We start from the raw sequence: 72,006 nt of genomic DNA, 5'->3' as shown, positions 1-72,006 counted from the left end.
TTTATTTAGTCTCCAAATTTTTCGAATGTAACTCATGTTAGTTTTTGAGATAATTTTTGATACATTCATACATAGAAATCAACAGAATGTTGATATACACATCCGAATTCTATGTTGGACTTTATAAATTATGTCATTTTGGTTTTGACACTCAAATAATAAAAAAATATCATAAGTGGTGTTTCTAAAAAAATTTTCTCTTAAAATAAGTGATATGACGATATATTTAGACTATTTTAATGATAAAACTAAAAAAATATTATTTTACAAATTCAACATAATATTTGATTATCTATATCAATATTTTATTAATATTTGTGTGTCAGAAATTATTTTAAGAATAAATGTGAGTCAAATTTATATAATTTTTAAATTAAATAAAAATAATTAAAATTTTAGATATTAAAGTAAAATTTACCTGTAATTTAGGACTAAATTAAGTATTAAGTCGAAATCTTTCGACTCCAATTCTGTTTAATTACTTTACCACCAATTATTATTGCATCGTATAAAACAATATTACAATTTTAATTTTCTGTATAAGTTATGATGTAGTTATTATTTAACTCTTTTATTTATTAATATAGAATTAGTTAAGATAATAAATATTGTATAGTTTAATTAAAAGATCTCAAATTTAAATATTAAAAATAATAATTTTTCATAGATATATATAATAAATTGGTGTTTTAGAAAAAAAAATCTCATACATTCTTTTTCTCTCTGTGTGTGCACGCACACGCATCTATCAAACATTTTAGTGCTTTTATGGGTTTTTTTTTTTAATTTGAAAAAAACACCACCTATTTATAAAATAAGGTGAAAATTCAGGTACAGTCGACTTTACGTGAAGTTAATACCTGAAAGCTGTTAGATGATTTCAGTGGTTTGACTAAATTTTTAAAAAAATATTTTAACCTTAAATAATAGAATACGGTTTTTTTTTTTTAATTTTAGGCAAGTCATTCCCAACAAACTTTATATTCACTTCGAATTCTCGTAAATAATTTCAGGATAATAACAACTATTATCATCATCTCCAGAGTACATAGGAATACACAGTAATAAATTATATTTTTTTAGGAAATAATGAATTTTTTAAATTTATAATAGAAAAAATTCTTGTTAAATATGGATTATTCCTGTGTACATGTGTATTTCTGGAGACGATAATAATGATTACCGTTCCGGCAGTGATATTAAAAAAAAGTCATACTAGTTGTCTGTGTATTTTTGTATACTCTTATGTATCTTTGGAAACAACAATAATAGTTTAAAAATTTAAATTTCGTTCTTATAATTTAGAATTTAGGTGAAAAAAAAATGCATTCTAAAAATTAAAATTAAAATAATTTGTTTTTAAAAATAATATTTTTTTTATTTATTAAAAAAAATCTCAAAATAAACGAATATCATTATAGGGATAATAAGTAATCTATTCAAGAATAGAAAAGTCAAGTCTATAATTTGACTAAAATTGTAGAGGCAATTTAAATCAAATACATGAGTTTAATTTTTATAATTTTTTTAAAATTTTAAGATAATAATTTAACTACATATATTTTTTAACTTAATTTTTATGAATGGTTAAAGTAAAAGAATTTATATGATAATCAAAAGTATGTCATACAACAAACAATACTTCAAATAGAAATAAAACAAACAATAAAACAAAGATCCGCTTACCTGATGAAAGAAGAGAATTAACTTTAGTCTACTTTCACTTTCTCCTCTTTTCTATTTCTACAAGAGAGTCAACAAAAGAAAATTTAAAATATAATTAATTGGTTTGTAAAAATAATTTTTATAAAAAAGGTAATTGATGTGTAAGAAGATAATTTATTTTTAATTATGGTCGAATTCACTCTATTTTTAATACTTTTTTCTTTTTATAATTTGTAAAAAGTTTGAATAAAAAAAAGAAAACACTAAAAAATAAACAAACATATAAAATATACTAGTTAAAAAATTATGTTATTTCCATCAAATTAAAAAATATACCCATACAAAAATCTGAGAAAAATATAAAAAAATTAAAACACATTAAAGACATAGAAAACACAAAGAAACTTTAAATTTAAAAAAATATGAATATAACAAAAAAATTAGAAATCTTTTCTGTGATCATGTATAAGAACTTAAAATCAAAGAAAAAAAATGCCCTAATATAAAAAAACATAGTAACAAAAAAATTATTATATTTCCATCAAATTAAAAGATACATTAGTACAAAATCTCAGAACACAACAAAAATAAAACACATGAACCAGAGAATGTAAAAGAACTTTAAATTTATTTGAGCTGAAGAAAGCTAACCGCGAATGCACAATTAATAGAGAACGAATTGATAACTTTATCAGAGACTGAAGGATTGGAAGCGGTGGTACCATATCAAAATATAATTTAAAATAACTATACCAAAAATTTTTAACCAAATTAACAAAAAAAATTTTAAGAGAGATCTTTTATTTTTGAATAGAAAAAAAAAAGTTTGTAGAAGATGATAGAAAAGAACTATTATTAATTGATTAGAGTTAGAAGATTCAGTGGAAGAGAGTAAAAAAAAAAAGGTTGGACGCTGGTGTTGTGTATTTCAAGATACGAAGTAAGGTTTCGGTTTGGTGGGAAATATATAAAGGGAGAAGGATAGAACACGGTAAACGCGCTTTGGATTAATTTTTTTTATTTTTAATTGAAAAATTAAAAATTAAAAAATATTTTTTTAATTTTGTACTCTTTTTTAAAACATTTTAACTGAAAATAATATTAAAATATTTAACTAAACTTATTTTTATATTTTATTTTTGTTAAAAATAAAAATAAAAATAACCAAATCAATCAACTTTAATGTCTATCCAAAACCAAAACATTCGACAAAACTTTTGGAAAATAGATACTTTACATTTTTAAAGTTGTCTTCCTTGCCGACAACAAGAAGAACTAGTATCTACCACAGATAGTGACGTAGACGAGTGATATGACTTAACGAATTTTAAATTTTTATGAGATACGCGACATAAAATATGTATAAATATAAAATTTTTTAAATTAATTATAATATATTTTGATATTTTATTAATATTTAAATATAAATTAATTTTTAATTATGTTAATATATTTTTTAATTATATAAGGTATTTAATTTTTTTAATTTACTAAATAATAATAATATATACAGATTTTAAATTCACTTAATTGTTCGTGTTTTAGGCGACGTTTGGTCTTAAAAATGCAGAAACAAAATAGAAATATGGATATGTCAATATATGTTTATTATTTATTTATTGAAACACAAATTTTAAGTGGACACATTAATTATAACACTCTACCACATAAAGCCTTACGCTTAAGTCGTAAAGCAGAGGTGACAAGGTATTACGACCTCTAAAAGAAAAAGATATGTACATAAATATAGTTGGATGAAATCATATCTAGGAGCCTTGAAGGATAACCTAAACAAAAACGATAAACAGAAAATCGTGTCACACTCGCATGGATATTAGATAGCAAGCTCCAGTCTCAACCTGTAAAGCTAAGGCCGACCAGAGTATATAATTATATATATATATACAACCCAAAGCAAAACTCAAACTACAAAATAAACACTTGTATCTCCATGTCGACCCCTAGGAGGGACAAAACACAAAATGTACATGCGGAGATTCTATAAACATGCATACATAGCCTAAAATCAAAATATGACAGTCCAAAAGATAGTTCTTCGCTTGTAAGGAGGGTCTCCAGACGCTCAATGAGGTGCTTCTCGACCTGCATCTGAAAAACAACAAAATATATATGGAATGAGAACCGGAGGTTCTCAGTATGGTAAAGGTGCCCGCATAGTTAATATAAAAGGTCCCGGGAGAGCTAGAGGCATTCCTAGAACTCCGACACTCAGAATCATTCTTAAGGAAAATAAACTAAACCAAAAGTTAGGTAAGTTATCTAAGGTATTCTAGTTCTGAATCTAACTTTAACTTAACACTTCACTTTCTGACTCCTCCAATCCTCCGAGACATTGGTGGAACAACCCTCTCCCCTCACACCTTCGTCAAGAGGGATTTCTCAGAAAACATACACATACAATTCAAGCAAGAAAAACACAGATAGAGAAGCATTTACGACAAGTAGAACAAGTAGCGGATAAGCAGAATTAAACAGTTAAGCAAACTAAAACAATGCACACTCAAGCAAACAAACAAATGCATATGATGTATGCATGTCCTATGGCTGATGAGTCTCATCTGTCGGTTATACAGCCAACCTGACATGTCCTGGTAGTTAACCATTGGACAGTCCCTTTGTGCGCGCATCCCCAAACTCAATAATATTCCATGGAGTCAAACTCCAAACTCAAATATAATATTGCATGGAGTCACACTCCAAGCTCAATAGTATAGTATTCCATGGAGTTAAACTCCAAACTCAATAATATAGTATTTCATGGAGTTAAACTCCAAGCTCAATAATATTCATTATTCATATTTATATGCATGCCCATGGGGGAATCCGGGGAGTTAAAGTGCCCAGTCACATCTTGCGACAGAGGGTCAACAAATAGTCTCAAATACACAAGTCACATAATAATCTCTTTCCTTTTTAAAATAACCCTTCAAATCAAAACTCTAATTTTCATAGAAATTTTGGCAGTATCTCCTCTAAAACTCGAATTTCTGCCACCCTTCAAGGGTCCCAACTATCAAACTAAACACCTCTCAGTCATTCAAATAATTTCCAATAACAAATTATTTCAAAATCAAATAAATACCAATATTAAATCTTTCTCCAAAACCAACCAACTTCAATAGCAAATTATTAACAACAGCTAAACCACACATTTTATTCCATATACACAATCGATCAATTATACATTCAGTTCATTCCTATCTTAAGGTCTTCTAGCCTAAGTTTTCACGTGACATTAAACATTAACTACGAAAAACCAAAACCATACCTTCGTATGGAATCAAAATACTCGAAGCTCCGGAGAAGCTTTCTGACCGAGCTATCGAAGAAGAAAATGTCCAGAATCGTTTATGCCTCCTAAAACTTCAGTTGGCCGAACTTAAGGGGTAGAGAAGCTACGTCACCGTCAACTTTCACCGATCAAAAATGGTGCCAACATGTAGAGGAGGAGGATACGAATACTTTTACCGAATTATATTTTTTATTGTAGTTACGAATTGCAAGAAATCGAAACTGAAAGTTTGGTGGGGGTTTACGTTCTCTCTCTTTCTCTCTCGGTTACGCTCTTCTTCTTTTTCTCACCGTTCTCATTCTTGCTGCTATATATAATCCTTTGTTAGCGTACAAATATCATTACTAGAAGGATATATATATATATATATATATGAAAAAGTTTAGGGGCCAGTAACTTTGTTAAATTCTGGCCAGCATGTAACCAGCAAAGAAAAGTGAACCATTGGATGAAATCTCACACCATTAAAACCATTATTGATGGCTATTTGATAGTTACAAATCACAAAAGTTGCTGGCCCCCTAACATTCCTATATATATATATATAAACGAAAGCATGGACTAGGTAATCGAAAATAGGTAAATCAAATAGTTATAATAATAATAATAATAATAATAATAATAATAATAATAATAATAATAATAATAATAATAATAATAATAATAATAATAATTTATATATAAAGTTAATAATATATGAGTTACTAATCTAAATGACATTAGTAACTTAAGAGTGAAAGATATTTGGTGAAGCATTAGTAAAGCTAAGCTCAGCAAAAAGTATCGATATTTACTCATATCGGCAGATATCGAACTCGATAATAATATTATTAATTAAACTCTATTTTTAAATTAAAATATCAATTACTCAAATTAAAATATACATATAAGTTTCATTACTTATAAATTACTAGAATTATAGTTTTAATTATGTAAAATATATAATATATATATAAGAATATGAATTTGATTGAATTCAAATAGTTATAAAATTAGTTCAAATACTGATAATAAAATACTTTCTAAAAATAGAAAACTCCAATTTATCAAATAAATTATAACTTATTTATATTTATATTTTAAACTGAGGGTCGCTACATTCTACCCACCTTACGAAAATTTTCGCCCTCAAAAATTGATATAAAATGGAAAAGATTCATACTAACGTAACTTCCCTTCTTAAACATGTCAAAGAAAAACAGAAAGATTTGACATGTTTAGTTTGCAAATCCATGATATTCTTATGGCTTAAAAGTCTACGCAAAGCGGAAGATACAAGATAGGCTCGATGCAGAAGAGTTATAAGGCAGGCTAGTATTAGAACAATGGGTTTATCGTCCCTAATACTCGCTTCATCTAGCTCCTAAGTTTTGCCGATTCTAATGGTGTCATCTTACGTAATACAATCGAAACTGGTTCAGCCTCTGACACTAAATTTATCACAACTTACTCTTTCTCTTGACACCTAACCGATTATCAATTACGGGTTCAATCTATGTCATGTCTCTTCCTCGTAACTTACCATCTCTGGGTTTCAGGTAACTATCCTGCACAGCTTTCAACAATTCCGGTTCCTTATGTATAACTTAAGTTGTATGCTCAAAATAGTTCAACCCACTACCGCTGCGCCACTCTTATTATTATTCTCCAAGAATTTAGTCACTTTCTAGGCTGACCAACTATCGTTCTGTCTCACCATTCGGAGGTCATTAGTCGATTGCTCAGTTAAAAATCACAATGCTCACAACTCGGTAATGTACTACAATGAATGCTACGTGTTATTTACTATGCAAGGCAGTCGGAAATTTCGATTACCAGTTCGTGATTACCTCTAATCGGAGTATCTGTGCTTCCAGCACCATCCGCTGTCATAGTGAACACGCGTCCCTGATGTTGTGCCTTTCCAGCTTCTTGATTCTTCTTCTTTTCCGGATAATTCCAAGACAAATGCCCAGCTTCACCACAACAATAGCATACACCTAAACTAGCCCTGCATGGAGTATTCGGGTGGTACTTTCCACACCTCCTACAAGTTAAATCATTCGGTGGGGTCTGAGCTTGCTTTCCTTTGCCTCTTCCATGGATGTTGTTATTACTGAATCTCTAGAAGTTATTCTGACCCAAATGTGGTTGTGGGGTATAACCGCCTTGCTTGAAATCTTGTCCTCTAGGGGCGAAGTTCCTTCCCTGATCTCTCCTAATAAAAACTCGCTGATCACTCTTATCTGATGTCGCCTTTCTCAGACAATCCTCAGCCACCCTACTCTTATTCACCAATTCAAAAAACACTCTAATCTCCATTGGGGCAACGAAGCTCAGAATATCACTCTGAAGACCTCCCTCATATTTAATACACTTCCATTCAACAAAATCTTCAGGCGCACCTTGACAGATACGAGAAAAGCGACATAACTCCTTAAACCTGCTAGTATATTCAGTAACAGTCATCTGTCCCTACTTTAACTGCATCAATTCAAGTTCCTTGGCATTTCTGGCTGAATTAAGAAAGTATTTCTTATAGAACTCTGATGCGGGCGGAGATTAGCGAATTAAAAATTATTAAAATATATACGTTGCAAGTATAGTTCTTAATTCGCCGGAAATCCGCCTATCAATTTAGAAAGATGTCACAGAAAATTGATATTTAAAATACTGGGAGTATGAATCCCAGGTCGTCTCCCAACGAGTTGCAGGAAAGGGTGCTATTTTATTAATCAGATGTTTTTGAAAAGGGTTGAGTTGAGTAAACAGGAAATTAAATTGATGAAATTAAATAATGTAAATAAAAGCCTTGACTGGGAGTTAATTACATAGAAGCCCTATTCTTGATGAAACACTCTTAAGATTAGTTGACAATTGAGAGTTATTTCGTTTAGTTATCCTTTACTAAGTAAAGGAAGGTAAAACAAGTTGGAATGCTGTTCTATTCACAAGTCCCAATCCACTCTGGGGAGGGTTGGTGTCAGGAATTAGAGAGCAATCCAACAATAACCAAATTACAATCTTTCTCTTGAACCTTCCAACTCAAGGGTTCCTTTCAATCAACTCCCCATCAAGTTAGGGAACTACTCACTCATTGTAAAGGTAAAATTCGTAGCATATGAAAAGGGATTAAAGAAAGACATTGTAAATAAAAATTAAAAATAATCAATTAAAAATAAAAGTGATCCTTATATTAAATAATCCTAAAAATATTCCAATGGTAAAATTAAACAAAGCAAGGAACATGAAAGAGTAAGCCAAGTAAAGAAAACGAACTAGAATGACGAAGTCTTGATGAGGTAATAACTCTTCTCAATATCCCAATGCAAAAAGCTAGAGAAACTAAAATCCTAAGAACTATGAATGTGTAGAGAGAAAACCTAGAGGAGGAGTAAAACTAGATCTAAAACTAAAACTGTGTAGAATGAATGTTGTCCTTGGTTTCTGCATGTTCTCCGGCTCTAGTCTGCTGTTCCGGGCCAAAAACTGGGTCAAAATAGGGCCCGAAATCGTCCCCAGCGAATCTGCAAATTATGCAGATTGCGCACGTCACGCGATCGCGTCGCTCATGCGGACGCGTCATTCGCGTTTCTGCTTTGCCACGCGGACGCGTTGTCCATGCGGCCGCGTCGCTTCAAATTGCTCTCTTCCGCACGGTCGCGTCATCCATACGGCCGCGTCGCTTCTCGCTGGTCATCTCCTCAATTTCTTGTGTTCCTTCCATTTTTGCAGGCTTCCCTTCCAATCTCCAACTCTTTCATGCCCTATAAAGCCTGAAACACTTAACACACAGATCACGGCATCGAATGGAATAAGGGGGAAATAAAATACATAATTAAAAGTCTCTAGGAAGCAAGTTTTCAACCATAAAACATCTTTAGGAAGGAAATATAAATGCATGCTTATTTAATGAATAAGTGGGCAAAGATCATGATAAAACCACACAATTAAACACAATATAAACCATAAAATAGTGGTTTATCAACCTCCCCACACTTAAACATTAGCATGTCCTCATGCTTAATTGAAGGAGATAAAGTAAATAAGTATGAACATGCAGAAATTCATGCAATGCAATGCAATCCTATATATGAATGCAACTATATGATTCTTGCCCACTTGATCAAAAGTAAATAAGCTCTTCAAAACAATTACAAATCAAATTCCACTAATTCTATCATTATACAGTAAGACAGATAAAAGTGCAAGAAGATAGCTCATGAAAGCAGGGAACATAGAAATTCAAGCATGGAACCCTCACTGATAGTGTATGTACACTCTAGTCTCTCTAGTGTATAGGGTAATCACTCTATCCTTCTCTAATCATGCTCTCTAACTTTTGTTCTTCTCCTAACCAATCAACAATAGTTAATATACCAATGCAAACATCATGAGGTCTTTTCAAGGTTGTAATGGTTGTCCCCTTATTTATTTATAAATTTTTTTTATATAGAAGCAAAAATAAACATAGCTTATCAATGCACATAGATTTTTAATTCTTATAGTTTTTTCATGAGTAGGTATCCAAATTCCCATTAAATTATCATGACACATTCCCTTAATAACTTTTGTTCCCACAATTTCCCATACTTAACTGGCACACACAATTCTATCTTAAGCTAACCAAAGATTCAATTTGGGATATACAATTGTTTTTCCGCTTAAGGCTAGTAATGTGGTGAAATATAGAACAAATGGGATTTAAAGGCTCAAAGTGGTTAACAAAGGTAATTGAAAATGGTAGGCTTAATTTGGATAAGTGAGTTTAAACAAATAATGGCCTCAATCATATGCAAGCATACAAATATAATAAATATTGGACATATAAGATAAAATAAAATATAGATTACAATCATAGAGAAGTAAACACACAAGAATAAAATAATTATGGTTAAATAATGTAACCATGCATAAAGGCTCAAATCTTCACAGGTTGTGTGTTCTTTAGCTCAAACATCATGTTCCAAATACAACTTCAAGCAAATTTATCATAAAAATTTTAAAAATTAGTGAAATTTTGTTCCAAAGATAGAGTCTTAGAAGAAACTTATTGTCTTTTCAATCAAGTAGAGCATGCATGCAACTAACCTATTACTATGTAATTTATCCTATTCTATAAAAGAAAGAAAATCTAACTAAATATCCTAATTTATTGGTGCTAGGAAAGAGAAATTACCTCCGGAAGTCAGGTACTGACCGACCTCCCCACACTTAAGGCTTTGCACCGTCCTCGGTGCCATCTGTCAGGAACAGGGGTGGGCTGGTAGCAGTATCTCCACAGTCGGGACCATCATGGCTCCCTGTGCTGGTAAAAAAAGTGGGGTCCGGGGTGTCTGAGTCCTTGAATTTTCCCTTGAGTAGCTCCTTGAGGTGTTTGAATCGGCGCTCGTTACGGCGCTCTCTTAACTTCGCTTTCTGTTCTTGCCGATTCAATCTTTTGATTATCTGCTGGAGCAGTTCATCAGTTGTAGGTGCTTGTGGTGTTGAAGAAGGAATATCTTCAACTGGAGCAGTAGGAAGGCTTGTAGTGGCTGCTGGAAGTCTGAGGTACTTCCCATTGGGGACATACTGATCATCCCGTGGAAGCATGGCTTTGGTGTCTCCAGCTCTGTAGGAAACTCTGGCTGCTGAGACAAGATCTGAGACCAAGGTGGGAAAAGGTAAGTTGCCCGCAATTTGGACGTGTCCCATGGCATTCCGGATATGTCTTGGTAGATTCAGAGACTGGTCTGTAAGGATGCACCATAGTAGAACGGCCATGTCCGCAGTGAAGGAGGACTCGTGAGTGCTCGAAAAGACGTAATGGGACATGATTTGTGCCCATACGCGAGCCTCCAAGGTAAGTGCTGAAGCCGATATTCCCTTAGGGCGGGTACGATGGTATCCGTAGATCCAACGGCTGCCAGGTAATGCGTTAACTCTGAGAACATCTTCCCAGTCAAATTGGTACTGCTGGCGCTTGAGTGCGGCTTCTTGAAAGGCGTCCATTCCTTCTAGAATAGGGGGAAGACTTAGAGCTTGTCGAATGGCCTCTTCTGCAATGGGGACTTGCTTCTGACGTACATAGACAGACTGCAGAGTAGGCAGGTAGAAGTTAGAGTAGAACTCGACTACCCAAGAGAGATTGACCTGCCTTGGCTGTCTCCGTAGGAAACCCCATTGTCTTTGTTCAATTTGCGACTCAACAAAGGTAGCAATATTGGGCGGGAGGATAAGAAGGTATTCGTTGTTATAGCTCCTTTCTGCCAGGATGGGGAACATCTGCTCACAGTAGCGATTGGGAAATCGCGCAGTATCCTTCGCTGGAAAGGCTTTCTCCTTTTCATCAACCTTGATGATCCTCTTAACTCGTTTTGTTGAGGGCTTAACTGCAGTTGAAGAAGGCTCTGCCACTAGTGCTCTTTTAGTTCCTCTTCTTACTGGTGGTTTGGGAATGGCTTTCTCTTTTCCTTTCTTGGTGGCCATCCTGAAAAAGGGAAGAGAAAGTAAATTAAATTTAAAGAGATATATAGCAATGAAGAGAACGGAAAAGGATGGTTATAAATGCACATTAAAAGGTAAATGATGTTAACACATGCTCATGAGTACATGTGAAAGATCATTAATGAAAAATAGTTAGTGCATATGATGACAAGTAAATGCAAGGTGTTTATTGGCATGCCGGCAAAGGGCATGAGTAGCATATACCAATCATTACTTTGTAACAAACCATCACGTTTGTATTGACAATTAAATTCAATTAATATAATAGTAAAGAGAATTTGTGAAAAGCAAGCACTGAATAGTAGAATAACATAGAGAAGTGCATAATGCCATATGGGCTTTTTCACAAACACATAGCATGCATGGTGAAGAAGGTATAGAAAGCATTAAAGTGAACATGTAAGCAACCCTTTAAAGAGAATAATATATAATTGTCAAACACTTTGCAACAATCCACAAGCATATAATGAGGAATAATGACTCAAATAAAATTCCAACACCATGTAAAAAAGGAAAGAAGAAGAAAGAAAATATGAATAATGAAAAGAAAAAGAGAAGAAAAGAAAATAACATATAAAATAAGAAGAGTGATAGAAAAGAGAAGGGTGAAGAAGAAAATAAAACCTTGTTAATGGAGGTGAGGGAGAGTGAGAGTGAAAGGTGAGAGAGAAGGAAGAAGGGAGAAGGAAGAAGTAAGGAGGGAAAAAAAATTAGGATTAGAGAGGAAAAAGATAAGATATTTTGGCAATTCAGGTTGAGCTGTGCGACGCAAGCGACGCGGCCGCGTGGGGCACACGTTCGCGTGATTGCGCTTCAGGTAAGATGACGCGATCGCGTCGGTCACGCGGTCGCGTGACCCATGTTAGGCTTCTGGCGCGAGTGCAGCCTTGCGCCTGCACAATTCTTTGTTCAAATTGATGTCTTTGCCAAAATTGGGGTGACGCGATCGCATGGGGCATGCGATCGCGTGAGTGGGCTTCAGAAGGGAACGACGCGGACGCGTGAGCCATGCGTCCGCGTGGGTAGAATTGTGCCATTGGCACCAATCCAGCACCACTCGCGCACAATAATTCGTTGTGCACCCTGTTTACGTCGAAAATCAGGGCACGCGGCCGCGTGGGTCACGCGGTCGCGTGGGTAGAATTGTGCCATTGGCACGCCTCCAGCCACGCTCCAGCGTGACTCTCTATTCATTTTTATTTTTCTCCCCTCTCCTTGCGACGCGGACGCGTCGCGTGGCATTTTTTTTATATGCAGATGCAGATGCACGAAAGTACTGATAAAGAGAAGAGTTATTGAATATGAAAAACTAAAAATAAAGAAAAGAACGATCATACCATGGTGGGTTGTCTCCCACTTAGCACTTTGCTTTAACGTCCGTAAGTTGGACGCTCCACTAGCTCAGTCTGTGGCTATGTGGGGATCTTCCAAGAGGAAGATCTTGAGTTTCTTGTCTTTCTTCCACTTTTCACCATGGTACAGCTTTAAACGATGTCCATTAACTTTGATAAGCTCCGAGCTCGAAGGATGGATAAGGTGATAAACTCCGTACGGTTCAGCCTTCTCTACCTTGTAAGGACCTTCCCATCTTGATCTCAACTTGCCTGGCATGAGCCTCAGTCGAGATTTGTAAAGGAGGACTGAGTCCCCAGGTTGGAACTCTTTCCTCTTGATGTTCTGGTCATGTACAGCCTTCATCTTCTCCTTGTGTAGTCTTGAGTTCTCATAAGCTTCTAGGTGAAGGCTCTCCAGTTCTTGCAGTTGCAACTTCCTTTCAGCTTCGGCTTTCTCAATTCCCATATTTCACTCCTTGACTGCCCAAAAGGCTTTGTGCTCTATTTCTACCGGGAGATGACAAGCTTTTCCATAAACTAAGCGAAAAGGACTCATCCCAATGGGTGTTTTGTATGCTGTTCTGTATGCCCAGAGTGCATCTTGTAGCCTGGTGCTCCAGTCTCTTCTATGAGGCTTTACTATCTTCTGCAAGATACGCTTTATCTCTCTGTTTGATATCTTGGCTTGCCCATTGGTCTGAGGATGGTATGCTATTGCAACCTTATGAATTATCCCATGCTTCTTCATTAGTCCTGTTAGTCTCCTATTACAAAAATGGGTGCCTTGATCGCTCACGATTGCTCGTGGGAATCCAAAGCGACAGATAATATAGTTTCTCACAAAGGAAACAACAGTGTTAGCATCATCAGTACGGGTAGAAATTGCTTCCACCCATTTGGAAACGTAATCCATAGCAAACAATATATAAAAATAACCATTAGAATTTGGAAATGGACCCATGAAGTCAATGCCCCAAACATCAAAGATTTCACAGAAAAGCATATATTATTGAGGCATCTCATCCCTCTTGGATATATTACCAAATTTTTGGTATGGGGGGCAAGATTTACAAAATTCAGTAGCTTCTCTGAAAAAAGTAGGCCACCAGAATCCACAGTCTAAGACCTTTCTAGCTGTTCTTTGAGGGCCAAAATGTCCTCCACTCTCAGATGAGTGACAGGCCTCTAAAATGGACTGGAATTCTGATTGAGACACACAACGTCTAATTACCTGATCAGCGCCACATCTCCATAAATATGGGTCATCCCATATATAATATTTAGACTCGCTTTTCAGCTTGTCTCTTTGGTGCTTAGAAAAGTTTGGAGGAAATGTGTGGCTAACTAGATAATTAGTTACAGGTGCATACCAAGGAGATACCTCAGATACTGCTTGCAGGTTATCAAATGGAAAATTATCATCTATAGGAGTAGAATCATCCTTAATGTGTTCAAGGCGACTCAAGTGGTCTACCACTAAATTCTGGTTACCACTCCTATCCTTTATTTCTAAATCAAATTCTTGTAATAGCAGTATCCAACGTATAAGTCTTGGTTTGGACTCCTTTTTAGATAATAGATACTTTAAAGCTGCATGGTCCGAATACACTACTACTCTAGTACCAAGTAAATAAGCTCGGAATTTATCCAGAGCAAAAACAATAGCAAGAAGCTCTTTCTCAGTAGTAGTATAATTGGACTGGGCAGCGTCTAAAGTCTTAGACGCATAAGCAATAACAAAAGGGTCCTTACCTTCGCGCTGAGCCAGCGCTGCTCCTACTGCATGGTTGGAAGCGTCGCACATGATTTCAAACGGCTGGCTTCAGTCTAGTCCTCTCACAATTGGGGCTCGAGTTAGGGCGGCTTTCAGCTTATCAAACACTTGTTTGCAATCTTCACCGAACTCGAACTCAATATCCTTCTGTAGTAATCTGGATAAGGGAAGTGCTACCTTACTAAAGTCCTTAATAAATCTCCTGTAAAAACCTGCATGGCCAAGGAACGAACGGACTTCCCTCACAGAAGAGGGGTAAGGTAAACTAGAAATAACATTCACCTTTGCTGGGTCTACAGAAATGCCATTATTAGATACCACATGTCCTAATACAATCCCTTGTTTTACCATAAAATGACATTTTTCAAAATTCAATACAAGGTTTGTATTAACACATCTATCTAATACTCTAGATAATCCATCTAAGCAAAGGCTAAAAGAATCACCATAAACGCTAAAATCATCCATAAAAACCTCCATACAGTCCTCAATAAGATCAGAGAAAAGACTCATCATATACTTTTAAAAAGTAGCTGGTGCATTGCATAAGCCAAAGGGCATTCTCCTGTAAGCATAAGTCCCAAAAGAACATGTAAAAGTGGTCTTTTCCTGATCCTCAAGAGCTATATGAATCTGGAAATAACCTGTGTAACTATCTAAAAAGCAATAATGTGATTTACCTGACAGGCGATCCATCATTTGATCAATAAATGGAAGTGGGTAGTGATCCTTACGAGTGGCTTGGTTAAGATGCCTGTAATCAATGCAGACTCTCCAAGCATTCTAAACTCTAGTTGCTATGAGCTCTCCATGCTCATTCTTCACTGTAGTGACTCTAGACTTCTTGGGCACCACTTGTACTGGGCTAACCCATTCACTGTATGAAATGGGATAGATGATATCTGCCTCCAATAGTCTAGTCACTTCCTTTTTGACAACTTCCAAGATAGTGGGATTCAATCTTCTTTGGGGTTGACGGACAGGTCCTGCTCTCTCTTCTAAAAATATTCTGTGCTCACATACTTGAGGGTTGATGCCTACTATATCTGCCAAACTCCACCCAATTGCCTTCTTGTGCCTCCTCAGTACATCAAGTAACTGCTCTTCTTGTTGAGAAGTAAGTTCCCTTGCAATGATAACCGGAAACTTCTGCTCATCTTCAAGATAAGCATATTTGAGATGTGAAGGGAGGGGTTTCAACTCTAACTTCTGATCATGGGCAGGCTCTGGATTATTTGGAGCTTGTGAAAATGGCGAAGTGCCCTCATTGTCAGTTAAGAGGGTCCCCACACTTGAACCTTGTCCAATGTGCTTCTCTTCTAACTCTTCCTTGTGAACTTCAGCTACAGTTTCATCTATGACATCACACTGAAAGATAGAATGATCTTCTGGAGGGTTGTTTATGACTCCATTCAGATTGAAGATTACTATGCGGCCATCTATTTCAAAAGAGTATGTTCCTAAAAAAGCATCCAATTTCAATTTTGATGTCTTCAGGAATGGTCTTCCAAGTAGGATTGATGATGGCTTATCCGAGTCATTATGGGGCATCTCCAAGATATAAAAATCAGTGGGAAATGTAAGCCCTTTAATGTTCACTAAAACATCCTCAGCAACTCCAGCCACTGTAATAATGCTTTTATCTGCTAACACAAAACGAGCTGCCGACCTTTTTAAGGGAGGGAGTCTCAAAATATCATATATAGACAAAGGCATTATACTAACACAGGCTCCTAAATCACACATGCAATCATAAATTACTACTCCACCAATAGTACAACTAACTATACAAGGACCTGGGTCACTACACTTCTCAGGTAATCCTCCCATTAAAGCAGATATGGAACTACCTAAAGGAATAGTTTCTAATTCATGAATTTTGTCCTTATGTATACATAAATCTTTTAGAAACTTTGCATATTTAGGTACTTGTTGAATAACATAAAAAAGAGGAACGATTACCTCAACCTTTTTGAATATTTCTACCATTTTGGGATCGGGTTCCAGCTGCTTCCTGGGCTTCCTTGCAAGTTGTGAAAATGGAATGGGAGTGGTGTTTTCTGCAGTGTCTGCGTCTCTTGGTGCTTCCTCCTGTGGTTGGGCTTCTTCTTTTTCAGCTATGTCCTGTATGTCCTCTTCCTCTTCAACATCTTCTATTTCTACTACCTCTTCAGCTGAGGCGTGTTCTGGTGAGTTTGGCTCCTCCTGCAGTGTGGTTCCGGAACTTAGGGTGATGGCATTAATGCCTCCCTTTGGATTGGGTAATAGTTGAGAGGGGATTCCAGTGGAGCTTGAAGGTTGGTTACTGGAATTTTTGCATTGATCCAATCTGTGGAACAAGAGCTTGCAAAGTAGCGGTCAGACCATTCAGACTGGCATTAATGTTATTTTCCATGGTCTGTTGACTTTGCTCAAAAAATTTTAGTAACTCTTCATTAGGAGATGAAGAAGGGTGAGTAAATTGAGAGGTCTGCTGTTGGGTATTCTGTGGTCCTTGGGACTGCCTCAGGTGAGGTGCTCTGTAAGGTTGGTTCTGCTGCCTATTGTTGTTATTATTCCACCTCTGATTTCCCTTATTATCTCTGCCTCCTCTATTATTGTTGTCCCTCCAATTCTGGTTAGAATTGTCCTGCCATCCATGGTTATTATTTCCACCTTGATTGTACCCTCGGTTGGGGCGATCATAGAAGTTATGAGTGGATGCCACCATGTTGTCTTCCTGTTGGAGTTGCGGGTATTCATCAGTATAATGGCTATAATCAGCACAAATTCTGCAAACTCTCTGTGGGACTAACTGTTGGTTTTACTATAGTGAAGGAGGTTGAGCTTGCTGAACTTGTTGTTGATTCAATTGCATCTGCTTCAGCAAGTTGGTCATTTCACAGATACTCTGAGTTAGAGCATCAGTCTCTCTGCTAGAGGATACCTCTGCAATGGCTTTTGAACGGCCTTGCTTCTGTCTATGGTTCCTAGTAGATTCAGCTAAGTCGCTGATCAGTTGCCATGCCTCATCAGTGGTCTTGTACTTCTTCATGGACCTATTGCTAGCACTTTCCAATGTGGTCTTATCTTGGGGCCTCATACCCTGTGTGATGTAGCTGAGCAACACTATCTTGTCGATCATGTGGTGGGGGCATGCTTCCAGAAGATTATTGAAGCGCTCCCAGTATTCAAAGAGAGTCTCGTTGTCATCTTGAACAATAGTAGAAATGTCTTTCCTCAGTTTATCAGTAACTTCAGATGGAAAGAATTTCTCCAAAAACTCTTTTCTGAGCGTATCCCAGTTGGATACATTAGCTAGGGGTTGAGTGTAGTACCACTCTCTTGCCTTTCCATCAAGAGAAAATGGGAAAGCTTTCAGCAGAATTGAAGTTTCATCTGTACCATCACGCCTGACAGTAGAACAGGCTGCCTGGAAATCTCTCAGGTGCTTGATAGGCTCTTGAGCAGGTAAGCCATGAAACTTGGACATCAAATTGAGCAGTGCGGTCTTTATTTCAAAATCTGTAGCCACTGCTGGGTGACGCGCTTGAAACGGTTGTATTGTAAAATCAGGGGCTCCTTCTTCCTGGATGGTAACTCTCCTAGGTTCTGCCATGTCGTCTGCACGTGAATCAACCGAATCAGTAGAACGGGAGCTGGTTTCTTTCTCAAGTTCACTTTCAGATCCGCCCTCAGAGCGGACTAACCGACGCCAAGCTCGCCTTATTCGTGAAATAGTCCTTTCAATTTCAGGATCGAATATTAGCAAGCGCAGATCAGGAAGTGAACGCGTCATTTGACGAAAGAAACATGCAGCTCATAGTAGCGAAATAAAATAAAATGCAAATAAATAAATTCTAATTAATAACTTTAGCACTCTATTGCAACTCCCCGGCAACGGCGCCAAAAATTGATGCGGGCGGAGATTAGCGAATTAAAAATTATTAAAATATATACTTTGCAAGTATAGTTCTTAATTCGCCGGAAATCCGCCTATCAATTTAGAAAGATATCACAGAAAATTGAAATTTAAAATACTGGGAGTATGAATCCCAGGTCGTCTCCCAACGAGTTGCAGGAAAGGGTGCTATTTTATTAATCAGATGTTTTTGAAAAGGGTTGAGTTGAGTAAACAGGAAATTAAATTGATGAAATTGAATAATGTAAATAAAAGCCTTGACTGGGAGTTGATTACATGGAAGCCCTATTCTTGATGGAACACTCTTAAGATTAGTTGACAATTGAGAGTTATTTCGTTTAGTTATCCTTTACTAAGTAAAGGAAGGTAAAACAAGTTGGAATGCTGTTCTATTCACAAGTCCCAATCCACTCTGGGGAGGGTTGGTGTCAGGAATTAGAGAGCAATCCAACAATAACCAAATTACAATCTTTCTCTTGAACCTTCCAACTCAAGGGTTCCTTTCAATCAACTCCCCCATCAAGTTAGGGAACTACTCACTCATTGTAAAGGTAAAATTCGTAGCATATGAAAAGGGATTAAAGAAAGACATTGTAAATAAAAATTAAAAATAATCAATTAAAAATAAAAGTGATCCTTGTATTAAATAATCCTAAAAATATTCCAATGGTAAAATTAAACAAAGCAAGGAACATGGAAGAGTAAGCCAAGTAAAGAAAACGAACTAGAATGACGAAGTCTTGATGAGGTAATAACTCTTCTCAATATCCCAATGCAAAAAGCTAGAGAAACTAAAATCCTAAGAACTATGAATGTGTAGAGAGAAAACCTAGAGGAGGAGTAACACTAGATCTAAAACTAAAACTGTGTAGAATGAATATTGTCCTTGGTTTCTACATGTTCTCCGGCTCTAGTCTGCTGTTCCGGGTCAAAAACTGGGTCAAAATAGGGCCCAAAATCGTCCCCAGTGAATCTGCAAATTATGCAGATTGCGCACGTCACGCGATCGCGTCGTTCATGCGGACGCGTCATTCGCGTTTCTGCTTTGCCACGCAGACGCGTCATCTATGCAGCCGCGTCACTCGTGCTATTCCATGCCGCGCGGTCACGTCATTCATGCGGCCGCATCGCTTCAAATTGCTCTCTTCCGCGCGGTCGCGTCATCCATGCGGCCGCGTCGCTTCTCGCTGGTCATCTCCTCAATTTCTTGTGTTTCTTCCATTTTTGCCGGCTTCCCTTCCAATCTCCAACTCTTTCATGCCCTATAAAGCCTGAAATACTTAACACACAGATCACGGCATCGAATGGAATAAGGGGAAATAAAATACATAATTAAAAGTCTCTAGGAAGCAAGTTTTCAACCATAAAACATCTTTAAGAAGGAAATGTAAATGCATGCTTATTTAATAAATAAGTGGGCAAAGATCATGATAAAACCATACAATTAAACACAATATAAACCATAAAATAGTGGTTTATCAAACTCTGTTTGGAAAACCTCCCAAGGAATCACAGCGCCATCTGGCTGTAGGATACGTCGTGCTACCAATACTGAGCCTCACCCTGCAGCTGATAAGTTCCAAACTCAACCCATTACTCCTCAAGAACCTGTTGAGCTTGCAGTGCCCGCTCCATAGCCTAAATCCAATTGTCTGCAGCAGTGGGATTTTGTAAACCCCGATTAATTAGTAGATAATTAGTCAGTAAATTGGTTTTTAATAAGGAAGACTAGAAATGCGAATATTATATCAAATTAGAATAGAGCTCATTGAAATGAGAATTTTGACACTAATTTCGAAGAAAACGGTCCAAAAATAGACCGAACGGGCCGAACCGATTAAACCAGACCCAAACCGGGCTATCAGTCCAACCGGACCAACACATTAAAAGAGCCCGAAAGCCCCTTTCTTCTTCATTTCACCTGTAGTACGTGAAATGCTTCCAGGGAGAAGAGAAACGAGAAATATCCTGTAACCCTTACGTTAATTTCCAACTCCCGTAACTTTTCCGTCTGAGCTCCGATCGCACCGTTTGCGGCCACACGTTCACTGCGTCAAGCTCTACGTTTCTATTGGAATAATTTCATAGGTAACTCGTTATTTTACACTCAGCCTTCATTTCCCCCAATGTTCAAATTTTGAGAAGGAAGGTTGAATTTCTTTGATTTTTGATGTTTTAGGATCCAATTAGCTTGAGAAAAATGTTCACTCTTGTTTATGTGAAGCTTGGGTAAGGTGAGGATACGATAATTCCATTTTAATTTCATTGAATTTGAGCTTTGAGTATTAAGTTGGATATATATGTGTTATGAATGTGTATTAGGTTGAAAATAAATAATTGGAGCTCGAAATTGTGAATACTGGAACTTGGAGGAAGTGGATTAGTTGAGGTTTTGAGGGCTGTCTTCTTTTAGGAAAATTGTCTTGGAATAATACTTGGGAATCGGCTAAGGTATGGTTTAGGTTTCTTGCATTTAATATATAATGTTCTGTGAAAACTTAGGCTAGATGACTATAGGATAAGTTGGATTGCATGTGTATATTTAATACTTAGTATCCTGTTGATAAACATGGTTGGTTTGGTGCTTATTGATTAACTGGTGATTTGGTGAATTATTGATTTGAGGTATAGCTATTGTGGAAGTTGTTGTGATAATGAGGTATCTTGTGTTAAAAGCCTAGGATTTGTGAACTATGATTCTTGGTTGAATTTTGGTTGTTAGAATTGAATATTGTATGAGTATAATTGTTGATCTGAGGTAGACTTATTGTGAAGATTGCTGAGGAGATGCGGCTAAAATTTTATAAAAATTAGAGATTTTGTTTATATGATTATTTAAAAAGATTTAGATTCAAAGGTTATATGGTTTGATGTTGAGTTATTAGGAAAATGAGCATGTTTTAAGTTTGATTCATTTTGAAAAGAATGAATTATGTTTTGAATTGGAACTATTGATGGACGGAATGAGAGGTGTGATAATGAAGGATAAGGATTGAATATGATTGATGTATGGTGATGAATGAGATGCGATTGAGAATGATGTGGATGTTGATGAATTATAATTGAATTATTTATATGGCTTATGAATTTGAATAATCTAAGATACGATATTCCTTGGATAAAGTGTCGTGACTTGCCACCACGTGTACCAGGTTGAAAACTCGATACTCTGTTGTCCCTACGACGTAAGTGTGACCGGGCACTATATAAATTCCCAGGAATGTTATCCCCATTGAGCAATATTGATTATTTGAGAAAAAGCTATGCATAGACTCTTGGGGATGCACGTCGAGGGACAGTCTAAGTTCAATTCAGACTTGTCGGGTTGGTTGGATAACCGACAGATGAGCCTCATCAGCCATAGGACAGGCATGCATCATATACACATTACTTGAATTACTTGCTTGTGCTTTAATTGGGTGTGCCTAGATGTACTTGCCATGTTAAATGTGTATTTGTTACCTGCAGTAATTGTAACCTTCTTGTGCTTGCCTTTATCTGTTTATTTGTCTGTGAAAATACATGACAGAGTTGGAGGTATGGAGGAATGGCAGTATGGGACTTAGATTTAAGGTTAAGTTAAGTTAGGTCTAAATATTCTTAGAAAACCACCTTGTATGGGTCTTGTTTAATACTTTAAGCTCTATAATCTGAGTGTCAGCGTTCTAGGGTTGCCTCTAGCATTCCCAGGACCTTATATATTATGTGTGTGGCACCTTTACCATACTGAGAACCTCTGGTTCTCATTCCATACTATGTTGTTATTTTTCAGATGCAGGTCGAGAGGTATCTCGTCAGGCGTCTAGACTCTTGAAGCGGAGTGATTACTGGGTTATTTTGCTATGCTATGATGTATATATATATATATATATATATATACTTAGCTTTCTCTCCACATAACTTATTCTTTTTTATCCTCTTAGAGGTTTATGGAGAGGCAGGATTGTGTGTGTGTACTTTTGGGTTTTGGATATGTATGTATATATGTGTAAATATTCTTCGACCAAACTTGACTTCGCAGGCTGAGTTAGGAGCTTGTTATTTTGTATCATTGGCACTCTATTCTTACTTCTGTTATCTTATCTTTAATAGTTATGTTTTTTTCTTAGCACACAAGTTAACTCGTTCCTTGAGCGCTGCGCTTTTATTTCGTAATTTTTATTTCGCCTATTCTTCAAGGCTCCTAGCATATTATAATTCTTCTGCTATTATGTGTACTCATTTTATTTTAGAGGTCGTAATACCACACCACCTTTGTTTTACGACTTAAGCGTAAAGCTTAGTGTGGTAGGGTGTTACATTATGGTATCAGAGCAGTTCGTTCCTATAGAGCTTGAAAAATGGACTGATAAGAGTTTAGAGCAGATTCCGGTTGTATGTGAATTTCCAAATGTGTTTCCAGATGATATTAATGAATTTTCACCTAATCGAGAGGTTGAATTTGCAATTGAGTTGGTGCCTGGAGCCGGTTCGATTTCGATTACTCCTTACAGGATGTCACCTTTAGAAATGGTTGAACTGAAAGCTCAGCTGGAAGATCTGTTGGGTAAGCATTTTATCCGACCAAGTGTTTCTCCGTGGGAGCGCCAGTGTTACTGGTAAAGAAGAAGGATGGGAGTATGCAGTTTTGTGTCGACTATCGGTAGTTGAATAAGATTAATGTGAAGAATAAATATCCGTTGCCTAAAATCGATGATCTAATGGATCAGTTACAGAGTGCCGGTGTGTTTTCTAAGATTGATCTGTGGTCTGGGTATCATCAAATAAGGGTTAGAGACGAGAATATTTCGAAGACTGCTTTCAGGACATGTTATGGTCATTATGAGTATACGGTGATGTCTTTTGGATTGACTAATGCCCCAGCAGTATTTATGGATTATATGAACAGGATTTTCTGACCGTATCTGGACAAGTTTGTTATCGTCTTCATTGATGGCATTCTTGTTTACTCTAAGACTGAAGAGGAACATGCTGATCATTTGCAAACTATGCTGCAAATTCTAAGAGATAGGAAGTTATATGCTAAGTTGTCTAAATGTGAGTTCTGGAAGAGTGAAGAGAAGTTCCTCGGTCACGTGGTGAGTAAGCAGGGAATAGCTGTGGATCCTGCTAACGTGGAAGCAGTAATGAATTGGGAGCGAGCAACTTCAGTGATAGAGATAAGGAGTTTTCTAGGTTTGGCGGGATATTATCGTAGATTCATTAAAGAATTTTTACAGCTCGCCTTACCTTTAACTAAGTTGACTAGGAAGGATACGCCTTTTATCTGGACTCCGGAGTGTGAGGAGAGTTTTCAAGCATTGAAGCATAGGTTAACTACTCCACCCGTGTTGGTATTGCTTGAACCAAGCGAACCATTTGAAGTGTACTGTGATGCATCACTGAAGGGTTTAGGATGCGTTCTGATGCAGCACCAGAATGTTGTAGCATACGCCTCATGGCAATTAAGGCCACATGAAATGAACTACCCGACACATGATTTGGAACTTGCTGCTGTTGTGTTTGCTTTAAAGATCTGGAGGCACTACCTCTATGGCGTTAAGTTTCATGTTTTCTCAGACCATAAGAGTTTGAAGTATCTTTTTGAGCAGAAAGAGTTGAATATGCGTCAGAGGAGGTGGATGGAGCTTCTGAAAGATTATGATTTCGAATTGAATTATCATCCAGGAAAAGCAAACGTTGTAGCAGACTCCTTGAGTCAGAAATCTTTATATGCAGCTTGGATGATGCTACGAGAAGAAGAATTACTAAGGGCATTTCAAGGTTTGAATTTGGGAATTAGAGAAGAATCTGAAATTTTGTGTTTGAGTCAATTGCAGATTTCAAGTGAATTTAAATCAGAACTTCTGAAGGTTCATCGAGACAATAAAGTGTTACGTAAGGTATTACCAGCAGTTGAATAGGGGAAACAGTGGAGAGCGTCAGAAGGACAGGATGGTTTGTGGAGGTTCAAGAATCGGATTGTTGTGCCAGATATTGGAGACCTGCGACAGAGAATCTTGAAGGAAGCTCATAAGAGCGGGTTTTCAATCCATCCATGGAGCAGTAAAATGTACCAAGATCTGAAAGCGATGTTTTGGTGGCCAGGTATGAAGAATGATGTGGCATTACATATATCTAAATGTTTAACATGTCAGAAAGTTAAGATTGAGCATCAGAGACCATCAGGGACCCTTCAGCCTTTGGAGATTCCACAATGGAAATGGGAGAGTATTGCAATGGATTTTGTGATAGGTTTGCCTAGAACCCGATCTGGCTGTGATGCTATTTGGGTGGTTGTGGACTGACTAACAAAATCAGCTCACTTTCTTCCTATTCGAATAAGTTGCACAATGGAAGAATTGGCTCGAATATATATCAAAGAGATTTTCAGATTACATGGCGTGGCTTCTACCATTATATCTAACAGAGATCCCCGTTTTACATCAAAGTTCTAGGGAGCTTTTCAGCGTGCATTTGGGACTCAGTTACATTTGAGTACTACGTATCGCCCTCAAACATATGGTCAGTCAGAGAGAACTATTCAGACCTTGGAGGATATGCTAAGGGCTTGTGTTTTGGACCAGCCTGCGAGCTGGGATCGGTATATGCCATTAATAGAATTTGCTTATAATAATAGCTGTCATGCGAGCATTGGAATGGCTCCATATGAGGCTCTGTATGGCAGGAAATGTCAATCTCCGGTATGTTGGTATGAAACTGGAGAAAGAAGTTTGTTAGGACCTGAGATGATAGCTGAAACCACTGAACAGATAAAGAAGATCCGTAGCTGAATGCTTATAGCCCAAAGCCACCAAAAGAGCTATGCTGATCAGAGGCAAAAGCCTTTGGAGTTCAAAGAAGGAGAACATGTCTTTCTGAAAGTTACACCAACCACTGGAGTGGGAAGAGCTATTAAGACTAAAAAACTGAATCCCCGTTATATTGAACCATTTGAGAACCTGAAGAGAATTGGGCCAGTGGCTTATAGAATTGCCTTACCTCCGTATCTTTCGAATTTGCACGACGTGTTTCATGTGTCACAGCTTCGGAAGTATACTCCTGATGCAAGTCATGTTCTAGAACCGGAACCAATTCAAGTAAGAGAAGACCTAACGCTTCCAGTAATTCCGGTGAGAATTGATGACACTAGTATTAAACGATTACGCAGAAGGGAAGTAACATTGGTAAAAGTAGCTTGGAGTCGAGCTGGTATCGAGGAACATACTTGGGAACTTGAATCAAATATGCAAAAGGACTACCCACATCTCTTTTCAGGTAACTAGATTTGAATTTTGAGGGCAAAATTCTTTGTTAGGTGGGTATAATGTAAACCCCGATTAATTAGTAGATAATTAGTCAGTAAATTGGTTTTTAATAAGGAAGACTAGAAATGCGAATATTATATCAAATTAGGATAGAGTTCATTGAAATGAGAATTTTGACACTAATTTCGAAGAAAACGGTCCAAAAATGGACTGAACGGGCCGAACCAGTTGAACCGGACCCGAACCGGGCTGTTGATGAGCGGATAATTTATACGTTTTTTGGCATTGTTTTTACATAGTTTTTAGTATTTTTAGTTACTTTTTATTATATTTTTATTAGTTTTTATGCAAAAATCACATTTCTGGACTTTATTATGAGTTTGTGTTTTTTTCTATAATTTCAAGTATTTTCTGGCTGAAATTGAGGGATCTGAGCAAAAGTCTAATTTAGAGGCTGAGAAAGGACTGCAGATGCTGTTGGATTCTGACCCTTCTTCACTTGAAGTGGATTTTCTGGATCTACAGAAGCCCAATTGGCGCGCTCTCAATTGCGTTGGAAGGTAGACATCTTGGACTTTTCAGCAATATATAATAGTCTATACTTTGCCCGAGATTTGATGGCCCAAACTGGTGTTCAACGCCAGCCAGAGACCCTTTTCTGGCATAAAATGCCAGAACTGGCACCAGAACTGGAGTTAAACGCCCAAACTGGCATCCAAGCTGGCGTTTAACTCTAGAAAAGGCCTATGCACGTGTAAAACTCAATGATCAGCCCAAGCACACACCAAATGGCCCCGGAAGTGGATTTCTGCACTATCTGCACTTAGTTACTTATTTTTTGTAATCCTTAGTAACTAGTTTAGTATAAATAGCACTTTTTACTATTGTATTCAAATCTATCTATCTTTGGACTTTGAGGCTTATGCCATTTTTCACATTGGGAGGCTGGCCACACGGCCATGCCTAGACCTTTTACTCTTATGTATTTTCTACGGTGGAGTTTCTACACTTCATAGATTAAGGTGAGAAGCTCTGCTGTTCTTCATGAATTAATGCAAGTACTATTATTTCTCTTTCAATTCACGCTTACTTCTTCTCCAAGATATACTCTCGTACTTAATTCAGTTAAGTCAGAATGAAGGGGTGACCCGTGACAATCACCAACTATCTTCGTTACTCGCTTAGCCAAGATCCGCGTGCCTGACAACCACAAGCGGTCTACATGATGTTCAACGTAGTCATTGGACGACAGCCAGAGTATAGTATCTTGGGTCTCTGATCCACGGATTTGACTTGCCTCTCCTGACAACAGAGCATTCGAATCCGTAAGATTAGAACCTTCGTAGTAGAGGCTAGAACCAATTGGCAGCATTCCTGAGATCCGAAAAGTCTAAACCTTGTCTGTGGTATTCCGAGTAGGATCTGGGACGGGATGACTGTAACGAGCTTCAAACTCACGAATGTTGGGCGCAGTGACAGTGTGCAAAAGGATAAAGAGATCCTATTCCGACACAAGTGAGAACCGACAGATGATTAGCCGTGCGGTAGCTGTGCCTGGTATTTTTCATCCGAGACGAGAGATCCGACAGTTGATTAGCCGTACAGAAACTGTACTTGGACCATTTTCACTGAGAGGACGGATGGTAGCCATTGACAACGGTGATCCACCAACATACATGTTGCCATGGAAGGGAGCACGCATGATTGGATGAAGACAATAGGAAAGCAGAGGTTCAGAAGCAACAAAGCATCTCTAAACGCTTATCTGAAATTCCCACCAATGAATTACATAAGTAACTTTATTTTAATTTACGTTTTACTTATCTTTTAATTATCAAAACTCATAACTAATTGAATTCGCCTGACTAAGATTTACAGGATGACCATAGCTTACTTCAAGCTGGCAATCTCTATGGGATCGACCCTTACTCGCGTAAGGTATTACTTGGACGACCCAGTGCACTTGCTGGTTAGTTGTACCGGAGTTGTGAAAAGTGTGATCACAATTCCGTGCATCAGCTGTCGGTCCAACCGGACCAACACATTAAAAGAGCCCGAAAGCCCCTTTCTTCTTCATTTCACCTGCAGTACGTGAAATGTTTCTAGGGAGAAGAGAAACGAGAAATATCCCGTAACCCTTTCGTTAATTTCCAACTCCTGTAACTTTTCTGTCCGAGCTCCGATCGCCGCACCGTTTGCGGCCATGCGTTCACCGCGTCGAGCTCTACGTTTTTACCGGAACAATTTCATAGTAAACTCGTTATTTTACACTCAGCCTTCATTTCTCCCAATTTTTGAATTTTAAGAAAGAAGGTTGAATTTCTTTGATTTCTAATGTTTTAGGATCCAATTAGCTTGAGGAAAATGTTCACTCTTGCTTATGTGAAGCTTGGGTAAGGTAAGGATACAATAATTCCATTTTAATTTCATTGAATTTGAGCTTTGAGTATCAAATTGGATATGTGTGTGTGTGTGTGTGTGTGTGTGTGTGTGTGTGTGTGTGTGTGTGTGTGTGTGTGTGTGTGTATGTGTGTTATGAATGTGTATTAGGTTGAAAATAAATAATTGGAGCTCGAAATTGTGAATACTGGAACTTGGAGGAAGCGGATTAGTTGAGGTTTTGAGGGCTGTGTTCTTTTAGGAAAATTGTCTTGGAATAATACTTGGGAATCGGCTAAGGTATGGTTTAGGTTTCTTGCATTTAATATATAATGTTTTGTGAAAACTTAGGCTAGATGACCATAGGATAAGTTGGATTGCATGTGTATATTTAATACTTAGTATCCTGTTGATAAACATGGTTGATTTGGTGCTTGTTGATTAACTGGTGATTTGGTGAATTATTGATTTGAGGTATAGCTATTGTGGAGGTTGTTGTGATAATGAGGTATCTTGTGTTAAAAGCCTAGGATTTGTGAACTATGATTCTTAGTTGAATTTTGGTTGTTAGAATTGAATATTGTATGAGTATAATTGTTGATCTGAGGTAGACTTATTGTGAAGATTGCTGAGGAAGGGTATGTTGAATTGAAAAGAATGCAGGTTTGGACCCGAAAAGGGTGGCAAAGTCCGAGTTTTAGAGGAGATGCTGCTAAAATTTTATAAAAATTAGATATTTTATTTATATGATTATTTAAAAAGATTTAGATTCAAAGGTTATATGGTTTGATTTTGAGTTATTAAGAAAATGAGCATGTTTTAAGTTTGATTCATTTTGAAAAGAATGAATTATGTTTTGAATTGGAACTATTGATGGACGGAATGGGAGGTGTGATAATGAAGGATAAGGATTGAATATGATTGATGTATGGTGATGAATGAGATGCGATTGAGAATGATGTGGATGTTGATGAATTATAATTGAATTATTTATATGGCTTATGAATTTGAATAATCTGAGATACGAGATTCCCTGGATAAAGTGCCGTGACTTGCCACCACGTGTACCAGTTTGAAAACTCGATACTCTGTTGATCCTACAACGTAAGTGTGACCGGGCACTATATAAATTCCCGGGAATGTTACCCCTATTGAGCAATATTGATTATTTGAGAAAAATCTATGCATAGACTCTTGGGGATGCACGTCGGGGGACAGTCTAAGTTCAATTCAGACTTGTCGGGTTGGCTGGATAAGCGACAAATGAGTCTCATCAGCCATAGAACAGGCATGCATCATATGCACATTACTTGAATTACTTGCTTGTGCTTTAATTGGGTGTGCCTAGATGTACTTGCCATGTTAAATGTGTATTTGTTACCTGCAGTAATTATAACATTCTTGTGCTTGCCTTTTTTTATTTATTTGTCTGTGAAAATGCATGACGGAGTTGGAGGTATGGAGGAATGGCAATATGGGACTTAGATTTAAGGTTAAGTTTAATTAGGTCTAAATATTATTAGAAAACCACCTTGTATGGCTCTTGTTTAATACTTTAAACTCTATAATCTGAGTATCAGAATTCTAGGGTTGCCTCTGGCATTCCCAGGACCTTATATATTATGTGTGTGGCACATTTACCATACTGAGAACCTCCGGTTCTCATTCCATACTATGTTGTTGTTTTTCATATGCAGGTCGAGAGGCATCTCGTTAGGCGTCTGGACTCTTGAAGCGGAGTGGTTACTGGGTTATTTTGCTATGCTATGATGTATATATATATGTACTTAGCTTTCTCTCCACATAACTTATTCTTTTTTATCCTCTTAGAGGTTTATGGAGAGGCAGGATTGTGTATATGTACTTTTGGGTTTTGGATATATATGTATATATGTGTAAATATTCTCTGACCAGACTTGACTTCGCAGGCTGAGTTAGGAGCTTGTTATTTTGTATCCTTGGCACTCTATTCTTACTTCTGTTATCTTATGTTTAATAGTTATGTTTTTTTCTTAGCACACAAGTTAACTCGTTCCTTGAGCGTTGCGCTTTTATTTCGCGATTTTTATTTTCCCTATTCTTCAAGGCTCCTAGCATATTATAATTCTTCTGCTATTATGTGTACTCATTTTATTTTAGAGGTCGTAATACCACACCACCTTTGTTTTACAACTTAAGCGTAAAGCTTAGTGTGGTAGGGTGTTACAGATTTGAGGTTCCCCTGAAGGTTGGGGGGTGAACTTTAAGAAATGTAGCAAGTGTCATGGGACCGTCCTCATTATTGTTCCCGTGATTACCCTGGTTTATCTGATTACCCAGTGGCTCGGTTGTCGCCTGCATAGCCGCAGCCATATTTCCCAGGGTAGCCATGAAGTCTAATTTTCTTTACAAGACCCAAATCCTTCATAGCAAAGGATCTGTTCAAGTCTTTCTTAAGACTTTCAATCTTCTTAGTGTCATGACCAACAATCAACATGTCATCAACATAAAGCAAGAGAATTATAAAATCACCATCAGAGAATTTCTTAACATATACACAATGATCAGAAGAAGTCTTACTATACCCATGACCTTCCATGAAGGAATCAAACTTCGTGTACCACTGCCTTGGCGCTTGCTTCAGCCCATATAAGCTCTTCTTCAACTTGCATACAAGGTGCTCCTTTCCTTTAACCTCAAAACCCTCTGGTTGCTCCATATAAATTTCTTTATCTATGTCACCGTGAAGGAATGCAGTCTTCACATCAAGCTACTCAAGCCAATCCAAGCACAGCTCGAATAGAAGACATCTTCACAATTGGAGAGAAAATCTCCTCAAAATCAATACCTTTATTTTGCTCAAAGCCTTTCACAACCAATCGAGTTTTGTACCTTGGCCGTGAGACATTTTCATCCGCTTTCAATTTGAACAGCCATTTATTCTTGAATGCTGTCTTACCCTTCGGTAACTTCACCAATTCAAACGTATGATTCTCATGCAAGGATTTCATTTCTTCTTGCATGGCCTTCAACCAATCTTCCTTATGCTCATCAGACATAGCTTCCTGGTAGCTCTCTGGCTCCCCAGTCTCAGTGTTCATCACATACTCATGAGGAGAGTATTCTTGAGAAGGATGATGCTCTCTAGTAGATCTTCTTAATTCAGGCTCAACTGGTGGTTCAGGTGGAACTTCAACATCTAGTGGAACTTCTGCATCTGGCACCTCAGGTTGAGGTGTAAGTTCATCATGTAAATCATCACCAACATTATCAACTTGTACATCTCCCCTATCAATAGGAGGTCTAGTGGAAGGACCAGATTCATCATTAGCAGAACGTCTAACAGTTATTAGCTTATCTGTCTTCTCAAGATCTTCAATAGTTTGGTCTTCAAAAAAATCATATGCCGGCTTCTAATTATTTTCTTGCTCACCGGATCCCATAATCTGTAACCAAAGTCTTCGTGACCATAACCCATAAAGATACACTGCTTTGACTTTCCATCAAGTTTGGACCTTTCATCTCTTAGAATATGAACAAAAGCCCTGCAACCGAACACTCGCAAGTGACTATAGGAGACATCTTTCCCTCTCCAAACTTTCTCTGGAATATCACCATTTAGTGGAACCATTTAGTGCAACTATATTATGTTGAGGTGTCTTAGGAACCGTCTTCTCAATCTTGATTCCATGTCCTTTACAATACTCTTCAAATGGACCCCTGTATTCACCACCATTATCTACTCGAACACATTTCAATTTTCTTCTTGTTTCTCTTTCAACACTTGCATGAAAGTGTTTGAAGATTCCAAGCACCTGGTCTTTAGATTTCAAAATAAAAGGCCACACTTTTCGAGAATAATCATCAATAAAAGTAACAAATTATGACGCACCACCTAGTTTCTTAGCATCCATGGTGCAAACATCAGTGTGAACTAAATCTAGAACATGTGATCTCCTATGAGGTCCAGAACTATGAAATGATACTCTAGCATGCTTTCCAACAAAACAATGAGTACAAGTATTTAAAGTTGTACCTTTCACTGGAAGTGAGTGCTTCTTGGCTAAGACGCTTAGTCCTTTCTCGCTCAAGTGACCAAGACGTATATGCCACAAATCAGAAGAGGAATCATCAGCTACATTCACCTCTTCTTTGCACAACTTTGCTTGCAACCGATAGAGAGTAGTGAGACTATTGTCTTCTTTAGCAACAATGAGAGCCCCTTTGGTAATCTTGCATTTTCACTACCAAAGAAAGTGCAATACCCCTCTTGATCCAATGTCTTCACTGAAATAAGATTGAATCGCATATCTGGCGCATGCCTAACATTCTTCAACTACAACTTGCATCCTATGTTGGTTTCAAACCACATATCACCCATACCAATGATATCACACACTCCTTTATCTTCCAATTTGATCTTGCCAAAATTTCCAGCAGTATAAGAAGTGAAAATTCACGCCTCAGAGTGATATGACACGAGGCATTAGAATCCATAATCCAAGTGGAATCATCACAGATAAGATTCACATAATTTTCATCATATGTGATAAGAACATCTTCATAAACAATAGCAACAGTTTCTTTATCACTATCTTTAGTTTTGTCTTCATTTCTTCCCCTTGATTGTTCTCTTTTCAAGAACCTACAATACCTCTTGATATGACCCGGCTTGCCACAATGGTGACAAATGAACTCCTTTCTTGGCTTGTACTTTCCTCTTGACTTGCTTCGACTCTCTGACCTGTCAGAACTGTGAGGTTTTCTACTTTGACTTCTCCCTCGTGACTCTAAAACAAGTGCTTCTGACTGGGAGGAGGCATTAGTCAAACCTTGCTCTCTTCTTCAGGCTTGTTCATTCAATATGCTCTCTTTAACCATTGCTAACGTCAACTTTTTATTTGGAGCTGAGTTAGTCAGTGTCACAACCAGAACTTTTCAACTATCAGGCAAAGAGCTCAACAACAACAAAGCTTGCAACTCATCATTCAAAGTGATTTCATTATTTTTCAGTTGGTTCACCATCTCCTGAAAAGTGCTCAAGTGCTCCGGCATTGATTTGCCTTCAATATACTTCATATTAACAAGCTTCCTAATCAAGAATGCTTTATTTTGCACATTCTTCCTCTGATATAACTCTTTCAATTTATTCTACATCTTCTCGGCATTCGTTTTGGTGTCAACATGTGGATAAACTCTAAGATCAAGCCATTGCCTAATCAAAGCAACTGCCTTCCGATTTAGCTTCTTCCATTCAGCATCGGATTTAGTACCTTTAGATTTATCCCCCTCCACAAGATCATACAAGTCCTTACTATACAACATGTCTTCCATAAGGGTCTTCCAAATCGAGTAATTTTGGGAATTCAATTTGACCATATTCGTTCCATGAGTATTTTTTTCAATTTAATTAGCATAGAAATAAACAACCAAAGCTCTTGATACCACTTTGTTGGGAAAACCTCAACAAAGGTTCAAACAAGAACATGTCTAACAGCGGAAGTACCAAAAATAATTTTTTCACAACCTATATGTGCGATTAAATAGGCAACTCCAAAGATACTACAAGCAGCAAATAATGGCAGAAATTAAATAATCAGACACCAAAATTTTAACGTGGAAAAACCCCAAAAGAGGGACAAAAAACCCACGGAACCTGGTCCAGTAAAATCTTCCACAATCAGAATAATGGGTAAGCAAACAGTCGTCCTAGTGACACTAGGGCATCTCAACAATCAACAAAATACATCATCAAAACTTATGGAATCAACATAAACCTTTCACAAAGTGGGTATATCAAATCAAACAAAAGAGAAGGCAATACAATTAGCAAGTTATATCGTCCTAATGTTCATCTGTACACCAGGAATAACATACTAAAATTTCATAAGAAATAAAGCAAGTTTACCAGTTCAATCGGATAAAAAATGGCTTACCCTTTCCCTCAATTTTCTTTTTCTTCTCGCTGTTGAAGCCCCTGCTTTGTTTCTTCTTTGTTATCAAAAGAGAGTCTCTTTATCTCTCTCCCTCTTACCGTGGCTTTTGCCACTTTCTTCATTTATTTATTTATTATTTTTTATATGTGGACCCACTTAGTTAGGGACCCACCAACAATTATATCATAAAATATATGTCATGCATTTACTTTTTTATTTACAATAAAATCAATAGATAGATTAGATTAAAGTCGTGTAAAAGATATAAATTTATTACTTTTCAAAATAATAGCTACAATAAGAATCATAAATATGTGTTGTCATTCAACAAAACACATAAACATGCATATCATGTAAGATAATGAATATGCATTCAACTAGAATTACATTACTAACAACAATATTATTTTATACGATTGTTCTTGTGGTTACCTTAAATCCCCTTTTCAACCTCTATGACACTGATACACACTTTATGAAAATTAAAAGATGACCACAAACTCTTTCTCCTCCAACAATTTGTTTTACCCATGGAAGAGTTAATTTTTTTGTTTGAAATTCAATAGAGAATAAGAAGACGACGTGATCATAAGAAAGGGGTTTAACATTTTAGTTTTGTTGAAACCATAAAACGACGACGTTTAGTGCCTTTTTTAGTGCCAAAATACTATGACATCATTTTAATATGTTCAGCGTGGCAAGGGTTGAGCCACGTCACTAACAGCGTTGAGTTCTAGTGATAGAAAATATACGAAAAACTACATTGGCTTACTTTTTTTAATCTCGAGGACCAAATTATAGTAATTAAAAAGTTAAGGACTAAATTGGTGCAACTCACCAATCTCAGGGACTAAAGTGGGGCTTAACTCCATAATCGCATTGTATTACATATAGTTACAACAGAATGCAACAAAAAAAATGAACTTTCATATAAAATAATATTAGGACACAACAAGTCAACAAGTACTCTACAAAGTAAAACAAAAAGGCTTCTTCCTGAATGCAAAAAAGGGGAAAAAAGAAAAAAAAAACTTCTCACATATCACAAAATGTAAGAAAAAGAACTAAATTCTAAGCACATATATGTTCTGGTATTTCATCTATGGACCTATTTTGGGCATTACATTAAAACTAAAGTCACAGCAAAATTAAGTTATTGCTTTTTAGAAAAGTTATTTTTTAGATATTAATATTAGATCAGATTAAAAGTTTAACAAAATCCTATTTTTTCTTGGACTTTCTCTGCTAAAAGTACTTGAATCTAAAGTTCTAAAACATTCATAACCACATAATACTACAAGAAAAATGTTGAATACCATTAGATTTACTATTGGCTGTTAGTGACGGGTTTACCGACAAAATCATCCGCAAATTTGGCAATAAATTTGTCGGGTAAAAAGAAAAATGCGCCGGCAATATTTGGAAGGGAAAAAAAAAGAAAATTTGGCGTGATATTTACCAACGGAATTATCGTCGCCGGTAAAAGCTCAATTAATGGAACACTTTGTTTTGTCATACGCATTTAGTTACCATCGGATTTATCCGCCGGTAAATTCATGGTAAAATTGGCCCTAAATTGGAATCGTGCGCCCTCTCCCCCTCATTTTGGAAGACCACTCTCTTTCCAAACCTTCGGCTCCTTCTCTCTCTGCATCACTCTCCCCCAAACTACCTCCGACAGACCCCTCCGCCAAGCCGGCCACCACCAACAACCTCTAAAGACTGCGGGGACTGGGCAGGTACTCCTTGTGTCACTTGGCTTGCTGTCGTGCTGTCGATGCTGTCTCCGCTGCTTGACGGAGCTGTCTCCTTCTTCCGTCTAGGTAGGTTGTCCTCCTCCTTCTTCATATTCTATTTTATTTTACATTTGTATTTTTTTCAACAAAAATCCTAAATATAGCCCTGCATGTTGGTTACTGCCACTGCTATTATGCCGTACATGCTGCCACCACCATGCCAAAGAAGTCCTTTGCGTCGCCACTGTCTCCAGGTAACTCACTCACTAATTAATTTAGAGTAGCTAAACCTTAAACCTAATTTATCTAATTTTAGTTTGTTATGTGTTAGAAAATATGCAATTAGGATATTTTTATTAAATTATAAATTATTAATTTTTCTCGGGTTATTCTTTCCTTTATAAAAGATTAAAAAATTTCATAGTGTTAGAATCTTGGCATTTTTTAGTTGAATAACATGAATAGCAAAAAAGAATAATATCGTTTATTATACTTTATTATAAAGTAATAGAATATTTATAATTAGTTTTTAGTTTAAACAATAAGATCAATTACAAATTTTTCATATTTAAATTTGATGAAAGTAAACAGACTTTTGGGTTATTAATTTTTTCATTTCACTTGCTTTATTAAATTTTCAGGTTAGATTTTTTAGTTTTGATTATTAGTTTTTACATTTTACTAACTTCACTTCTATTTTAGGATTTTTTTTAATGTCGTGTAGCTTAAATCATGGGTTGTTCGTGTAATACTTAGGTGGGTTTTCTATCTCTAGACGTGCTATGTTGTTTATATTTTATGTTGGACTTACTTTTTCTAGAATAAAATTTTAGGACAGAAGTGGGAGAAGGTTGCGCAGTAACACCTTCTCGAAACCCTTGTTTGCTAAAAAATTGTGGAGTACTAAGGGGTTATACACTAGAATGGCTAGGATTTGATATTTTATTGAATGTTTTATTTTTTCTAATTTATACCTGCAGCTGTTTTCTTTGGAAAAAGTGATAAATTTATTTGGTGCATGTCTCTGCATTAAGGAGAAGTTCTGCTGAATTTTCGTTAAAATTGTTTAAAAAATATTTAGTTTGTGAGAAAATGATAATTGAATTTGGTGGTAGATTCTAATTATAGAAGAAACTCTGCTGAATTTTAATAAGTTGTGTTGTTGATTGAATTCTAGGTTGTTTATTGCAAAGTGATTCCAAGTCATCGTTTGTAGATGTATGATAGAGATAATGGTGGAGGGGGATTAAAACCTAAGTTCTTTGAGGGGGTTGACGAGTTTGTTGCGTATGTCTTCAACATAGAACCGTTTAGGTCTCAAGGGGTATCTAGGTATCTGTGCTATAAGTGTCGACTGACTAAGTGGTTAAAATTTCGGATATAACACTTCACCTTCAAGGATGGGTATTGGATGTGAATGGAACACGGAGAAGTGGATGAGCAGGATATCAACCATTCTACATGAATTCCAATAGGTCTGAGGGTCGATCAATGAAGGTTTGGGTGGTTAGAGAACTAAACATGGAAGAAATGAATTGAGAAGGTAACCAAGAGAGATACAACAAGATGATGTTTGATGCAATTGGTGTTACTGATATGGAAGATACTGAACAAGAGCATAACCTGAAGGCAAATAGTTTTTATCATCTACTAGAATCTATCGCAAAACCTTTATTCGAGGGGTGAGTTTACTTGAAATTGTCTACCTGTCTTTGAATGACGAGTATTAAACTTGAGTCAAATTATACCCAAGAGTCTTTTTTATAAGTGGGCCACCTTTTGCAACAAATTAGTGCTAGCCAGGACTACTGGCATCCCACGGAGCCATTATAAGGCAAAAAAAAGTTTCGAAATTAGTCTAAATTTGGTGAAAATAAATTATTGTTTAAATGGTTGTATGTTATTACAAGGGGAATGTAGACCTAACTGCTTGTAGATTTTGTGATGAACCGAGGTATTAAGTCGAGAGAGAACAAATTGGTAAACATATGATAAAGAGAGTTCCAGACAAAAGAATTCACTACTTGCTCCTAATTCCTAGGCTAAAATGATTGTATGCCTCGATGAGTTTGGCCCCTTACATCATCTGACATAGTAACAACAAGAGTTATGATGGTTTTATGACGCACCTATCACATGGAGATGCTTGGAAGCATTTCAATCGGGTCCACACTATATTTGCGAGCGAGCCTAGAAACGTTATATTAGTTTTGTGCTTTGACGGGTTTGCATCGAACTCTAATTTTCGGTAACACGTACTCTTGTTGGTCTGTTGTGGTGACTCCTTATAACCTACTTTTCGAAATATGCGTGAAGGACCCATACATGTTCTTAACTTGTATCATACCTAATCAAAAAAACCCAAAGACCAAAATAGATGTCTTCTTGCAATTTTTGATGGATAAGTTGATTGAGTTGTAGATACATGGTGTAAAAACATATGATATTTCAACCAAAAAAAACTTCCAAATGCATGTTGCATTGATGTGGACCATCAACGACTTTCCTGAATACGAGATGTTATCAGGTTAGTCAACTTTGGGCAGAATGTCGTGTCTTATTTGTATGGAGGATACAAAGTCATTTTGGTTGATAAATAGGGGTAAGAATTCATGATTTAATTGTCATCGAAGGTTCCTCAATATTGATATCCTTTTGACGTAATAATGACTCATTTAGGAAGAATAAAACTAAAAAAAAGAGGCACCCATGAGTTTGAGTGGTTTACAAGTTTGGTATCGTGTTAATAGTATCTTAAGATCGTTGATAACGGGGTAGGATTGAAACCTCTGGAATATGACAGGGAGTATAATAGACAAAACAAAGTATATTTTGAGACTTGCCTTATTAGAAAGACAACTTAGTTCATCATTGTCTTGACGTGATGCATATTAAAAAAAATGTGCTTGATAATATCAAATGTAACAGCCCAGACCACCCGCTAGCACGATATTATCCGCTTTGACACACAAGGCCTCACGGTTTTACTTTTGACGATAGGGATGCTAGCCGAAGCCCCCCACACTCACTCGTCAAAATGCGTCATGCTAGGGAGAGGTATCCACACCCTTTTAAGGCATGCTTCGTTCCCCTCCCCAACCGATGTGGGCCTTACAATCCACCCCCCTAAGGGAGTCCAGCGCCCTCACTGGCACATCGATCCGGGTTCTGGCTCTGATACCATCTGTAACGGCCCAGACCACCCGCTAGCACGATATTGTCCGCTTTGGCACACAAGGCCTCACGGTTTTACTTTTGACGATAGGGATGCTAGCCGAAACCCCCCACACTCACTCGTCAAAACGCGTCATGCTAGGGAGAGGTATCCACACCCTTATAAGGCATGCTTCGTTCCCCTCCCCAACCGATGTGGGCCTTACATCAAACACACGATAATGGACAATGAGCGAACCAAGGATAACAATAAGGAAAGGTTAGACTTGGTGAAAATTTACAGGCGGCCAGATCTGAACTTAAAAAGACTTAGCCGGTAGACTAAACCAAAGGCGGTGTTCATTCTAACGAATGACCAAAGACAAAATATTTGTAGTGGATTAGGGATTGAGGTTTTTTTATGGTTACGCCTCTAACTTGGATAGGTGTACAAATGTCTCACAGGGTAGACTTGCTGAGTTGAAGAGTCATGATTGTCGTGTATTTATAGAGTCATTGCTTTGTGTCATATTTAGAGAACTTTCTACCAACATTTGGAAACCCCTCACAGAAATAAGTAAGTTCTTTAGGGAGTTATGTGGTATGAACTTTAGCATTAATAATCTTACAATTATAGAGAAGAACATTCCCATCATACATTGTAAGTTAGAGAGGAAATTTCCTCTAAGATTTGTTGATGTTATGGAACTCAGGTGGATGTACCTTTTTGAGAGGTTAATTGGATCATTCAAGCATACGGTGAAGAACAGAACTTGAATCACGGGTAGCATCTGCCAAATATTCCTAACTAAAGAAACATCCGCATTTTACTCCTTCTATTTTGAGCCTCATGTTGAGTCACGGAGAACAACAGTTGGAAGGAACGATGAGACAGGAGAATCCTCGTCAAGTGGACTAACCTGTCTAATATTTGTTCCATAAGGAGTTACAATGGGTACGGGTACTAAATATTAGTTAGAGAAAAAGGAGATCGATGCCGCATACCTGCATGTATTACTTAACTGTAATAGTTGGTGGAAAAGAAATAACACCAGAATATGGATTCGTAGGGATGTAGGCGATATTGATTCTGATTGGTATAGTGTGTTGCACAATATAATTCAATTAGAGTATTGTCGCATTACGTACAAGGTGTGCGTATTTAAATGTGAATGGTATGATCCAAATTAGTGACTAGGAACACGAAAGCACAATGACTACAATATCACTAAAGTAAACGTGACAAGGAAATATAGGCACTACGGTCATTTTATTCTACCTCAAAATGCACGACAAGTATATTATTTGCCTTATCCAGGGTCATGCAAGTCTAATTGGGTGGTTGTGATTAAGATTAGCAAGAGGTCGCATCGAGTCTGATGGGACAGAGGGTCGGGAACCTTACCAAATTAATGATCCAACTTCTTCAAAAATAGTAGTTGATACTGGTGATCCGATCACCCTTAGATCGGCTATTATGGATAATGACATCATTAACCTTAGGGTAGATGACGAGATACTACTATTAGAGGACAACGATGTTCAAAAGGAAGAAGGGGTCGATAGAGACGAAGAAGACGAATTCGATGATCAGGAAAATTACCTCAGAAGAGGAGGATGAACCAGAGGAAGAAAATGATGAATCTAAATAAGATTAACCTAAATATAGTTTAACTAACTTGTATGTTTAAACTTTATTTGAAAAGATCATATAATTATAATGCACGCTAGCCTTATTAGTTCTATCTTATGTATTTTTTTCTTTATCAAATTTTAATTATATTATGATATAATTACATTGTTTCAGGTAGGTATGACGACACGTTGACGTGTCACGAGCATGCCTTGTTTTGATTACGACAACGATGACTATCAGAACCCATAGTCATTATTAGGGCTTTGTTTTGATTTGTTTAGCAGTATTTTATTCCTTCGTATTTTTATTTTGTATATTTGATATTTCACATTATATATAGATCATTGTTTTCAGATAAGTTACTAATTTATTCTTTACTAATTGAGAGTTAACTATTAATTATTAAATATTGGGGTCTATTATAGGTTTAAGAAAACATAAAAAAAAGAACTAAAACTATCATCAGATTTACCGTCGGAATTATCCGACAGTAACGACCATCCAATTTAATAAAAAAAAATAAAAAAGTACTACCGTAGGATTTTTTCTGACGGTAACATGAGGCGAAATGACAACATGTGGTGCAAAATTTATCGTCGGATAATTTTCAATGGTAACTAACATCAAATTTCTTGTAACCTTAATATTAGAATTTGACAGTAATTTCGCCGCAAATTACCGTCAGAAAAATAAATTTGCCAGTAATTAATTACCGACGAGGTTTATACCGTCGGATTTTATCCGACGCAATTTACCGGCGGATTATGTTCATTATTCTGCTGATAAATTCGACGGTATTCAACATTTTTTTGTAGTGTAAAAATAAACTCATTATAATACGTTTTTTACTTTTATATGTTGACTGACAATAATGTGAATTTGAGATGTACAAAATATTCAAACCCCTCATTGTTAAATATTATTAAACATTAATTACAACACTCATACTTATTAGCCTAGATATCTTTCCATTAATACGAAACTTGGTCAGATGATTTTCTGGCAAAATTCAATCAACCAAATTCATTCCATCCACAACCATTGTTGCAAACATAGGTTGGTTATTTGAACCAAAATTTTCCATAACTGTTTCCTCCACACAACTATCTCTGCAGGATCTTCTAAATCCTATATTTGCTTAATAAAGTGTGAATATGATGGTCTTATCAATAGACCAACAAATTGAATACGATCTACAAAATTTGGATCGGAATTGGATCAAATTTGTGAAATGGATGGATCATATTCGATTTTAAACACCCATTTTCCAATAGTGATGACACCTTACCCATTCTGCTTCTTAGATGTGTGATTTTTCATAGATTACTATTAGATATTAGATGAGTTTAACAAAAGCCTGCTTTTTTTGGAACTTTATGCTATTTCAAATTAAATTTCTATAACTTAACAAACCACACTTAAATGAACTTATTGTAATAAGATTTTCATTTCATGATCAAACACATATCTTTTATTATTATTATTTTTATTCATAGTACGTTTTTTTATTTTATATAGCGACGGACAATAATGTAAATTTAAAACGTACAAAACATTCAAATCACTCCATACTGATTATTAGTAATTATTAATTACGGCGATCATACTTACGAACCCAGATATCCTTTCCATTCGCACGCAACTTGGCGAGACGTAATCCTTGCAGAATTTCATCAACCAAGGCCACACCATTCAGAACCATTGTTGCAAACATAGATTGGTTATTTGCTTCATAATTTCCCATAACTATTTCCACCACAGAACCATTTCCATAGTCCGTTATAAATAATTCCCTCACCTCCTCTTCAGACACAGGGAAGCCCCTAGAAAATGTTAGGAACATAGTCTTATCTTCCTCAGTAACATCATCACAAGGTCTTTTATTACTCCAAATCTTAGCATCAAGCAAATCAAGATCCTCTACACCATGTGGCACAACAAAATCACCAAATAATGGATGTGGGAAACCAGGCACAACAAAAGGCCTAGAATTACTACTTCTAGCCCTTGATGTGCTAGCAACATTGGTGTAATTATAATTATATTTATAATAATTATTATAATTATAATTATAATATGTGGTGCTGAGAATATTTTGCAATATATCCTTGAAAACTCTAGCACAAATGTTGTTGAGGACACTCTTAATTCCGGCTATTGCTGTGTATCTTTTCATAATAAAGAGATTAAGGGTTATATCCTTTTGAACTAGGATCTTTGTTAAGGGCAAACCCCCATCTTTTGGGATAGGGGGATTTTCAAAGGCTGCCAATGTATCTAAGCAAGTGAGAGCTTCATTGGATAATGACTTGACCAAAGAGTCAGAGAGTTGCATCATTGTGGAAATGATGTTAGGGTAGTTTGTGTATTCAAGCCAAAGCCACAATCCCATCACTAGGAGAGCTTGTGTGATGCTCAAATTTTGCTTGAACATTAATCTACAAAAAAGAGCTCTATCAGTTTTGTGGAACAGATGAAGCTCATGAGTGGTAAGAGGTACCATTTTTGGGTAGTGGTGTATGTGGATATGTGAGTTATTTGGTTCACAAACACATGCCCTTAAATAAGCATAATTAAGCATTATTCTAAGAAAGTTAAGTAATATTAATTAATGAGAAATACTACGTTCATCAGAATTTGTTGTTTTTGGTCATCACTTAGTTATTAATTTAATTTCTTTAGTTTAGTTTTTTTAGTCTAATAATCCAACAACATACTTTATCTTATATTTTTAAACATTGACAACTAATTAATGACAAAAACAAATACATTCTAATAGTCGTATTTCTCTTAATTAATTTTCTTATTAATTACTATGCTAAACAAATATAAGGAAGTAAATATTTAAGAAAATAAGAGTTTATAAAAGTAATTTTATATAATTATTTTAATTTATCTAAAATTATTTTTTAGTTTATATGCATGATTGTAATTGGATACTCATTTAAGCAAAGAGACAGTACATAAAATCAATTAAATGCATTGGTCAATTCACTCGTTCACTAAAATAAGTATTAGAGATTTAAATCTTGCAATATATATGTAACAATTTGTTGACCAGTGGAAGAGTTTAAGGTTCTGAAAACTAAATCGGTTGTCAAACTGGTGGAACTAGATATTCAAAGGTATAAAGGTTCAATTGGAGTTTAACCAAAATTGAAGAATGAGTAAAGTATCATTTTTGTTCTCAACTTTGAAATAAATTCTAAAGTTGTCTCTAACATTAAATCGTCCTATTTATGTCCATAAAGTTTCAAAATCGTCTCAATGCTGTCCTATCGTTAATGATCTGTTAATAGAATTGACGTTAGGACAACATTGAGACGATTTTGAAACGTTAGGGACTTGAATAGGACAAAAATATTAGGGACATAAACAATAACTCTTAAAAGAATGACCAAAACCAAATCAAATAAAATAAGAGAGAATTTTAACAGAATAAATTGCATTGCGAATTCAAGATTTTTACTCATCATAAAATACTTATAGAATGACTAGCAAATAAACTTCCAGAAAAGAAAAAATAGAACATGATACATATACAATAAAATATAAATTATACTTTTTTGTCGTTAATGTACTGAACTTCTTTAATGTTTAATTTAAATAAATGTTATTTTAACTTTGAAATAAATTTTAATCTTATCCTTCAATAATATTAACTTTTTATAGTACATAATTATTCAATTATTTTTTAATCACATATAACATATAAGTAAGTTATTCTTAATTACGTTACTTCTATTTTTTTAATTTTACCTTTAAAGATTTTTACTCACATTTATAGTACATATTTATTTTTGTTTCTAATGTATTGAAATTATTTAATGTTTAATTAATTAAATTTTATTTTTAACTTTGAAATAAATTTTAATTTTATTCTTTAATAATATTAATTTTTTATGGTAAATAATTATTCAATTATTTTTTAATCACATCTAAGTAAATTAATTTTTTTAATTTTATTCCTAATCACATTACTTTCATTCCTAGTAAATTTATTTTTTATTAAGAATAAAATTTTAAAAAATAAATTAAATAATTATCTATAGAAAAAATACTGATATTATTAAAGGATAAAATTAAAATTTATTTCAAATTTAAAAATAAAATTTAATTAAACATTAAAGAAGTTCGGTATATTAGAAACAAATTAAACATTAAAGAATTACCATATTCTTTCATTTTATTTTACAAAAATTTACTAACTATTCTACAAGCATTCCATGATGAGTAAAAATATTAAATTTTTAATGTAATTCATTCCGCTAAAACCCCCTTTCATTTTACTTAATTCGGTAATTCTTTTAAAAGCAATGTATCATTTTTTCCCAATATTTTTATTATATTTAAGTCTTTAATATTTTAAAATAATCTCAATATTATTCTAATATTAGCTCTGTTAACAAATTACTAATAGCAGGACCATATTGAAATAATTTTAAAACGTTAGAGACTTAAATAAGATAATTTAAATATTAAAGATAATTTTAAGAACAATAATGTTAGGAAGACAAAAAAAAGTCAAAACTTGTTTTATTTAATATTCATTAATTATTACAATAATATTTTATTATAATGTGGGGTTAGAGAAAATTAAATATTAAACACATTTCAATAATTAACTACGTGAGAATCAATTATATTTAGATAGGCCTTTGAAAAAATACTTTACATGACAGTTTATTTTTATCTCTCTTCAATAACTATTACATAACAATTTAAACTTTTCTAATACAGCTTTAATACATTACTAGTATTAAAAATTGTATCAAAGATTGTATATAAATTGTTATAGAGTAAAGTATTATTTTTAATACAAGTAATGTATTAAAACTGTATTAGAAAAGTTTAAAATATTATGCAATAGTTATTGAAGAGATATTAAAATAAACGGTCATGTATAGTATTTTTTCAAAAATCTATCCAAATATAATTAATTCTCACGTAATTAATTATTGAAATGTGTTTAATATTTAATTTTCTCTAACCCCACATTAAATATTTTATTTATTTATTTGCAAAATTTTAACATCATTAAGAAGGAAAAAATTATATTATTCTACTATTAGCTCTGTTAATAGACTACTAATAGCAGGATAATATTGAAACAATTTTAAAACGTTAGAGACTTAAATAAGATAATTTAAATATAAAGATAATTTTAAGAACGATAATGTTAGGAAGACAAAAAAACAGTCAAATTTTATTTTATTTAATATTCAATAATTATTACAATAATATTTTATTATAATGTAAAATTAGAGAAAATTAAATATTAAACACATTTCAATAATTAATTACGTGAAAGTCAATTATATTTGGATAGGTCTTTGAAGAAGTACTTTACATGACAATTTATTTTTATCTCTCTTCAATAACTATTACATAATAATTTAAATTTTTTTAATACAACTTTAATACATTACTAGCATTAAAAATTGTACCCAACATTGTATATAAATTGTAATAGAGTAAAGTATCGCTTTTAATACTAATAATGCATTAAAGCTGTATTAGAAAAGTTTAAATTATTATGTAATAGTTATTGAAGAGAGATAAAAATAAACTGTCATGTAAATTATTTTTTCAAAGACGTATCCAAATATAACCAATTCTTTCATAATTAATTATTGAAATATGTTTAATATTTAGTTTTCTCTAATCCCACATTATAATAAAATATTATTGCAAATATTTTATTTTTTTAATTACAAAATTTTAACATCATTTAGAAGAAAAAAGTTATATTATTCTACTATTAGCTCTGTTAATAGATTACTAATAGTAGGACAATATCAAAATAATTTTAAAACATTAGAGACTAAAATAAGATAATTTAAATATTAAAGATAATTTTAAGAACGATAATGTTAGGAAGACAAAAAACAGTTAAAACTTATTTTATTTAATATTCATTAATTATTACAATAATATTTTATTATAATGTGGGATTAGAGAAAATTAAATATTAAACACATTTTAATAATTAATTACGCGAGAATCAATTATATTTTGGATAGGTCTTTGAAGAAATACTTTACATGACAGTTTATTTAAATCTCTCTTCAATAACTATTACATAACAATTTAAACTTTTCTAAGACCGTTTTAATACATTATTAGTATTAAAAATTGTATCCAAAATTGTATACAAATTATTATAGAGTAAAGTATCGCTTTTAATACCAGTAATGTATTAATGCTGTATTAAAAAGTTTAAATTATTATATAATAGTTATTGAAGAGAGATAAAAATAAACTGTCATATAAAGTGTTTTTTCAAAGACCTATCGAAATAAAAATACTTCTCACATAATTAATTATTGAAATGTGTTTAATATTTTATTTTCTCTAACCCCACATTATAATAAAATATTATTGCAATTATTTTATTTATTTATTTGCAAAATTTTAACATTATAAAGAAAGAAAAAGTTATATTATTCTACTATTAGCACTGTTAGTAGGACAATATTAAAACAATTTTAAAACGTTAGAGAGTTAAATAAGATAATTTAAATATTAAAGATAATTTTAAGAATGATAATGTTAGAAAGACAAAAAAAACAGTCAAAACTTAATTTATTTAATATTCATTAATTATTACAATAATATTTTTTTAATATTGTGGGGTTAGGAAAAATTAAATATTAAACACATTTCCACAATTAATTACGTGAGAATCAATTATATTTGAATAGGTTTTCGAAGAAATACTTTACAAGACAGTTTATTTTTATCTCTCTTCAATAACTATTATATTTTAAACTTTTCTAATACAACTTTAATACATTATTAGTATTAAAAATTGTATCCAAGATTGTATATAAATTGTTATGGAGTAAAGTATCCCTTGTAATACGAGTAATGTATTAAAGTTGTATTAGAAAAGTTTAAATTATTATGTAATAATTATTGAAAAGAGATAAAAATAAACTGTCATGTAAAGTATTTTTTTAAAAACCTATCCAAATATAATTAATTCTCATGTAATTAATTATTGAAATGTGTTTAATATTTAATTTTCTCTAACCCCACATTAAATATTTTATTTATTTATTTGCAAAATTTTAACATCAATTAGAAGGAAAAAGTTATATTATTCTACTATTAGCTCTGTTAACAGATTACTAATAGCACAACAATATTAAAACAATTTTAAAACGTTAGAGATTAGACTTAAATAATATAATTTAAATATTAAAGATAATTTTAAGAACGATAATATTAGAAAGACAAAAAATTAGTCAAAACTTGTTTTATTTAATATTCATTAATTATTACAATAATATTTTATTATAATATGGAATTAGAAAAAATTAAATATTAAACACATTTCAATAATTAATTACGTGAGAATCAATAATATTTGGGTAGGTCTTTAAAAAATTCTTTACATGACAGTTTATTTTTATCTTTCTTCAATAACTATTACATAAAAATTTAAACTTTTCTAATACAACTTTAATACATTACTAGTATTAAAAATTGTATCTAAGATTGTATATAAATTGTAACAGAGTAAAGTATCACTTTTATTACTAGTAATGTATTAAAGTTGTATTAGAAAAGTTTAAATTATTATATAATAATTATTGAAGAGAGATAAAAATAAACTGTCATGTAAAGTATTTTTTCGAAAACCTATCTAAATATAATAATGCTACCATAATTAATTATTGAAATGTGTTTAATATTTAATTTTCTCTAACCTCACATTATAATAATATTATTGCAAATATTTTATTTATTTATTTATTTGCAATATTTTCACATCATTAAGAACGAAAAAGTTATATTATTCTACTATTAGTTCTGTTAATAAATTACTAATAGTAGGACAATATCTAAATAATTTTAAAACACTGAAGACTTAAATAAGATAATTAAAGTATTAAAGATAATTTTAAGAACAATAATAGAAAGACAAAAAAAAAGTCAAAACTTGTTTTATTTAATATTCATTAATTATTACAATAATATTTTATTATAATGTGGAATTAGAGAAAATTAAATATTAAACATATTTTAATAATTAATTACGTGAGAATAAATTATATTTTGAATAGGTCTTTGAAAAAATACTTTACATGACAGTTTTTTTTATCTCTCTTCAATAACTATTGCATAACAATTTAAACTTTTTTAATACCATTTTAATACATTACTAGTATTAAAAATTATGACAGAGCACAATGGCGTCGTTTGATTCATGTAGCCGACCCCACTTAGTGGGACAAGGCTTTGTTGTTGTTGTTGTACTAGTATTAAAAATTGTATCCAAGATTGTATATAAATTGTTATAGAGTAAAGTATCACTTTTAATACCAATAATATTTTAAAACTGTATTAAAAAGTTTAAACTATTATGTAATAGTTATGAAAGAGAGATAAAAATAAACTATCATGTAAAGTGTTTTTTCAAAGACTTATCCAAATATAATTAATTCTCACATGATTAATTTTTGAAATGTGTTTAATATTTTATTTTCTCTAGCCCCGCATTATAATAAAATATTATTGCAAGTATTTTATTTATTTATTTGCAAAATTTTAACATCATTAAGAAGAAAAAAGTTATATTATTCTACTATTAGCTTTGCTAGCAGATTACTAATAGCAGGACAATACTGAAACACTTTTAAAACGTTAGAGAGTTAAATAAGACAATTTAAATATTAAAGATAATTTTAAGAACGATAATGTTAGAAAGAGAGAAAAAAAGTCAAAACTTGTTTTATTTAGTATTTATTAATTATTACAATAATATTTTATTATATTGTAGGGTTAGAAAAAATTAAATATTAAACGCATTTCAATAATTAATTACGTGAGAATCAATTATATTTGGATAAGTGTTTAAAGAAATACTTTATATGACAATTTATTTTTATCTCTCTTTAATAACTATTACATAACAATTTAAACTTTTCTAATACAGCTTTAATATATTATTAGTATTAAAAATTGTATCCAAGATTGTATATAAATTGTTATAGAGTAAAGTATCGCTTTTAATACCAGTAATATATTAAAGTTATATTAGAAAAGTTTAAATTATTATGTAGTAGTTATTGAAGAAAGATAAAAATAAACTGTCGTATAAAGTGTTTTTTCAAATGCCTATTTAAATATAATTAATTCTCATATAATTAATTATTGAAATGTGTTTAATATTTAATTTTCACTAACCGTACATTATAATAAAATATTATTGCAAATAATTTTTTTATTTATTTGAAAAATTTTAACATCATTAAGAAAAAAAAAGTGATATTTGATTTCTCGTGATTCGACACTTGTTTAAACGTACAAATAAATCAATCACTCAATCAACTAAAGTTAATTATAAAAAATTTTATTTGGTCTATATAAAAAATAAAATAATTGTTAAATAATCCCACATATGGCACCAAATCTGGTCAACTATATGAATTAATGATAGAAAGCTGAATTCACTTTAATTCTTTTGGACAGTGTCAACAAGAATGAATTCAGGTAGTCAACTTTTCCATTGGTATTTGCTTATAACTTTAGTTTGACTGAATTATTCTATTTCTAGGAGTTAATTTGTGTTGACGGATTGCAAAATAAGAAAATTTAGGATAAATTTTATTTGTATTTTTTATTTTTTATTTTTATTTTTTTATTTTTTAAATTTTGTAAAAAAAATATTAAAAAATAAAATTTTATTTTTTATTTTTTTATAAATTTTTTTAAACAAAAAACATTAAAATAATAATAAAAAAATACAAATTAACACACCCTTAACATTAATAAAATATTTTCATATCAATAAAAGTATTTGGCTTGACTATCTATTATCATAAATAAAATTTTAAGATTGCAAATAATTTATTAAATGATTGTATAAAATATCTTTTACTCTATCAAAGTGTACGGTATACTTTATTTAAAAAGAATAACAAATAGGTGATATGAAATAAGGAATAAATAAAAAGATAAGAATTGAAATTGAACGAAAAATATAAGAATTGAAATTGGAAAATAAAATAGAAAGATAAATTAAATTAAATATAGAAAAAAAATTCTATTTTTTATTCAATTTTTGGATATAACAAAAAAGTGATTATCTCAATCTAACTTATCTACATTATGATTTGAAAATTGAATAGAAGGAAGCCACTCAATCTTCTATCTAATTTTTTGATATAACAAGAAAGTGATTTTCTCAATTTTATTTGTTCACACTATAGTTTCATAAAAAAACCAAAAAGTACTTTGACATTTTTTTAATTTTTTTTATGATGGCTACAATAATTTAGGAGATATTTATAATTCTTATTAAGTTAAAATAAAAAAAATTTTTAAACTTACTCACCTAAAGTTCAATCTAATAACTAAATAAATAAAAATAAAATATATGAAATTAAATTGAATGTTCTAATACTTAAAAATATAAACTAATAAATATTAAAGAGTGTGTTTATTTTGACGTTTGGGAGATAAAAAGCGCATTCAAGTTTCTTGACCGCTTCAATTTTTGGTTTGGGAGATTAAAAGCGCATTCAAGTTCACTTCAATTTTTGGTTTGGATATTTTTTTTCCTTGTGAACGCATACGTAATTAATTATTGAAATGTGTTTAATATTTAATTTTCTCTAACCCCACATTAAATATTTTATTTATTTATTTGTAAATTTTAACATCATTAAGAAGAAAAAAGTTATATTATTCTATTATTAGCTCTGTTAACAGATTATTAATAACACGACAATATTAAAATAATTTTAAAACGTTAAAGATTTAAATAAGATAATTTAAATATTAAAGATAATTTAAAGAACGATAATGTTAGAAAGAAAAAAAGTCAAAACTTATTTTATTTAATATTTATTAATTATTACAATAATATTTTATTATATTGTGGGGTTAGAGAAAATTAAATATTAAACACATTTCAATAATTAATTACGTGAGAATCAATTATATTTGAATAGGTCTTTGAAGAAATACTTTACATGACAGTTTATTTTTATCTCTATTCAATAACTATTACATAACAATTTAATCTTTTCTAATACAACTTTAATACATTAATAGTATTAAAAATTGTATCCAAGATTGTATATAAATTGTTATGGAGTAAAGTATCGCTTTTAATACGAGTAATGTATTAAAGTTGTATTAGAAAAGTTTAAATTATTATGTAATAATTATTGAAGAAAGATAAAAATAAATATTCATGTAAAGTATTTTTCAAAACTTATCCAAATATAATTAATTCTCACGTAATTAATTATTGAAATATGTTTAATATTTAATTTTCTCTAACCCTACATTAAATATTTTATTTATTTATTTACAAAATTTTAACATCATTAAGAAGAAAAAAGTTATATTATTCTACTATTGGCTCTATTAACAGATAACTAATAGCACGACAATATTGAAACAATTTTAAAATGTTAGAGACTTAAATAATATAATTTAAATATTAAAGATAATTTTAAGAACGATAATGTTAGAAAAAAAAAATAGTCAAAACTTGTTTTATTTAATATTTATTATTTATTACAATAATATTTTATTATAATGCGGAATTAAAAAAATTAAATATTAAACACATTTCAATAATTAATTATGTGAGAATCAATTATATTTGGATAGGTCTTTGAAAAATTTTTTACATGACAATTTATTTTTATCTCTCTTCAATAACTATTGCATAAAAATTAAACTTTTTTAATACAACTTTAATGCATTACTAGTATTTAAAATTGTATCTAAGATTGTATATAAATTGTAAAAGAGTAAAGTATCGCTTTTAATACTAGTAATGTATTAAAGCTGTATTAAAAAAGTTTAAATTATTATGTAATAGTTATTGAAGAGAGATAAAAATAAACTGTCGTGTAAATTATTTTTTTTGAAGACCTATCCAAATATAATTAATGCTTACATAATTAATTATTGAAATGTGTTTAATATTAATTTTCTCTAACCCCACATTATAATAAAATATTATTGCAAATATTTTATTTATTTATATACAAAATTTTAATATTATTAAGAAGGAAAAAGTTATATTATTCTACAATTGGCTCTGTTAATAGATTACTAATAGCAGGACAATATCTAAATAATGTTAAAATGTTAGAGACTTAAATAAAATAATTAAAATATTAAAGATAATTTTAAGAACAATAATGTTAGAAAGACAAAAAAAAAAGTCAAAATTTATTTTTTTAATATTTATTAATTATTACAATAATATTTTATTATAATGTAAAATTAGAAAAATTAAATATTAAACATATTTTAATAATTAATTACGTGAGAATCAATTATATTTTGGATAGGTCTTTGAAGAAATACTTTACATGACAGTTTATTTTTATCTCTCTTTAATAACTATTGCATAACAATTTAAACTTTTTTAATACAATTTTAATACATTACTAGTATTAAAAATTGTATCTAAGATTGTATATAAATTGTTATAGAGTAAAGTATCCCTTTTAATACCAATAATGTATTAAAACTGTATTAAAAAGTTTAAATTATTATGTAATAGTTATTAAAGAGAGATAAAAATAAACTGTTATGTAAAGTATTTTTTTAGAGACTTATCCAAATATAATTAATTCTCACATAATTAATTATTGAAATGTGTTTAATATTTTATTTTCTCTAACTCCACGTTATAATAAAATATTATTGCAAATATTTTATTTATTTATTTGCAAAATTTTAACATCATTAAGAAGAAAAAAGTTATATTATTCTACTATTAGCTTTGTTAACAGAGTACTAATAGCAGGACAATACTGAAACAATTTTAAAACATTAGAGAGTTAAATAAGATAATTTAAATATTAAAAATAATTTTAAGAACGATAATGTTAAAAAGAGAAAAAAATAGTCAAAATTTATTTTATTTAATATTTATTAATTATTACAATAATATTTTATTATATTGTGGGATTAGAAAAAATTAAATATCAAACGAATTTCAATAATTAATTACGTGAGAATCAATTATATTTGGATAAGTCTTTAAAAAAATACTTTATATAACAGTTTATTTTTATCTCTCTTTAATAACTATTACATAATAATTTTAACTTTTCTAATATTGCTTTAATACATTATTAGTAATAAAAATTATATCCAAGATTGTATATAATTTGTTATAGAGTAAAGTATTACTTTTAATTAGAGTAATGTAATTATTATTTAATTCTTTTATTTATTAATATAGAATTAGTTAAAATAATATATATTGTATAGTTTAATTAAAATATCTCAAACTTAGATATTAAAAATAATAATTTTTCATAGATATATATAATAAATTGGTATTTTAGAAAGAAAAAATATTTCGTACATTTTTTTCTCAATGTGTGTACACGCACACACGCATATAACACGTGTATATATATATATATATATATATATATATATATATATATATATATATATATAAAATAAACGCTTTCAAAATGCATCATGATTTGGGAATATATGCAATGCAATATGTAAATTTTTTATGATTATCAAATAATGGTGTTAAGTAAGGACATTTTAGTACTTTTATGGGTTTTTTTAATTTGAAAAAAAAAAACACCACCTATTTACAAAATAAATAGATTTTTTTTGAAATAAAAAACATTTAAAAAAACATTTTAACTTTAATAGAGTATGTTTTTTTTATATTCACTTCGAATTCTCGTAAATAATTCCAAGACTTAACAATTATTATCGTCGTCTTTAGAGTACATAAGAGTACACAAATCGTTTATTTTTTTTAGGACATAATGAATTTTTTTAATTTATAATAAAAAAATTCTTGTTAAATATGAATTATTCATGTGTATATGTGTATTTTTAGAGACAATAATAAAGATTATTATTCTATCAGCGATATTGAAAAAACCATATTAGTTATCTGTATATTTTTATGTACTCTTATGTATTCTTGGAGATAATAATAATAGTTTAGAAATTTAAATTTAGTTCTTATAGTTTAGAATTCAGGTTAACTTCGCTGAAAATTTGGCTAAAATTGTAGAGACAATTCAAATCAAATACATGAGTTTAATTTTTGTAATTTTTTTTAATTTTAAGATAATAATTTAACTACATATATTTTTTAACTTAATTTTTATAAATGGTTAAGGTAAAAGAATTTATACGATAATCAAAAGTATGTCATACAACAAACAATACTTCAAACAGAAATAAAATAAACAATAAAATAAAGATCAGCTTACCTGAGGAAAGGAGAGAATTAACTTCAGCCTACTTTCACTCTCTTCTCTTTTCTATTTCTACAAGAGTCAACAAAAGAAAATTTAAAATATAATTAATTAGTTTGTAAAAATAATTTTTATTTTTAAATTTTTATTTTTTAAAAAAGGTAATTGATGTGTAAGAAGATAATTTATTTTTAAAGATTGAAAATAATAAAAATATATTTAGTTAATTTATTTTTAATTATGGTCGAATTCACTCTATTTTTAATACTTTTTTCTTTTTATAATTTGTAAAAATTTGAATGAAAAAAGAAAACACTAAAAAATACATAAACATATAAAATATACTAGTTAAAAAATTATGTTATTTCCATCAAATTGAAAAATATACCCATACAAAAATCTGAGAAGAATATAAAAAAAATTAAAACACATTAAAGACACAGAAAACTTTAAATTTTAAAAAAATATGAATATAACAAAAAAAAATTAGAACTCTTTTCTCTGATCATTTGTAAGAACTTAAAATCAAAGAAAAAAAATGCACTAACATAAGAAAATATAGTAACAAAAAAATTATTATATTTCCATCAAATTAAAAGATATAGTAGTACAAAAATTTCAGAACACAAAAAAATTAAAATACATAGACGAGAGAATGAAAAAGAGCTTTAAATTTATCTGTGGAAGAAAGCTAACCGCGAATGCACGATTAATAGAGATCGAATTGATAACCTCATCAAAGACTGAAGGGTTGGAAGCGCTGGTACCATATCAAAATCTAATTTAAAATAACTATACCAAAAATTTTTAATTAAATAACGAAAATATTTTAAAAGAGATCTTTTACCTTTGAATAGAAAAAAAGAAGTTTGTCAAAGATAATAGAAAAGAACCATTATTAATTTATTATAGTTAGAAGAATCAACGGAAGAGAAGGGAGTAAAAAACAATAAGGTTGGAGGCGCTGGTGTTGTATATTTCAAGATACAAAGTAAGGGTTTCGTCTTGGTGGGAGGTATATAAAGGGAGGGTTGAAGGATAAAACATGGTAAACGTGTTTTGGATTAATTTTTTATTTTTAATTGAAAAATTGAAAAATAAAAAAATATTTTTTTAATTTTGTACTCTTTTTTTAAATATTTTAATAGAAAATAATATTAAAATATTTAACTAAACTTATTTTTTTATATTTTATTTTTATTAAAAATAAAAATAAAAATAACCAAATCAATAAACCTTAATGTCTATCCAAAACTAAAACATTCCACAAAACTTCTGGAAAATAGATACTTTACATGTTTTAAGTTGTCTTCCTTGCCAACAAGAAAAAGAACTAGTACCTACGAGACTACCAGTCTACCACAGATAATGACATAGACTAGTGATATGATTCAACGAATTCTAAATTTTGATGAGATATGGGACAAAAATATATATAAAATATAAAATTTTTTAAATTAATTATAATGTATTTTAATATTTTATTAATATTTAAATATAAATTAATTTTTAATTATTTTAATATATTTTTTAATTATATAAAATATTTAATTTTTTAATTTAATAAATAATAATAATATATACTGTTTTTAAACTCACTTAATTGTCTGTGTTTTAAGCAACGTTTGATCTTAAAAATGCAGAGACAAAACAGAAATATGAATATGTCAATATATATTTATTATTTATTAATACACAAATGCATACGAAATCCTCCAAAATGTTAAAATATAGAAACATAATCTTTATCTATTATTAATTTTTATATTTTTATTTTTTTATCAATTTTTACATATTTATCTTTTATCAATTGTTTATAGTTTTATTTTTTATTAATTTTTGCAAAATATGAACTTTTTTAATTTTATTATGTCTTATTTAATATTTTACTAAACATAATATATATACTAATAATTTATTTCTATATTTTTAATGTCTATGTTTTTATATTGCTATCTCAAACGCTATTTTATAGATTGGTACTCAATTTCTTAATAAACCACTCATATGAAAAAACAAATTTAGGATTCAGTCGAATTAAAAGCTAAAACGGGAGGATGAGTATAAAAAAATATTTACGGGGCAACAATTATATAGTAAATTTAAAAGAAGAAATTTAAAAATTTTTAAAGCAAGAACAGAGCCATGCGAAGTACTCACAACAATGGAGCGGTAAAATTCTCTTCTATATCACCTCGGATTATGTGTATTTTCTATAATTGTTCTTAGAAATTATTTTCTTTAAGAAATCTAAATTAATAGTAAGTTTTGTTGACGCTTTAAAATTAATTATTTTATAATTTTTAATGAATAAAATATTTATCTTTAGTAAAAAGAATAATATATTATTATATTATACAGTATCTCTATAATATTGGATGAATCGCATTATATTTCGGCACATCAACCCATATTAAAAAATTTAAACAATTTTATTCTAACAAACCACTCCTCATGATCCCGTCCCAAAGTCGGCCACAAAGATTTCGACTCAAACCGATGACTCATTCAGCACAAAGAAAAGGCAAATCATTCAACAACAACTCACTGATCATACACTCATTTTTTTAAGTGATTCTTTACTGACTTGAGTGCGGAGTCTTTTTTGCAGGTACCACGCTTGGGTCCGACTTCACCAGGATACTCCTAGTTCAATTCGAGCTGTCAAGCGCTCCGGATTAACACAAGACTGACGTATAGCTCGGAAAGAGTATCCGTGCCAAAACATTTGGCGCCCACCGTGGGGCCCCGTCTCGCTTTTAGTTTTGATCTAACACTACCACAGTCGACTTGTGTTTTCTTTCCTTTTTGCAGAAGCCAAAGCATGACAGTCAGTGACTCCGCAGGCCAATCCAACCAACACCGAACTTTTGGCTGCTAATGTTGCTCTACAGGCGAAAAACTAATGAATGGCCAAACTGGTAGCAACAATGCAGAACAACGGTGAAGAAAAGAACGACAACAAGAAGGCCAATGTCGACCTCCACGAGGAACGTCAGTCGGAGTCAAACGCAAAGACAGGGGAAACACCTCCCAAAACAGAAAGACGACGGGCTGGCCCATTCTCAGAAAAAATAATGAATTTTAAAATGCCTAAAAATTTTACGCTTCCAATGACCTTAACACCATACAAGGGGATCGGAGATCCTAAAGTTCATGTTACGAAATTCGAATCTATGATGTTTCTCAATAGTGATTCCGATCCCATCTTGTGCCGATCTTTTCCAACTTTTCTAGATGGAGCTGCTTTATTGTGATTTTCTAACTTACCTGCAGGTTCGATATCAAGCTTTGACGGATTTGCCAAATTGTTCATAAACCACTTCGCAGCATCCAAAATTTACGTGCGAGATTCAGATTACCTCAGCACAATCAAGCAAGGACAACATGAGAGTTTGAAGGATTACATGACGCACTTCACAACAGCGGCCATGGAAATCCCAAACCTCAACCCGGAAGTACAGTTGCATGCGATAAAAAGTGGCCTACCTGGGAAATTCCAAGAAGCAATAACAGTTGCAAAGCCGAAGACATTGGAAGAATCTAGAGACAAGGCAACCGGGCAAATTGAAATTGAGAAATTACGTGAAGCTCGGAGGAATGAAAGACCTTTATCTCGAAAGGAAGAAGAAAGACCTTCTAGGTCCCAAAGCAAGGACCCCAAAAAGCCTTTCAAACTAACACCAAAGTTCGACTCATACACCAAATTCAATACCAAAAAGGAGGACATCATCAAGGAAATATTACACAACAAACTGATAAAACTACCAAACAAGGCAGGGACGTATCATGATCAAAAGTATATAGACAGAAGCAAGCATTGTGCGTTTCACTAGAAATACGGCCATACCACTGACGAATGCATAGTGGCCAAAGATTTATTGGAAAGGCTAGCAAGACAAGGTCTATTGGATAAATATATCACTTCCAGAAGTCAGAAAGAAACAAGGGACACTGACAAACCGAGCTACAACTCCGACCATAAAGAAAAAGGAACTTGGTATCGACTAGTCGAAACTCCTGCATCTAAAGGAGTAATAAACTACATTTCAGGTGGCTTCGCAGGAGGAGGAGCAACCAATACTGCCAGGAAACGAAGTTACAGGGCCATGATGACAATGGAAGGGTCCCAGAAAAAAGCCCAAACCTCGGCCCCAGCTGCCCAGATAACTTTCGGTGAATCCGACTTGAAGTCGTAGTGCCCGAAATTAAACGATCCAGTGGTAATCTCGGTACACATGGGGGAACTAACAGTCAGAAAGGTTCTACTTGACCCCAGGAGTACAGCTGACGTCCTGTTCTACTCCATATTTAAGAAGATGCAACTTAGCGACAAATCCCTACAACCATCACCCACAAAATTGGTAGGTTCTCCAAAGAAAGAGTCCCTATATCAAGTTATGTATGGTTGAGAACAACACTAGGGGAGTCTTCGAACTCAAAAACCCTAGATATTCAATTTTTAGTGGTTGATTGTGCAAGTCCTTATAATGTTATTTTGGGGCAACCGTCCTTTAACTCTTTTGGAGCCATTATCTCCACAGTTCACCTTTGTGTTAAGTTCCCTGTGCAGGATAACAATAGCGACAGTCCATGCAGATCACAAGGAGGCTAGACAATGCTACAATGCGAGTCTGAAAGCCACCTCAAAGGAGATTATTACAAGAGTCCATTCTGTTTACAACTCGGAAAGCATTCCAACCTTGGCCAAGCTAGATCCGAGGACTAGCAACAGCCGTCCCGCCCCAGCAGATGACCTAGAAAAGGTACAAGTTGGGAAATCAGACTAGTTTACTAACATTGGCTCTGTTTTCTCTACAGGAACCAAACAAAATCTGATTGAAACATTAAAGTCCAATTCCGACCTATTTGCATGGATGCCTGCTAACATGCCAGGGAGTGATCCGAACTTTATATGCCATAAGTTAGCGGTCAATCCTAATGCCCGACCTATAAGGCAAAAGAAACGAAATCTTGGTACGAAAAGAAGAAATGCAGCAATAGCAGAAATACAGAAATTACTTGATGCAGGTTTCATTCGAGAACTTTGTTTTTCGTCCTGGCTGGCAAACGTAATAATGGTTAAGAAGAGCACAGGAAAATGGTGCATGTGCGTGGACTTTATAGATCTAAACAAAGCTTGCCCAAAGGACTCTTATCCACTGCCAAATATAGATAGACTGGTGGACGACACCTCAGGGTATCAAGTGCTAAGTTTCATGGACGCCTATTCCGGTTACAATCAAATACAAATGCACCCTGATGATGAAGAAAATATAGCATTTGTAACTGACCAAGGTAATTTTTGCTATAAAGTTATGCCTTTCGGACTAAAAAATGCATGAGCAACATATCAAAGATTAATGGACAATGTCTTTAAAGATCAAATCAGCCAGAACATTGAGATATATGTCGACGACATGGTGGTCAAATCAAGGTCGGAACAACAACACGAGGCCGATCTTAAAGAAATCTTTCAGCAATTACGAAGGCACAATATGAGACTAAACCTAGAGAATGTGCATTTGGAGTACATGGAGGCAAATTCCTTGGATTCTTATTGACAAATAGGGGGATAGAAGCCAACCCCAACAAGTGTTAGGCCGTGATAAGCATGCAATCACGTCGATCAATCAAAGAAGTGCAGCAACTCACATGACGCCTAGCAGCCTGATGCGTGAGCATCTTTCCTATCTTTTCCTAGTGAATTTGCATCTAAATTGTTTAGTTTAATAAAGAATTAATTATCTTTTAGCCAATATAGATGCTACTTTGAATCTTGTGCAATTCTGTTTATTTTAGGTAGCATTCAGCTGGATTTGATGGAGTTTCTGCAGAAGACGAGATGAAGGCGAATGATGCTGTCAACCCTGACCTCTCTGCACTCAAACCTGAATAACTCAAGCTACAGAGGTCCAATGGACGTGATTTCAGTGGCGTTGGAAAGATAACTTCCAGAGCTTTCCAACGATATATAATAGTTTATACTTCTTCTCCGAACTCGCTGCCAAGGCTGCACCTAACTTGAGATTTCTCAAGTTAGGCGCAAGACACAACAACAATATGCGAGATTGGTCCTGCCCACTTCAAGTTAGGCGCACTAAAGCCCAAGTTAGGCGCAGCTTCACTCAACTAAACTCCGATTCATGCTGCCAAGTCCAAGTCAGGCGTGGATCCTAGTGAAGTCAAGTGGTTCCCATCCATCAATTGAAGATTTGCTGATTGCTATAATTAATTCTAATTTAAATTCAAATTTTAAAAATAGGAAAAGATATTAATTTAGTTTTAAAGATAGGTTTTAAATTAATTAGGATTAGATATAAATAGGGGGATACCACCTCAACATTATTCAATTCCAGACTTCCAATTCTATACAAATTTACATTCCGCAATCCTAGTTTTCTACTCTGAACCATGAGCAACTAATCCTCCATTGTTAAGGTTAGGAGCTCTGTCTATTTGTATGGATTGATTTTATTGCTTTATCTATTTTAATTCATGTATGGATTTATAATTTAAGAATTATTTTCGCTCTTTATTTTATGAATTTGGGTGGAACGGAAGTATGACCCTCTTTCTATTTGAGTTCTTGTATAACTTGGAAAAGCTCTTTACTTGAACAACAGCTTGAAAACATATTCTCTTAAATTTTAATTATCTGGATTTAACGGGATACGTGACATATAATCCTTTTATTTTTGGGTAATTAGAGTTTTTGTGGCATATAAACTGGAATTTGATCATGTAGCTTCTAATTGGAATTAATTGACCAAGGAATTGGCAGTTAATGAATTTTAGAAGAGACTAGAAAGGTCTAAGGAATTAGGGTCTAGTCACATATAGTTTGCCATAAATTAAATCCTACATAATTAAAATAGTTAGTAAGAAAAGTAAATCCGGAAAAATAGATAACTCTGAAACCTTAACTGCCTTCTCAATATTTTATTCCCAACTTATTTATCTGCCTATCTTTAATATTCTAAATTTACTGTTAATGCTTTTAAACTTCCAAACACTATTTTCTGTTTGTCTAACTAAGCCTATCAAACACTATTGTTGCTTAATCCATCAATCCTCGTGGGATCGACCCTTACTCACGTAAGGTATTACTTGGTATGACCCGGTGCACTTGCCGGTTAGTCTGTGGTTAGAAAATCCGCACCACAGCCCTGTCCGGATTCTTGCCTGCAGCAGCTGCCAAGTTATATCACTTCTTCAACTCCTTGAGAAAGGCCGAAAAGTTCCTCTGGACAAATGAAAAAGCCTTCGTCGAATTCAAAAACCTCCTCGGTTCACTACCTATCCTCAAGAAGCCACAACAAGGTAAACCCCTTTTCGTATTTCTTTCAATTTCAACTAACACGGTCAGCTCCGTGCTTGTAGTAGAAACAGGGAAAGAACAACACCCAGTATACTCTATGAGTAAAGTATTACAAAACGCCGAAACAAGGTACCTGGCGATCGAAAAATTAGCATTTGGCTTGGTCATCACAACTCGGCGTCTGTGACACTATTTTCAGACACATTAGATAATAGTCCGGACTGGACAACCTCTACGTCAAATATTATTAAAACCAGACCTAGTAGGTCGACTGACGAAATGGGTGATAGAGCTCTTGAAATTTGATATCTCCTACCAATCACGAGGATCCCCTAAAGCACAAGCACTGACCGACTTCATTTCATAATTTACCAACACAGAAGAAACGACTAAGACATGGGAACTATATGTAGATGGAGCGTCGAACGAGAATGGATGCAGAGCAGGGATCCTCCTGAAAGACGACGTTGGAGTTCAAGCTGAATAGTCAATCAAATTCCTCTTTGAAACAACCAATAACCAAGCCGAATATGAGGCGCTCCTAGCAGGCCTAAGGTTAGCAAAGGAAATAGAAGTCAGAAACCTAAAGGTATATTGCGACTCCCTCCTCGTAGTACAACAGGTAAATGGTCACTTTCAGGTACAAGATCTGCTCTTAGAAACGTACTTAAATTCGGCAAAATATATGATACAACTTTTTCAAAATTTTGAAATATCACATATACCTAGAGAACAAAACTGTAGAGCCGATATTTTATCCAAATTAGCCACATATAAAGTAACTGACCTGTCAGACAAATTATACCATCTCACACTAATAGAACTAAGTTTAGATATCAAATCTATTCTAAATGTGTTGCAGGAAGAAGATTGGCGAAGCCCAATTATTCGCTACCTATCTAAGAACTAGATAAATACCAGAAAATGAAAACCTGAGGTCCTTTAGACAAAGAGTAGGCCATTACATTATCATGAAAGCCGACCTATACAAACAAGGAATCTCTCAACCACTACTAAAATGCTTCGACCGAGCAGATGCAGAAAATGCCATAGACGATGTCCACGACGAAACCTGTGGACATCACATTGGATGCAGAAGCTTAGCCACAAAAATCCTACGAGCAGGATACTACTGACCGACGTTACGAGAAGACTACAGAAATAAGGTACAAAGGTGTGATGCATGCCAGAAATGCGCATCGCTCATTCATAGCCTAGCCGAATTGTTACACACCTCAGATATTAGTTGGCCATTTCACAAATGGGGAATAGATATACTCGAACCATTCCCGATATCACCAGGATAGGTAAAGTTCCTCTTTGTAGCTATAGATTACTTTACAAAATGGATAGAAGCACAACCACTTGCAAAAATTACGTCGAATAAGGTACAGAATTTTATTTGGAAATCCATTATATGTAGATTTGGTGTACCTAGAGCAATTGTCTCCGATAATGGCAGGCAATTTACAGATACAAAAACTGCTTCATACTTAATTGATCTGCATATCAAACATCATTTCTCCTCCGTCGAGCACCCACAAAGTAACGGGCTTGCAGAGGCGGCTAACGAAGTTATTTTGCAGGCCTTAAAAAAAATTAACAGATGCTAAAGGACGCTGGGCCGAACTTATACCAGAAATACTATGGAGCTATAACACAACACCACGCCCGTTCCGATTAGTGTACGACATCGACTGCATGATTCCCATAGAAGTCAGTCAAGGGTCTACTCGGACCGAGTACTTTGATGAACAGGGCAAATGCAGAAGCCAGGTCAACAGAGCTCGACATAATAAGCAAGGAACGATGCTTAACCGAACTCAAACAAAGAACCATACAGGCAGCTATGCAAAGGTAGTATAACAAAAAAGTATGACCGAGAACTCTAAGAGAAGGAGACTTGGTGCTAAGAAAAATAGAAGAAGTTTGGAAACCACCAGGACATGAAAATTTAGCGGCTAATTGGGAAGGCCCCTTCTGAGTTTCCAAAGTCGTTGGAAAAGGAGCATACTCCCTTGAAACGCTGGAAAGAACGACCCTCCCCAACACTTGGAATATTTCATCCCTGAAGATCTATTATAGTTAATCTCTTCTTGTAAAAGTGGAGTGGCTAGGTACTCTTTTTCCTGATCACAAGGTTTTATCCCTAAGGAGGGTTTTACTCAGACAAGTTTTAACGAGGCCGACCACCCCACACCTCTCAACAACTGAGAGGTCTCTTTCACGTATACAAAAATCTAATAATCTTTTTCTTCCCGATTATTATACCAAAGTTGTTCTTTGGCAATCATCAATATCAAACCAACAAAACACAAGTTGGAAATCACAGTCATATGTATGCAACAACTATTTAGAATATTCATAAAAGTCAAATCCGACACGATGCATCGGTAAAAAAGTTTCAAAACATAACCATCTTAAATATCGGTTTCCAAACGACAATACAAAACAAACATACTCATAAATTTCAAATTACAAATATTAACAAATTTCTTCAAGGGGGGAGGAATATTCTCAGCATGACCCTCGCCCGACTTATCTTCCACAAGTCGAGCGCCAATCACAATCTTCGACACATCAAGCCTTCCGACGTCAAACTCGGGAGAAAACAGAGCAACTTAGCTAACAGCACAGTCAAATCCCGCAGCAAACATCTTAAGACCCTCATCTTCCAGCTCATGAATCCGGGATGTCATCTCACCCTTGGTCTTGTCATTCTCCTTAATCTCGGCCTAGAGAAGACGGATCTGATCCTGAAGTTTAGTAATTTTCTCCTCCCCACTTTTCATCTTTGCAGTTACATCAACAATGACATCATCCCTCCCCTTCAAGGTCCGCTCCAAGCTAACCACCTTGTCCACAGCAATCTGCTGCTCCGCTCCTAGCAACTCGGTCGCACGACCAACGCATAACAAACGCGACGCCACAATCTACATAACAACTAATCAATGACAAGTCCATATTTAAAACAAATACACAAAATAAAAAACTTGCTGACTTGGATAAATTTCCTATTCCTTTTACACCAGTCTGCCGAGTCAGCCGCATATCCCCAGGATAATGGGAAACTTGGTCAGCAAGTTCACCAATAGGAAACTGGTCGCTCCAAAGAGATTTGGGATTCACTCCGTCAATAAACTTGTGAAGTCTTTTATGTCTTTCAAATACTAACTTATCGCCAGCAACAACTTCCATACCTTCCTCGGATATGACTTCCAAAGACTTGCCCGACTCATCTCTCCTCCTCTTCAAAGATACAGAACGTTAAACAGCAGAGTGGGTAGCGTCCCCACCAGTTTCTTTCACCACCCTAGAACCACTACCAACCTTTTCCTTTTTCCAACTCAAATAGAACTGGAGCCGAGAAGTGTTCAGATGAGGAACTCGTCCACCTACAAGAAACAACAACAAAACATCAGCAATCAGAAAACATCAAAAATAAAAACATACGTTCATGATTACCTCTATATGCTTTCAACCCCTCTCTATCATTTTCCCTCTCAAAATGTAACATATCCGGAATAGACAAGCATTCGCCAGCAGAAAAATTTTCTATAAGAAAATCTAAAAAAAAAGTCTTCTTCCTCACTCTTCTCATCAGCCTCAAGAATCTGCATTAGTTCCAAACACCAATACAGAGAATACTTCTCTATCAGTTCATTAATTATCTAAATAAAAAGGATATTCGGTCTCTAAAGATTGAACCTTTACAAACAAAGACTTAAAGTTTTTAAACGAAAACTTGTACAAAAGGAAAATGGAGCGTTCGGGGAAACTACTTGTTCATACCCAGGGTCGAGCTGTCCGAACCGGGATGTTCAGTAGCAAAGCGACCGACCTGTTCAGGTCAAGCAGACCGACTTCTTTACGAAGAACTCGGCCAAATCGACAGCAAAGCCCAATAGAAGGGCCCAAATAGAGGAACATGACCCAGAATCCAAAGGCAATCCCAGCCCACAGAGATAAAGGCGGTTCCCTTGAAGATAAGCTGACTTCACTCAAGATAAGATAAGATAAGATAGGATAACTAACTTATCTTATCAGAAAGGTCAGCCCACGCTACTATAAATACACTGGAGCACCCAGGTATAACTCATACTCTGATTCTACATAAAACCTGTTTAATACCCATGCTAACTTAGGCATCGGAGTCTCTTGCAGGTACCCCCACCCTCCGGAGACTAAGAATCAGCAGTGCAGACAGTCCAACAAGTCAGACACGATGACTCCGGCCGCCACCTACCAGCCGGACACATCATCTTAGACCGATACAGAAGATCTCGTCCGAGGTCGACCTACAGTTTCAGGTAACCCTCGGAACATTGGCGCCGTTGCCAGGGAAACTGGAAGTCATCCCAAAACCATGGCGGACGGCCATGACAACGACCACGATTCAGATCTAGAAAACAGAACACCGCACAAGAACGCGGACACTATGTTAAAGGATACCCCAGGATCCAACGGGGACAAAAACTCACCAAATCCGGGAGCCATGGAAGCACTCCAAGAACGTTTAAAACAACTTGAGAAAGAAACCCAGCAATAACGGGAGATCGGAAAAGATCTGCAAAGAGAGGTACGGCGACGACGAGAACTAGAAGAAAAATTACAGCAATTAGAGGCCGACCTCAAAATGAAAGCTCCTCGGACCACTCCTGAGGAAACTTCACGCAAAGAATAGGACCCATTCACCAGGGAAATTATGAAGACCAAAATTCCAAAAGACTTCAAACTTCCGGATATGGTTTTGTACGATGGCACCACAGATCCTAACCACCATCTTAGCAATTTTAGGAGCAGGATGTACCTTACCGATGCCTCAGACGCCGTTCGCTGCAAAGCTTTTCCAACAACTCTCACAAAAACGGCAATCAGATGGTTCGACAACCTACCTCCGAAGTCCATCACAAACTTCGACGACCTGGCCAAAAAGTTCCTGGCCAGATTCTCCATCCAGAAAGATAAGGCCAAGCACGCACCCAGTTTACTAGGGATCAAGCAAGGAGATCGGGAGAGCCTCCGCAACTACATGGAAAGATTCAACAAAACATGCATGGACATACAAAGTTTACCAATAGAGGCTGCCATCATGGGGCTTATCAATGGCTTACGCGAAGGGCCTTTCAGCCAATCCATATCAAAAAAGTATCCTACTTCCTTAGACGAAGTACAAGAGCGAGCAGAAAAATACATCAACATGGAAGAGAACGCTCGGTTGGGAGAAACCTCAAAATGTGGGGCCTCCTACCGAGACAAAGACAAGGACTCCAAAAAGAAAGAAGATCGACAGGGTGAGAAAATCAAAAAGTACCACAACTATACTCCCCTCAAAACATCCTTGGTCGACATATACAAAGAAGTCTGCCATACAGAGAAAATTCCCCCAGCGCGACCACTCAAAGGCAAAAGGGGAGGAGAAAATCGGAGGGAATATTGTGAATACCACCGGATTCAAGGGCACTCTACCAACGAATGCTTTGACTTGAAAAACGTCATAGAAAAATTGGTAAGAGAAGGCAAATTAGATCGATTTCTGGCCACCCGGGATGATGACCAAAGAAAAAGACAGAGAGACGAAGATAATGGACGAACTGAACGGTCACCTCGGACACCAGAAAGATACGTCCACATGATACATGGCAGATTCGCAGGAGGTGGGATCTCCAAATCATCCCGAAAGAGATATCTCAAAGAAGTATACCACGTTGAGGGAAAGGAGGAAGCACCCGACATCCCGGCGATAACATTTACTAAAGAGGACGCATCCGGCATCATTCCGGGACACGACGATCCCATGGTCATCACAATTATATTAGCAAACGCCAATCTACACCGCACACTAGTGGACCAAGGGAGTTCTGCCGACATCTTATTCAAAACAGCTTTCGACAAACTCGGTTTAGACGAAAGGGAACTTAGAGCATACCCGAACAATCTGTTTGGACTAGGAGACACCCCGATACAACCGTTGGGATACGTATCGCTACACACTACTTTTGGAAAAGGGAACCAATCTAGGACCCTCAAAATAGACTACATAGTAGTCGACGTAAGTTCAGCCTACAATGCCCTCATAGGTCGGACAACACTCAATCAACTCGGTGCAATAGTCTCAACCCCACATCTATGCATGAAATTCCCAACTACAGAAGGGATAGCCACGGTAAAAGCAGATCAAAGGATGGCACGTCGTTGCTATAACGAGAGCTTAAACCTCAAAGGAAGAGGAGAAGAGTTTCATACAATTGAGCTTGGCGGAGCTCAGCGTCGGGAGGAACTTCGTCCGCACCCAGAGGGCGAGATAGAGAAGGTTCAGATTGGAGATACCCCGGATAAAATGACTAATATCGGCACGGTCCTAAGAGGAGATTCAAAAAACTCACTGATACAATTCCTGCGAGATAATGCCGACCTCTTCGCATGGAAAGCCGCAGACATGCCAGGCATAGACCCTAAGTTAATGTGCCACAAGTTGGCGGTCTATCCAGGATCTCGGCCGGTGCAGCAGAAGCGAAGAAAACTCGGACCAGAGCGATCCTAAGCTGTGGAAGAACAAGTGCAAACGCTACTGGAGGCAGGATTCATAAGAGAAGTCAAGTACCCACTATGGCTAGCCAACGTTGTTCTGGTGAAAAAATCAAATGGGAAGTGGCGCATGTGTACCGATTACACCGATCTCAACAAAGCCTACCCAAAAGATCCATATCCACTCCCAAGTATTGACGCCCTGGTAGATGCTTCCTCAGAATATAGATACCTATCATTTATGGACGCCTATTCAGGATATAACCAAATCCCCATGTATCCACCAGATCAAGAAAAAACATCATTCTTGACACCAAAAGTGAACTACTGTTACATCGTGATGCCTTTCGGTCTCAAAAACGCGGGAGCTACTTATCAAAGGTTAATGAATAAAGTCTTCTCTGATCACATCGGGAAAATCATGGAAGTTTACGTGGACGACATGTTGATAAAAACACAAAGCGAAAATACATTACTGTCCGACCTGTCCCAAGTATTCAACACTATAAGGAAACATGACATGCGACTCAACCCCACAAAATGTACCTTCGCAGTTGAAGCAGGCAAATTCTTGGGATTCATGCTCACACAAAGGGGAATCGAGGCAAATCCAGACAAATGTCAAGCTATACTCAACATGAAGAGCCCAACCTGTGTCAAAGAGGTACAGCAACTCAACGGGAGATTGGCCGCCCTATCCCGATTCTTAGCAGGAGCTGCGATAAGATCTCTCCCCTTCTATGCTACTTTAAGAAAGGGAAAACAATTCGAATGGACGACAGAATGTGAGCAAGCTTTCCGGGACTTCAAGGAGTTCTTGGGACGGCCACCTATCCTATCTCGACCACAAGAAGGAGAACCACTTATATTATATCTCGCGGTAGGAAGCCGAGCGATAGCCTCAGCACTAGTCAGAGAAGACGAAAATGGGCAACAACCCGTCTAGTTCATTAGCAAAGCACTACAGGGATCTGAGCTGAATTACCAGAAAATAGAAAAATTTGCATATACCCTCATCCTAACATCTCGACAACTCCGCCCATACTTTCAGGCTCATACCATTAAGGTCAGAACTAACCAACCCATAAAAAGAATACTGCAGAAAACAGATTTAGCAGGCAGAATCCTACAATGGGCAGTCGAGTTATCAGAGTTCGACCTCCAATATGAAGCTCGGACGGCCGTCAAATCACAATATCTGGCCGACTTCATCGCAGAATTCACAGATACCCCGAAAACTCCCATAGAATGGAATCTCTACGTGGATGGCTCCTCAAATAAAACTGGAAGCGGCGCAGGCGTGATAATAGAAAGCAACCAAGGAACCCAAGTTGAGCTCTCCCTCAAGTTCGGGTTCCCGGCCTCCAATAACCAGGCAGAATATGAAGCACTGTTAGCTGGTTTGAAGCTGGCTAAAGAGGTCAGAGCTCAAAAATTCAATATTTACAGCGATTCACAAGTAGTCACATCACAAATAACAGGGAGCTACCAAGCCAAAGATCCCACCATGAAAAAATATTTGGATAAAACCAAGGAACTGCTCGGATAGGTTGGGGAATATATAATCTGCCACATACCCCGCGAACGAAATGCCCGAGCTGATGCACTCTCAAAACTAGCCAGCACCAAACCAGGGGGCAACAATAGAAGCCTCATCCAGGAAATGTTGCAAAACCCATCAATCTCGGAAGAGGAATAAGTCCTGGCCATAACAAGTCAGGACCAAGGATGGATGACCCCCATAATCAACTACCTCAAAGAAGGAACACTCCCCGCAGAAGAAAAGGAGGCAAAGAAGTTAAAAAGGGAGGCACAGTACTACACCATCATAAACAACATCCTATACAAAAGAGGAATCTCAATACCTTTACTAAAATGCGTACCGACCTCCAACACAAAGGAAGTGCTAGAAGAAATACATAGCGGCATTTGTGGTAATCATCTCGGAGCGCGAGCTCTCACCAAAAAAGTACTCCGGGCAGGATTCTATTGGCCAACTTTACAAAAAGAAACCACAGAATTTGTAAAGACATGTCCACCATGTCAAAAACATGCCAACTTTCACATCGCCCCACCAGAAGAGCTCATCAACGTGACTTCACCTTGGCCGTTCGCAAAATGGGGACTTGACCTTCTCGGCCCCTTCCCACAGGGGTCAGGACAAGTTAAATTTCTCATAGTGGGCGTAGATTACTTTACAAAGTGGATCGAAGCAAAACCCCTAGCAAATGCCACCGCTCAAAGAAGTCGGAAATTCTTATATAGAAACATCGTCACAAAATTCGGGATTCCATATTCAATAACTACAGACAATGGCACTCAATTCACAGATGCAGGCTTCAGAAAACTAGTAGCCGACCTGAATATAAAGCACCAGTACACCTCCGTCGAGCATCCACAAGCCAATGGACAGGCCGAAGCGGCTAACAAAGTCATATTGGCTGGACTAAAATGGAGATTACAAAATGCAAAGGGAGCCTGGGCAGAAGAGCTGCCACAGGTCCTATGGGCATATCGAATAACTCCACATTCAACCACGAAGGAATCCCCCTTCCGATTAGCATACGGAACAGAAGCAATGATTCCAGTAGAAATCGAGGAAGGATCGCCAAGAGTAGTTCACTACAATGAAGGAGCGAACTTCCAACTTCAGAGAGAAGAGCTCGACTTGTTACCCGAAACCCAAGAAAGAGCTCGAATCAGGGAAGAAGCTCTAAAACGCCGAATGGCTTCTAGATATAATCAAAAGGTGGTGCCGAGAAGTTTCATAGAAAATGATCTCATCCTAATCCGAAATGATATCGGAACAACTCGACCAGGAGAAGGGAAGCTAGCAGCAAACTGGAAAGGACCCTACCGAGTTATAGAAGTGCTTGGAAAGGGCTACTACAGACTGTCCGAACTCGATGGACGGGAGCTTCCCAGGTCATGGCATGCCTGCAACCTTAGAAGGTACTACAGTTAGAAAAAAGTATATAAAAGATCTCATCATTGGATGCACTCTTTTTCCTGAAAAGGTTTTTTAATGAGGCACCAAGATTGAGACTCAGACGATCCCATATGTATATATTTCTACCTTTTCTTTTAAATAAAATATTTTTGAGATATTCTACAAAGATTTCAAGACACATTAATCTGAAGTATTCATCGTCCGATTATAAAGCGACAGATCGACATAAAGTGAAAAACAATTTCACTGTACGAACACAATAAAGACAAATCGTCCGATAAAGGTGAAAACGCGATTCACCCAAAAGACGATCTAGAGATGACAACCACTTTCTACAAATCGGCAAAGATGAACACAGAATAATGCAAGAAGTTATCGAAAGCAATCTTAAAAAGAACCTGACGAGGTCTTACGGATCGCTAAAATAATAACTTTAAAGACTGGCCGACGTTGCCAAGTCGGAC

At 34.5% G+C, this 72,006-nt stretch overlaps 1 protein-coding gene across 1 annotated transcript; it reads right to left on the bottom strand.

The window, feature by feature from the left end:
* Positions 1-42,106: 42,106 nt before the first annotated feature.
* LOC107637566 (uncharacterized) lies at positions 42,107-42,910 on the bottom strand. Its single transcript, XM_088484340.1, has 2 exons — positions 42,751-42,910; positions 42,107-42,438 (listed from the first exon to the last, which is right to left on the bottom strand). The coding sequence occupies exons 1-2, from the start codon at positions 42,908-42,910 to the stop codon at positions 42,107-42,109; spliced, it is 492 nt and encodes a 163-aa protein (XP_088340466.1).
* Between the last annotated feature and the right edge of the window lie 29,096 nt (positions 42,911-72,006).

This window comes from Arachis ipaensis, chromosome B4, assembly GCF_059453495.1.
Source record: "Arachis ipaensis isolate K30076 ecotype BB chromosome B4, ASM5945349v1, whole genome shotgun sequence".
Taxonomy (NCBI): domain Eukaryota; kingdom Viridiplantae; phylum Streptophyta; class Magnoliopsida; order Fabales; family Fabaceae; genus Arachis; species Arachis ipaensis.
This window is presented reverse-complemented; position numbering and strand designations above follow the sequence as displayed.

Coding starts and splice junctions, on each gene's coding strand:
- LOC107637566 (XM_088484340.1), bottom strand. CDS start 42,910: ATGGGATTGTGGCTTTGGCTTGAATACACAAACTACCCTAACATCATT. Junction 42,439..42,750: donor CCCTATCCCAAAAGATGGGG/GTTTGCCCTTAA, acceptor CACATGGTGTAG/AGGATCTTGATTTGCTTGAT.